Source organism: Pinus tabuliformis, chromosome J, assembly GCF_031772625.1.
Source record: "Pinus tabuliformis cultivar Carrire ecotype Pingquan chromosome J, CPIR1, whole genome shotgun sequence".
NCBI classification, from domain to species: domain Eukaryota; kingdom Viridiplantae; phylum Streptophyta; class Pinopsida; order Pinales; family Pinaceae; genus Pinus; species Pinus tabuliformis.
Genome location: NC_142295.1, coordinates 716,742,382 through 716,814,470, shown reverse-complemented (window position 1 = coordinate 716,814,470; position 72,089 = coordinate 716,742,382).

Here is a 72,089-nt window from a genome sequence, read left to right as displayed (position 1 = left end):
TTCTCATTTCTGCAATTAGAATAGCATCTATATTTCTTTCCTTTCATCACATATAGAGCTTCTTCTAGAATCCATAGAAGTTGACTTGAGCTCCTAGTGATCTTGCGCCGGCTGACCAAGTGACAACCTACAGTAAGAACTAGTACTTGTAGATACAGCACCGTCGCTTCCAAGTTTGTTACGAACTACCGGGTTGATAAGAGTAAACAAGGTATCCTAGGAGTTGTAGCATTATTTCTGTAATACTGCTGCTCACCAATTTCTCAAAACAATGCTTAAACTTCCCAATGACTCCCTTTGGTGATCGAGGCACATCATACTCAATATGATCCTTGAATGATATAGGCAATTCACTAATGAGCCTTTGAACTTTTTTATTCTCATCCTTAAGGTAGCGCGCATACCTCAAAAACTCCAAGAACATAATCATATACTCTCTGTTCATCATATATCCCATATTCAATTCATAGAACTCCTTAGCCTTACCATCATAGTATCTCTCTGAAAAGAACTTCTTTCTAGAAAGTATATTGAATTCAATCCAATTCAACTCCTTTGTCCTGATGTCTCTAACACACTTCACATCTTCCCACGAAATATTTTCCTTTCCCTTGAGACTTAAAATAGCTATTTTGGCCTTCATATTATTTGTGTAGCCATGCAGCTCGAAGAAATTCTTCATTCCAAGAAACCATGCTTGTACATATTTTGGTTTATTCAACTCTCCATCGATGTAGGAGGTTTGGGTTTCTGGAACTCATCTGGAAAGTATCCCCTCTCACTCCTCCCGTAAGGATGATACCAATGATGAACATCATGCCTATATAATCTGAAACTAGAATAGAACCCATAACCACTACCTCTCATGTCAGGTGTGTCCATCCATCTGCCACCTCTAACTGTGTCATCCCTATTTGATTTGTGTCCTCCATGATACTTACTACCCATATGCCCTATTGGTATTGTCCTCCTATCCATATTTGATCTGTGGTTGTCCCTATATCTGCAAATCTGATAAACTCTGAAGGATTATTGATTTGACCACTGCTTGATTTTCTTGAGCCCTGAAAAAGTATTTCTTATGGTTGCATGATCCTGTCATTATCTTCTTTACAACTTCTTATTTCTACCTTCAAAATTCTCAAGGTATTTGCTATGTTAAGGGAGTAATCATTTCTTGGTTTCTCATCTTATCTATAAGGAGAGTCATGTGAACTATAGTCCACCATTCTTCTAGTCATATTTGATCATCTTCTTCTTCCTACAAACATACTATATCATATAAGAAAATATAAACATAATCAGCATACCTCAGTGGAGTTTAAGAGAGGTTATTTCATCCACAAAATCAATTTATATTAGCACAATACATATATATACATATTATTATCAACATATATGCATCATGCATGATAACAATAATTTCATACAATGACCTCGTGCACAATAACCATAATTATGATAGTGCATGCATAACAACATGAATCTAACCCATCTAGTCCAAGTATTTGAACCATGCTATGATGGTAATATGTAACCACCCCCTCTCATAGCTACCCAATTTCACTGACCTACCAGGGTAAACATGAGACAAAGAGTTACTATAACATGACCCAAACTCCTAGCTCCATTTAGGGAAGTGGGGCCTATGACTGACCACCGATTGACAACTCACAACAACCCTCATGGCTACAGGACACTCAGGGGCCAAAGAACCACCCCATATGACCAAACATTGAGTTGGGGATCCTTTTCACTGACCTAGGCTCCCAAATGCATGGATGTGGTTGAAGGCCTCGAAGCACAAGAACAACACTTCCTGAGTGTGATTGTGACCCAACTTTCCCAGTTTGGAGGGTGTGGTCCCAGGATCTAAGCCACAATTCTAGGCCAACCTCCACACCACTACCTAAAACTTCTTGTGACTTCTCAAAATGATAAATGACATAATTACAAGTCTAAACATACAAAATGGAGTCATAAATTTGGCCTAGACTGACTAGGACATACCATACATTTCGTCAAACCCATGGTGAACATGTAAGCTATAAGCCATGGATTCATATCATATCATAGGAGTTTGTGTTCCATATGATAACCATCAAGAAGGTCTAATGCCCTTTCATATTAGCTTCAATAAAACTTGTTATTCCATGCATTTATAAACCATTCATATATTTATAAATCCTAAACAAGTCATAGATAGATAACATTACAAATCCATTCTTATAACCAACATATAACCAGATTATCAAGCATGAAAAAACAACAATAGAATCCACATAAAATAAAGCACAAGTGATCATAGATCATAATAAGAAAATAGCTCTTATTAACTAATGCAAAAGACATCCGATTTAGGGACTTCCACATACCACCTGACCATATATTGGGCCGAACCAATTCTTTATTTTAGCCAAGCACCCTTGTGCCATATTCCAAGCATGAATGTGGAATATCAAGGCATAAACAACTAGGGATTCCTGAAGATTAAACCACCTCCACCCTCAGGCTAATGCGATCTCACCAAAACTCCTCAAGAGATCAAAAATCCCAAAATAAGCTTAGATGTCTCAACATTTCTTCACCATTACCTTGAGGAATTTTCCTATCTCCACCCACATGTTGAGGGCTTCCTAGAGATTAAAACACCTCCACCCCTAATCATTGGGAATTTTCCTGAGATGACCTCACCCTATTCCAAAAACTTCCAGCAAACCAAATCTCAACCAGGAAAATAATCCCATCACACCATGGCTATCCAGGAAATGGAAAGGTAAGGTTGAAACCACTGTCAAACTAGGAAAAACCAATTCTAATGACAACAAATGAACCAAAATAAACACATGCATGTACAATGCATTCACCTACCAATAAGGAAATCACACATGCAACATGTTACCTACACAACCTTCTTATTGAAGTTGTTGATCCAGCCTTCTCCTTGTTTTTCCTTGCCTTCCTTGCTTGTCCTCTTCCTTCCTTTGCTTTCATTTTCCTTCCTTTTATTTCCTTTCTCCAATGCTAGAGTGCTCCAAGAATTGTCTATGTGTGCAAAGGTATCACTTGATCTGAGTTGACTCAACTCTCAGATTTAACCAAGATATTTTTCTTTCGTGATGCGATTAGAATCGCATGTAAAATAGCATAAAGGAACATAAATGCATGTTGTAAAGAATAAGGAACATGACAAGAATCAACAACATAAAACTTAATACGTTGATAATGGAGTTTGTCCTCGAGGGACTACGTCTCCAGGCCCCGGTGTCAAGATGGTGTAGGCCGCTGAATTAAGTGATGTCAATAGTGATGATGTACATAGGTGGTGACATTGTTATCATACAAGGAAAATTCCCTCACGCAGGGGTGGCTCCACGAGATGTTCCGCTACAGGAACTCTCATGCACAAAAAACCTTCTATTAGTATGACATAAACTCATGGATGATGATAATGAGCATCCCGCCAAGATGGCATCAAAGGGATCTCAATGCAAACATATATGGCTACGCATGAGTATCCTGTCAACATGATGACAAATGGAGCTCAAACAAAACATGAAGAATCGTGACGACAAGTACATCCCACAGATGATTCCATGTCACATCAAGCAGGAATCATGAAACAATGAAGAAAACAAGATCCCACATCAAACATGAAACAGGGATCTATGCAGCACAATGCATCTCATAGAAAAAAGAAGTACATGAATGCACTGCAAATACCTCACATCCTGGGGCCATCTAAAGAAAAGGATGTCAAACTACTGGAGTTGACCATACCATCAATCTCACGGTGTCGAATCTCATGGAAATGACTGCTCACCCATGAATGCTGACACCTGCACTCCACTTTGAAAAGTGGCCGAAAATGAAATGATCAAATGGAAAATATGAATGCACCATCAGATTTGTGGCGTCGAATAGTGTAAAATTGACTGTCAAATTTCTGAATTCTGAGAAAGTGAAAATTTTGGGCTTAAGGAATCTTTAGATCCCCCTAGATTCCTCAAACATTCCCTCCTCCAGGTCATCTTAATATGTGCTACTCAGATCAAAATTCTGACTGCACCATCAGATTTGTGTTGCTGAGAGGTGTAAGATCGACATAAAATTTGTCCAATTTGGACACTGGCAAAATTTCACCCTCCTAAGAATTTGGCTCAATCATGGTTCCGCCTGTGCTTTTCCCAGGTTCATGGTTCCACCTGCAATAAAAAAGGATGCCTTGAAAAACACACTCTCCTCGGTCTTTGTTCCACACTCCCCCCGTGCAAATGAGTGGAAGGGTTTGTATAAGCGTGGTTGGGTGGAGTTAGCAACAATGTCGTTGTGGCACATTGGTGGTGGAGGAATATAGGAAGGCGGAGGTTCTAGGTTTCAAACCTACTCTCACCCATTTTTAACACTGGCGCGTATTAATTTTAACCAATAGTTATATGGCGCATTAATAAAAATGCATGCAGGTTGGTTGTTTATTACATTTAATGTTATGTTTTTTTGGAATGGTATTATGGGGCCGCCTAGTGGGGGCCGGCCCACGTGCACCGGGCGGGTTCAATCCTCGCCAGCCTCGCACTTAACTAATAGCATATAAATATAGATATGTTGGGTGTGATGGGGGTGGCGAAGGTCATGGCCTACCACCACCTTAATTATTTCTATTTTATTTTTATTTTATAAAAAAAGTCATTAGGCATTTTTGAACATTCGAAAATTAACCGTAGGAGTGTTTTTATCCATTTGAAAATTTCTCCTGGAATCCAGCCCAGGTTGGCGGGAATTCAATGGCTAGGTTTTAGCAAAATTGTTCCCTCCTTAAGCCTGCCTAGTCACCCAAGTCAACCCTAAACTTTGACTGCCTCTAATTTTTTTTGGCATTATGGCACAGGTTTGGAGCTATGACACAGGTGTTGTCCTTGATGGCAACTCACTCAAATGACAGATCATAGTTCAGGATCACAGAATGAAGCAAAAAGAGGTACACATAGGTTCCCCTTGACAAAACTGCATATACACGCGAATTCGCAGACCAAAAGGTGTGTATGTGTATACACGCACTTTCACGCAAGGAAACGCACGTACATGTTGGAAAACTTGGTTTTGGTCCATGGTATTTGGTCCTTGGTATTTTGATCCATGGTATTGTTCCAAGGTATCTTGTCTGAAGTGTCAACCCTAGGTATTTGGTCCAAGGTATTGATTCTAAGTGGTTTTGGTGTTGGAAATAATACTGAGAGGGGGGGGTGAATCAGTGTTATGAAGTCAATTATTTCCTTTTTCAAATCCAGATCATATATGCTACTTCAGTTAGTGAAAACCGCGTATATACGCAACTACGTATAAGGAAACTAGCGTATACCATGAAAACTTATAATTTACTTTATCTTACAAATGTTGATCATTAATCTGTGTATCAGAATCAAATAAACAATAACCAGAAACAGTGAAATAAAGCAGAAGACAATCACACACAAGAACACAAGATATAAGGTGGAAACCCAATGTGGGTGAAAACCACCTACTGCAATTCATCTCTATCTTCTTTTAATTAGAAACTTCTTTTTACAATGATTCTATATTGGTGCAGTCCTTTACCAGTACGCAGGCTGCAGCCTACAGAGAGCTACAACCCTCTCTCGTTCTCCAGCTTCTCCTGCAAGGGAGCTACAACCCCCTTAGCTCTTGCACTAGCCAAGATACTAATACATAGGTGCTGGCCTACAGAAGGATACAACCTTCTCTTTCTTCTAGGGACCACGTTTCATAAATTTTCAGACTAGATCCCTCAATCAATCATCAAGAATTTCTGCATCAAACAATCTCCTTTTCACCAATTAGAACTGAATCAAGTAGACACTTCTCTGACAGCTGTACCCAAAACACAGTAACAGTAACCACACACCAAATTCTGAACCCAGAACACTACAACAATAAACAGAAGTAGCTAGAACACAACTCAAGAGATGTACGCTGCTTCAATAACCAAAAACCTGTGTGCATACACTTCTGTGTTTGAACCAACCTGCGTATACCCTGTTTTTACTCACAGAACCAGCGTGTATATGCGCCTTCGCTTCACTAAACCTGTGTACAGATATATAAAGGATAATTCACTCTTTCAAATATTCAGACATTAATTAACCCAGATTACCACATTTATAGGTCAAGTATGCGCCACATATAACATATCAAAATCATACAAAGATACTATTATTCAAGCCTTAAGATTATGACCCATCAATAGAACTTATCATTCTCTTTGTGCTCAGGTTCCTCCTTCATTCAGATCCAGATCTGCACCATAACCCAATCACCAATATTCCAGATCTAGCACTTTATCAGATATTCAATAATTCAGATGATCCTTTGCCAAATGATCTCCTTCCTCTTTTATAGTCTTAGGCCTTTCACAATACCACGGTCCAAAATCATAATAAAACAATACTATGCACCCAATACTTGGGATTAACACTTCTGACGAGATACCATGGCCCAAAACCATAGGTTCAATTACCAAAGACTAAATACCATGGACCAAAAGTAAGTTCTCCAACATGTACGTGCTTTTCCTTGCGTGAAAGTGCGTGTATACGCATACGCGCTTTCGTAACGTATAACATGCGTGTATATGCGTCTTCGTCTAGGTGAACCTGCATATATATCTTTTCCTTCATTTTGAAATACTGAACTGAGATCTATCACCAAAGTGAGTTGCCATCAAGGACAACACATGTGCCATAGTTCCAAACCTGTGCCAACAATCTCCCCCTTTGGACTTGATGGCAACCCCAAGATCCTCAAAGTCATTCTCCCCCTTTGTCATCAAGGGCAAAGGGTTGTGCTCCCCCTGAGTACATGCTGAAATATCTACTCTGCTGTGGTGACCATGCTCCCCCTGACTGTAGGCAAGATTTGCAAAAAGATGTTCTTCAAGAAGAACCATGACTTATACATCATAAAACACCTTCCTATCACCAAAAGACTCTATACATCCATCCATCACCCAACCAAGTGGGGATACATCAGAAATTGACATATGACAACCAAGTACATTACATCATTCATCCCAGGCATAGTGGGGAAACCAAAATAGGCTGTTACATGACCTTGACACCATAAAAGAGATACATGACATAGAGCCGAAATATCTAGAGCAAGACTTATGAAAGTCACCAATAACTAATATCAGTAGCATTTGTCAATCACTATTTAGATCAGCAACCGTGTTTTCCTTCTATTCTCCCTCTGCATTTGTTCCACCTGAGATCAACAGCTCTGAACCTGAACCAAGAGCTTCTAATGTAATGCCAACAATGCATTATCATAAGTTTATCTGCTCCCCCTGAACCTGTGCCAGATGGTCTCTGTCAGACCCACATCAGACTTTCTTCAACTAGAGTTTGTCCCCACTAATTTCTTTCAAACTGCCATATACGTGACTGTCTCTACATAAACCGGCGTATGTACGCGATCCTCCTCAGGCAACTCACGTACACCCATTTTTCTCTAAAACAGACAAGTTTCAACAGCAAGATGATGCATCAACTACTCCCAGCTTCTATCTGAGGTATTTAAAAGTTTCCCTGGGCAGTGGTTTGGTGAGAATATCAACAACTTGTTCCTTAGAGGGAACATACTCCAATTTGACCTTTTGTTCCAACACTTGTTCTCGGAGAAAATGATACTTGATCGATATGTGCTTAGTCTTTGAATGCATGACAAGATTCTTTGAGATAATGATAGCACTTGTATTATCACATAAGATGGAGATAGGTGGAGTACAAGTGATTTGAAAATCCTGCAAAGTTTGCATCATCCAAAGGAGTTGCGTGCAACAAGATGCGGCAGCCACATATTCTGCTTCAACTGTAGATAGAGAAATCGAACTCTGTTTCTTACTGAACCAAGATACTAATCTGGAACCCATAAAGAATGCACCACCACTAGTGCTTTTTCTGTCATCCACGCTTCCAGCCCAATCTGCATCTGTATAAGCATGAAGAGTGAGATCTGTATCTCTTGGATACCACGGGCCATAGTTTTGAGTTCCTTGAAGATACTTGAAAATTCTCTTTACTGCCTGAAGATGGGTTTCCTTAGGATTTGCCTGAAATCTTCCAACCATTCCCACTGCATGCATGATGTTTGGTCGGGTACCTATTAAATAGAGTAGACTTCCAATCATGGATCTATAAGGTTGTTGATGCACTGCTGCTGATTCATCATTTGCACTGAGGCTGCATCCTGTAACCATAGGGGTACATACTGGTTTCGGATCTTCCATGCCATACTTCTTCAAAATCTGCTTGAGGTACTTGGTTTGGATAAAAATATACTGCCTTCATTTTGTTGGATTTGTAATCCAAGAAAATATGTCAGTTCTCCAAGCAAGGACATTTTGAATTCTTTCTGCATCACCAAGGAAAAGTTTTGACTCATAGCTTCTTCATTGCTGCCAAATATGATATCATCAACATACACAACAAGTATTGGCAATTTGTTATTTTCAATTTTTATATAAAGATTGCTCTCTGCTGATCCTTTTGAGAAACCCTGTTGATGAAGATATTTGTCCAGATGATAATACCAAGCCCTTGGAGCTTGTTTAAGACCATAGAGAGCCTTCTTAAGTCTGCATACAAGTTTTGGATCATTTCCAAGGATGAATCCATCTGGTTGTTCAATATACACTTCTTCTTCTAAGTCTCCATTCAGAAAAGCTGATTTCATGTCCATTTGAAATACTTTGAATTTCTGAAAGCTTGAAAGAGCAAGGAACATTCGGATGGCCTCAAGTCTAGCAATGGGAGCAAAAGTTTCTTCAAAGTCTATTCCTTCTTGTTGAGCATACCCTTAACAAACAAGTCTAGCCTTGTTTCTAATAACTTCCCCATTTTCATTCAACTTGTTTTTGAATATCCATTTTGTCCCTATGACATTCTTATCTTTTGGTCTAGGAACCAACTCCCAAGTGTTATTCTTTTCAATCTTCTCAAGTTCTTCATCCATTCCCTTGACCCAACATTCATGTTTGCATGCCTCTTTTACATTTTGTGGTTCAGTGGAGGAGAGAAATGCCAAATAGCTCAAGGCTTCTACAATTGTTCTTCTTGTTTGTATACCGCCTCTTTCTGCCCCAAAATTTGAGATTCTGGATGATTCTTCTGAATGTACATGGATGGAGTCTTATCTTCTATCCTTATCTATTCTTTTGGTGCCTCTTGAGCTTCTTCTTCATCATAAGTCTGATTTGATGTTGAAGGATAGTCCTCATCATCTTCAAAATCTTCGGAATTCACTTGCCTAGGAATGTTTCCTTCTTCATCAACCACCACATCAATGCTGTCAACCATTCTTCCAAGTCTTTTGTTGTAACACTTATATGATTTTTTGTGTGGAGAATAACCAAGGAGAATGCCTTCATCTGCTCTAGGTTCAAACTTGCCAATATTTTCATCATTATTTTTAATATAGCATTTGCTTCCCAAAATTTTGAAAATTTTTACTATAGGAGTCTCACCATACTAGAGCTCATGAGGCATTTGAGTGATGTTTACCCAGACATTTGTCTTGTTGAGAATAACAACTGCAACAAATGTGGCTTCACCCCAGAAGGTTGCCGGAGTTCCAGACTCATCAAGCATAGCACGAGCCATTTGTTGAACCATTTTGTTCATCCTTTCCACTACTCCATTTTGCTAAGGAGTGCTAGCTGTAGAGAATTCCCTTCTTATTCCATGTTCTTCACAAAAATCGAAAAATTCATTCGAGGTAAATTCTCCTCCTCGATCAGGCCTGAGTCATTTGATTCTGTGATCTGATTCGTTCTCCACCAAGGCTTTGAATGATTTGAATTTTTCAAAGGCTTCATCTTTGTGCTTCATAAGTCCTATCCAACACATCCTGGAAAAATCATCAATGAATAATATAAAGTATTCTTCTCCTTGGGGTGACCTTTTCCTAGATGGACCACATACATCAGTATGGACAAGTTCAAGTGGCCTGCTAGCTGATCCTTCCTTCTCAGGGAAGTTAGTTCTAGTTTTCTTACCAAACTGACAGGATTTGCATATTGTATTGTTTGGAATTCTGATGTCTGGAAGACCACGAACTTCCTGGTATTTGCATGCTTTCCTTATCTGTGACAAGCTAAGATGCCCCAATCTTCTGTGCCATAGCCAGTGTTAATCATTCTTGCTTAGATAGCATTGATGTTGTCCTTCTTTGAATATGTATAAATTATTTGGAGTTCTTACGCCTTTGATAATTGTTTTTCCTGTATCAAGATCACGAACACTACATCCATTTGATTGAAATATTACCTCAGTTCCTTGATCACACATCTGACTGAAACTTAATAGATTATGCTTTAAGCCATCAAAATACATGAAATTTCTAGCTTTGACCCTTTCTTTCAACTGAACAGAACCTTTACCTTTTATGAGAGCAGGGGTGTCATTTCCAAAAGAGACCTTCTTCTCCTTCTCTAACGCACTATATGACTGAATTTTTTCTTTATCACCTGTCATATGTTTCGAACATCCACTGTCAATGAACCATTGATTTTCCTGCCCTTCCGCATATAAGGCTATACCACATCTTTCTAGTTGTGGTTCTTTTATTCTCCAGGATTTGGCACTTGAGGCTTTCTCCTTCTGAGTTGTCTCCCGAAACATGCTCCTACATTCAGAATCTTCATGACCGAAATTGTTACAAATAGAACATTCTATTTCATTTTCAAGAGCAGAGAAGTTATTGTAGGTCCTTTCATGATCCCAGTCATACTCCTCTATTTATGAGCTTCTCTAGTCATGATTGTCTTATAGGCAACACATTGAGCTGCTTTGTGAACAAAGTTATGACAAGAAAAACATTGGCCATTGAAGAAACTCCTGTGATTATCAAATCTACCAGCCAAATGATTGTAGTTCCTATTGTCATCCATTCTTGAGGCAGATTGAGAAGGTTTTACCTGTGGCTGGTTGTATCTTCTGTTCATTCTAAAAGTAGATTGCCCCCGATTTATCTAATAGTCTTTTTTCATTCTTGAGGTGAATTGTCCCTGATTTACCTGCTGATTTCCATTTGGCCTTTGTTCACTTTTCCTTGCTGCATCAAGATAACTTTTGGAGGTAGATGGTTCCTGCACTTGAGTTGTTTCTTCATTATACCCCAGACTTGTCTTGATTAGTGGAGACTGTTGCACTTTGATAATCTCATCTAATGTTTCAAATCCTTTAACAAATCTAAGATTAAGAGCTTTAGATTTCTCAATTTCTTTTCTAAGTCCCACAATTTCACATTCTAACTTTTCATGATGTTTTTCCCTTTCAGCCAGTTGGAATTGCAAAGTATCAATAATCATATTTCTCTTCTAAACAAATTTTGAGTTTAGATATCTCTTCATAAAGACCTTCTTCATCTATAGCATCCATGAAATCTTCCTCTTCAAAAGCCATTAAAAGTCTATATTTATTACCTTGTTCATCTTCATCACTATTTGAAAGTCCATCACTGTCTTCATGAGTGTAATAGTTTTTCTTATTTACATTCTGTTTCTTGTTACATCTAACAGGTTCCTTACCCTTGTCAAGCTTATCTTTATGAGGACATTTAGCAGCATAGTGACCGTCTCTTCCACAAGCAAAGAATTTGAAAGGTAACTTACCTCTGAATCTTCCAGCACCCCGTTGAAGGTTCTTGACAAAATTTGATTCTTCCTCTTCTTCTGACATATGTCCTGACTCATAGTAATCTCCTTTGCCTGAAGCCTTGAAAGAAACTTCTCTCCTGTCTGATGGTCCTCCTTTCCTCATTTCGTAAGCAGCCAGAATTCTGTGCAGCTGTGACATGGTAAGGTTTTGTAGATTCTCTTTTTCTTCTATTGTAGAAACTTTATATTCAAACTTAGAGGAAAAAGATCTTAGAACCTTTTCAACCACAACAACCTCTTTTATTTCTTCACCCAATTTTTTCATAAAATTAACAATCTCGTCTACACGAAGGAAATAGTTAGCCACACTTTCATCATTGTGCATTCTGAGATTTTCATACTGAATTCTGAGGGTTTGAAGTTTTTCTTTTTTTACCTGTTCATATCCTTCATAGGTCAGAACAATCTTGTCCCATATTTCTTTTGCGGATTTATACTACATAACCTTGATGAATTCTAATTGAGATAGACATCCTAATAGAGTATTGATAGCCTTTGCATTTGTTTCATATTGCTTCTTACCAACCGAATCTATAGGAGTTGTGGATGGAAAAGTGTACCCTGTATCTATGATATCCCAGATTTCTGTGCCAAGAGATTGAAGATAGGTTGTGACTCTTACCTTCCAATAGACGAAGTTGGTTCCATCGAAAATTGATGGCCTGATCGATGCTTCTCTCTCGTAGTTGCTCATGATGATGGATCTTCCTTCAAGCGATCAAGCTTCTTCAGAAGGACCTGCTCTGATACCAATTGTTGGAAATAATACTGAGGGGGGGGGGGTGAATTAGTATTATCAAGTCAATTATTTCCTTTTTCAAATCCAGATCATATACGCTACTTCAGTTAGTGAAAACCGCGTATATACGCAACTACGTATAAGGAAACCCGTGTATACCATCAAAACTTATAATTTACTTTATCTTATAGATGTTGATCATTAATCTGTGTATCAGAATCAAATAAACAGTAACCAAAAACAATGAAACAGAGAAGAAGACAATCACACACAATAACACAAGATATAAGGTGGAAACCCAATGTGGGTGAAAACCACATGCTGCAATTCGTTTCTATCTTCTTCTAATTAGAAACTTCTTTTTACAATGATTCGGTACTGGTGTAGTCCTTTACCAGTACGCAGGCTAAAACCTGCAGAGAGCTACAACCCTCTCTCGTTCTCCAGCTTCTCCTAGGAGGGAGCTACAACCCCCTTAGCTCTTGCACTAGCCAAGATACTAGTACGTAGGTACTGGCCTACAGAAGGCTACAACCTTCTCTTTCTTCCAGGGACCACGTTTCATAAATTTTCAGACTGGATCCATCAATCAATCATCAAGAATTTATGCATCAAACAATCTCCTTTTCACGAATTAGAACTGAATCAAGTAGACACTTCTCTAACAGCTGTACCCAAAACATAGTAACGGTAACCACACACCAAATTCTGAACCCAGAACACTACAGCAATAAACAAAAGCAGCTAGAACACAACTCAAGAGATGTATGTTACTTCAATAACCAGAAACATGCGTGCATACGCTTTTGTGTTTGAACCAACCTGCGTATACGTTGTTTTTACTCACAGAACTGGCGTGTTTACGCGCCTTCACCTCACTGAACCTGCGTACAGTTCTATAAAGGATAATTCACTCTTTCAAATATTCAAACATTAATTAACCCAGATTACCAGATTTATAGATCAAGCATGCGCCACATATAACGGATCAAAATCATACAAAGATAATATTATTCAAGCCTTAAGATTATGACCCATCAATATAACTTATCCTTCTCTTTGCGCTCAGGTTCCTCCTTCATTCAGATCGAGATCTGCACCATAACCCAATAACCAATATTCTAGATCTAGCACTTTATTAGATATTCAATAATTCAGATGATCCTTTTCCAAATGATCTCCTTCCTCTTTTATAGTCTTAGGCCTTTCACAATACCATGATCCAAAACCATAATAAAATAATACTATGGACCCAATACTTGGGATCAACACTTCTGACGAGATACCATGGCCCAAAACCATAGGTTTGATTACCAAGGACTAAATACCACAGACCAAAAGTAAGTTCTCCAACATGTACGCACTTTTCCTTACGTGAAAGTGTGTGTATACGCATATGCACTTTTGTAACATATAACACACGTGTATACGCATCTTCGTCTAGGTGAACCTACGTATATATCTTTTCCTTCATTCTCAAAGCCTGAACTGAGATCTGTCACCATAGTGAGTTGCCATCAAGGAAAGCACCTATGCCATAGTTCCAAACCTATGCCAACATTTGGACCATGGTATTGAGTAAGGCCTGAGACTATAAAAGGAGGAGGAGATCATTAGGCAAGAGCACTCAAGAAATGAATATCTAATGAAGAGAAAGATCGAGAATACTAGTCATTGGGTTATGGTTCATAGTTGGATCTAAATCAAGGAGGAACCTGAGTGCTTGAAGAAGGATAAGTTCTATTGATGGGTCAAGATATTTAGGCTTGAAGAGAAGTATCTTTGTGTGGTTTTGATCTTTTTGGTGCATGTCGTAATCTGTAAATCTGATGATCTGGGTATAACTGATGTCTGAATAGTTGTAAAAGTTAAATCATCTTTTACAGATCTGTACGCAGGTTCAGTATAGCAAAGGCGCGTATACACGTTGGTTCGGCATTTCAAAACAGTGTATACGCAGGTTTGCCTTCATATAACAATGTATGAATGTAGGTTCGACACATTGAAGTAGCGTATGTCTCATAAAATATGTTTTAGCTACTTCTGTTTGCTTTTGCAGTGTTCTGGGTTCTGGATTGAGTTCTGGTTACTGTTACTGTATTCTGGTTACAACATTCAGAAAAGTGATTGTTTGATTCAGTTTTGGTTGGTCCAAAGGAGATTGGTTGATGCAGATATATTTGATGTTTGATTGATGTTATTGATGGATCTAGTCTAAAAATTTATGAAACGTGGTCCCTGGAAGAAAAGAGAAGGTTGTAGCCTTCTGTAGATTAGCACCTACGTATTAGTAAACACATCAACTAGTATAAGAGCTAAGGGGGCTATAGCTCCCTTACAGGAAAAGCTGGAGAATGAGAGAAGGTTGTAGCCTTCTTCTTGTAGTACAAAATTTGTAAAAAGAAGTTTCTTATTAAAGAAAGATAGAGACGATTGCAACAGGTGGTTTTCACCCACATTGGGTTTCCACCTTATATCTTATGTTCATGTGTGTGCTTTCCTATTCTATTTACTGCACCTAATTACTGGTTATATGGTTTTGATACAGTGATTAGAGATCAACTAACTAAATTATAAGTTTGCAAGGTATACGTTGTTTGCTCTAAACACAGTTGTGTATACACGCAAGTTTCATTAACAGAAGTAGCGTATATAAATCTATTTATGGAAATGAAATATTTTTAAATTGATAACACTGATTCACCTCCCCTCTCACTGTTATTTCCAACAATTTTTATATACGAGCTCGGTTTGGCGAACCGTTCACACCATTGCAATCAAGAAGACGTGATCTATGTTGTGGTGTTGGTTTGACAACATTCTGATCACTTTGATTTTTGACCCTTTCTGAGTCCTCTAGGACTTCTTCCTATGTTTGGGGCCACCTAGATCAATCCTCCCCACTGAGGAGTTTTTTTCCTCCAAAAGCATGAAAAATAATCTGCAACTTCTATGTACCTTGTCTGCACCACAAGTGTCCTGAAAATGTCTCACTTCCATCTCCTTAACCTTTGTTCTTTGGAGCCTTAAGCAATGAGACGAAACCTGGAACCTCTGGAACCTGTAGTACATTTTTTTTCAAATTACATGCTTTACTTACATGACCAACTAATGACCCAAGCATCCAATACTTGCCAAGATTTTATAACACATACTCGGTGGTCAAGTTTACATCAAAATGGAAACAATATCCCATCTACGAAATTAAGGCCAACATATCTTTGTTGCTCCAACAAGTGATGGAAAACACATCATCATTGCAACACATGATTTACAAAAATAAGGCCAAACACTATTTTTTCTTTGACAAGTGATGGAAAAAAGACATCACTTTCACAATTTATCATGCAACACAAAAAAAGACCAGACATCATTGTTTCTTAACAAGTGATGGAAACATGTCATCACTTTTACATTTTGAAATGCAACAAATGATTTACAAAAGCACGACCATGACGAGCTAACATATATAGAAACCATTTTTCACTTATCGATGTGAATGGGTCATCCCCCTATGGTGGTTTTGCTTGTTGAACAACTAGTTCATCTGGTTCATGCATCGACACTTTGTCTTTAAGGAGCTACTCTGGATGGAGCCTCCAACAAGTGGCTCTTTGATGGCCACCTCTGTTGCAATGACTGTAATACATATTCTTCCCCCAGATCTGCTTAACATGTTTCTTTTCCTACTGTTGAGAGGGTCTTTCATGCCTCATCCTTTTGTGTGTTGCTATTCTTTTCCAACACTTAGCAAATGTATGGTTATGTAATCCATAAAAGGTACATGTTTTTCTATGCCATGTTTTATGTCCATCATTAACAACATGATTATAATTGAAATGAACATTCGAATATCAAGACTGGTTATACCTTTCCTTGATGTCTCTAGTGTAATTATGGCAATGAGAGCTTGCCTGAGCTCTTTCCCTACAATGGGCATTTCTATGGGCGGATGGGGATGTGTTCCCATCATTCTTTTTACTCAACGATTTCGATGATACCTCGGAAGAATCTAACACCTTCGAGTATTCTCCTTTGGTGTATCCCAAGCTTGCAAATTGAGGTCTCTACACAACCTCCAATGGTTGAGTTATGCCTTGGTTATTAACACCAAGTTCTTTTTCCTCCTTGCACCTCATCTTGGTAAGGAGCCTCATGTTTGTCCCTGTAATTAGTATCTCCACATCTCCAATAGAAATCATACTATGTGAATATTAAACCAAAAGGAAATCAATATCTTTTACCTTCCGTGTTTAATTGGAAAGAATCAATGAGGAATTATCATCATCTGTTGTTGGTGGCTCGCTTGCTGTCATGGCGCATTCCCTAACTTCCTTCCTAACATACCCAATTCCTGCTTGACGGGGTAACTGCTCTACTTTGATGGGGTCGACAATGCCTTGGCCATTAATGCCCAAGCCTTTTCCTTCATACCCCATTCTCTTCAACAATTTGGAGCCAATTCCTGTGGTATGATTTTCAAAAACAGTGAAATAATCATCAGGAAACATACACGAATTCAGAGAACTACTTTTTACCTTACATGGGTCACGCTACAACTTTTCCAAGGCCTTGTCTTTAGATTGGATTTATTGTAGCGAACTGTGTTTTTCATCTTTCTCTTCATGTAGAAGCATCTTCAATTCAACGTTCTTTGTTTGAATATTTTGGTTGTCGTGCTTCAGTTCTCCCAGGGCCTCTTCTGTGGCTCGCAACTAAAGTTGCAATCTCTCCTTTTCCTTTGTCTCTTTTTGTAGAGATTCATACATTATTTAAAACCTTTGGGAAATTTTGAGCATGGTCTCATACATCACTTTTTCATCCTCTGTCGCTGCACATTCCATTGTTCATGCTTGAAATTCACATCCATGAAAAGACCGCTCTGATACCAAACTTGATCCAAGTTTACTCAACTCCTTGATTTAACCAAGATATTTTGCTTTCGTGATGTGATTAGAATTGCATTTAAAATAGAATAAAGGAACATAAATGCATGTTGTAAAGAAGAAGGAACATTACAAGAATCGACAACATAAAACACAAGACGTTGATAACAGAGTTCATCCAAGAGGGACTACGTCTCAAGGCCATAGTGTCAAGATGGTGTAGGTCGCTACATTAAGTGTTGTCAATAGTGATGATGTACATAGGTGGTGACGTTGCTATCATACAAGGAAAATTCCCTCACGTAGGAGTGGCTCCACAAGATTTTCCACTACAGGAATTGTCATGCACAAAAACACTCCTATCAATATGACATAAACTCATGCTTGATGATAACGAGCATCCTACCAACATGGCATCAAAGGGATCTCAATGCAAACATACATGGCGACACATGAGTATCCCGTCAACATGATGACAAATGGATCTCAAATAAAACCGAACAAATCATGACAACAAGTACATCCCACAGATGATTCCGCATCGCATCAAGCAAGAATCATGAAACAATGAAGAAAACAAGATCCCACATCAAACATCATATAGGGATCTATGCAGCACAATGCATCTCATAGCAAAAAGAAGTACATGAACACAATACATATACCTCACATCCTGGGGCCATCTGAAGAAAAGGATGTCAAACTACTAGAGATGGTCGTACAATCAATCTCGCAGCATTGAATCTCATGGAAATCACTGCTCACCCATGAATATTGACACTTGCACTCCACTTTGAAAAGTGGCTGAAAATGAAATGATCAAATGGAAAATATGAATGCACCATCAGATTTGTGGCATTGAATAATGTAAAATTGATTGTCAAATTTCTGAATTCTGAGAAAAATAAAATCTGGGGCTTAAGGAATCTTTTAGATTCCCCCTAGATTCCTCAAAGATTCCCTCCTCCAGGTCATCTAAAGATATTTTGCTCAGATCAAAATTCTGAATGCGCCATCAGGTTCGTGTCATTAAGAGGTGTAAGATCGACATAAAATTTGTCCAATTTGGACACTGGCAAAAATTTCGCCCTCCTGAGAATTTGGCTCAATCATGGTTCTGCCTATACTTTTCTGGGTTCATGGTTCCACCTGCAATAAAAAAAAGGACGCCTTGAAAAATTCACTCTCCTCGGTCTCCATGCTGCACTCCCCCCGTGCAAATGAGTGGAAGGGTTTGTATAAGCGTGGTTGGGTGGAGTTAGCAACAATGTCATTGTGGCATGTTGGTTGCAGAGGAATATAGGAAGGTGAAGGTTTTGGGTTCCAAACCCACTCTCAGCCATTTTTAACATAGGTTCATATTAATTTTAACCAACGGTTATATGATGTGTTAATAAAAATGCATGCAGGTTTGTTGTTTATTGCATTTAATGTTATTTTTGGTTGGAATGGTATGATGGGGCCACCCGGTGGGGGCTGGCCCACGTGAGCCGGGTGGGTTCAACCCCCACCAGCCTCGCACTTAAATAACAACATATAAATATATATATATGGTGGGTGCAATGGGGGTGGTGGGGATCATGGCCTGGCACCACTTTAATTATTATTTTTCTTATTTTTATGTTATAGAAGAAAGTCGTTAGGAATTTTTGAACATTCGAAAATTGACCATAAGAGTGTTTTTATCCGTTTGACAATTTGGCCTAGAATCTAGCCCAGGTTGGCCTGAATCCAGTGGCCGAGTTTCAGAGAAATGGTTCCCTCCTTAAGCCTGCCCAATCACCCAAGTCAACCCTTAACTTTGACTGCCTCTAACTTTCGCATACGAGCTCGATTTGACGAACCGTTCAAACCATTGCGATCAGGACAACGAGATCTACGTTATGGTATTGGTTCAATAGAATTCTAATCACTTTGATTTTTGACCCTTTCTGAGTCGTCTAGGACTTCTGCTTGTGTCTGGAGCCACCTGGATCATGACTAAGGCCTATATTTTCTCCATTTTCCTCTATTTTCCTTCAATTTTCCTCCTCATGAAAATTTTTGACCTTTCATCTCCCTTTTCTCCTATTTTCCTTTATTTTCATAAATAAATGTCAATTCATGCATCTTTGCCTTTACTCGATACCTTTTCCAATTTCCTTAGCCATAATAAACAACAACTGACACCCACTAAGTTGTTTTTCCTGACATGCATCTTGGAATACATTTCACGTGACCTTCGTCTTATTTTTCCTTCATTATCCTTTATTACATGAACTTTTAACCTAGGGTTGTTACATTTCCATTAGCTATCCTAATAATATGTGGTCCTCCCAAATACAAGGCCAAAGCTCATGCTTCTTTGGCCAATGAATCTTCTTTAGTTGGTTAAAAATATCTCAAGAACTCCAAATTTTCAAAAAGGATGGAATCCATCCATAATTTATACTTGGGTCCCTTTATGGTAAAGAAGAACATCATTACTTTGTAGGAAAGAGGCTTAGTTGGTAATTTTATAAGTTTTAGCCTAGTCCTAACTCTATCCTAGATTGGTTTTCTAAAAATGGTGGAGATCATGAGCTAATTTCTACCTTATATCATGGAAAAGGATTTTTATTTTTGAAATAAAATACAACAAGGTTTTGATCTTTAGATATGGCCCCTACTTCTTGGACTCTAGGGGAATGCTTCTTTTCAACTAGACTCTAGTAGACTTTGACCCTAACAAGGAAATTTCTTCTACGATTGTTTGGATTGGCTACTAAATTTACCCATTATTTTAAGGGAGGGTGATATTTTTAAATCTGTTGAAGCCACAATAGATCATTATATTACTCATGTAGAGCATAAGGGAAATATTTTCACGTGTTAGAGTTTTTTTGGAAATGGATTTTGCAAAGGGATTTCCTGAAGTGATTCAACTTGACTTGGAGGTTTAGAGCCATCTCCAAACCCTTTATTATGAGAAAATTTCTTTCAAATACAAATCTTTCCATGAGTATGGAAACTTTTCCGAAATTTGTCCTAATGCTCAAGTAACTCAATCATTTTCTAAGTCATCTCCAACATCTAATAACAATGATGAGCAAGGATCATTAAAACAAGTTTCAAGAAAGTAAAATAGACAATTAACTATAAGGAATCATACTAACATTAGGCCTAATGCAAACCCATTTATGCCCTCTAATAACAAATTTGGAGCAGTTAAATCCGAGGAAGAAAATGAGGAATTAGAAAAGAACAAAAGAACACCTGAAAACAATACAATCCTCCATTCTAGAGAATATCATTCCTCATAATAAGGATGAGATCCCATCTAGGGAAAATATAGAATCTTCACAATATAGGGATCACTTTGTTTTATAAAAGGACGATTCATAAGCTAAAAAGGAGAAAGAGGAGCAGGGAAATCTCTCCTCTACTTCTCCTTCCTTTTGTAGATGTTTTAAAATAATTCTACATTCATTCCCTCCATAACAAGAGGTAGGAAAGATCCCCCAAATTGGATGACTCTCGAGATAAATGGGAGGGGGGGTGGGGGTTTGTCGCCACACAACAACCTAGATGAATATCTCGAGGATGAAAAAAACTATCGCTAAGAGGTTTAATGGTGAGAATGATTGCAAGATATTCCATTAATGGTGATTAATATGATTTAACATTACGAAGTAGATTGGAGCTGGTGAGAATTAGATGAGGTTTTAGAGTTTGGAACTCATGTGGAGGAAACCGATAAGAAGACTCCCCCCCCCCCCACCCACCCAGTGCATTCTCCATGCAAAGGAATTGCTACTATGGTATGTCATTTGATGGCTTGTTGAATGTGGAAGAGGAAGGGAGGATGAAAACTAAAGGTTTTTCATGCTGGAGGAGGTGTAATTGCATTATTTTGAGTCTCTTTCACATTGGAACAAAGGCATGATAGTGGAAAAGAAGCATCTTGAGGGTAAATTTCTACCCCATTTTGATTCTATTTCTGGTGTTCCATGGTTTTTTAATGATGGTTGTTTTAGCGAATGTAATGTGCAAGCAAATGAAATAATGTGTTTATTGTTAAGAGAAATAATATGTCCTTGTTCACTTATATTGTGTTGATACTAACATCGAAGTTTCATATAATTATCAGCATATCAATCCTTATATCTACAATTTTTATCTACTTTATGTCTACTTGAATTTTACTTTATTAACTCTAGTTTTGAAGCTGAATCGGCCTTTCCTAGTGAAGATTTATTGTAAGGTATCCTTTTGTGTGTGAAAGGCTTATTTCTTTGCTATGCCAACTAAGGAAGACAATATATTTTGACATCCTAAACAGTAGGTTTCTACTTTCCACTATGTAAAAAATATCTACCTATAGGAAAATTTCCTTCTTTTCCTATTTTTGATTTTGGTATATTTTGGTCTTATATTAGCAAGATTTTTAGTGCCTTCAATATGCAGCCAAATACAATTTTGTTTTTGTTGTTTCGAGAAGTGAACAAATTCTAATATTTGATCTATTGGTTTGATATTTTCATCAAAGCTTTGGTTCATTGTGGGTGTTTTAATTATTGTGCTTATTGTTTCAAATTTCCATGTGTCTTCTCATATTTTGGTATATTGTTTTTGTCCTAGATGTTGAACTTCCATGACCCTGGTGTCTAGGATAGAATATTAAATGTTTGATGCTATAAAAACAAGAATATCAACAAATCTACTTACCACAACATAACAATATAATGAAGTAAATCATTCACATGCACAATAGAAACAATAACAACAATATGTATAGCCCAAATTCGTTATATTAACATATATTACAATAGTCTTGGGCTCCCATACAATGGATAATGGCCCTAAAATATCCACAAGTACAATAATAGAAGATACAAATGACAATCGTGTTGCTTTATTTCACAATTAGAGCCTCTATGTCATATCTCATCCAGTTTGTCCTTCGCTTCCAATCTTCTCTCTAAAGGGCTACTAACCACCAGCTATTCCCTCTTCCAATTGGCTTCCACAAGCTACAATATGATCATCCTAGCAACAAATGCAACACAAGATCATCCACATACATGTACCTGAGAGCTAGTGTATCTGATATATCTTGTCATTCTGGTTAGGGCATCATTTCAGACCAAACAACCATCTCTAACCACTGCAATGGACCTTAAAATTAATATGGCTTCCCTTCTTTTATTTGATGCCTCACATGTTTCCTATTTCCTTGCTTTCAGCTATTGGTAATAGGCCTTACAACCCTTCCAACATGCCTAGAACATGCCTATAATGCCTCTATAATGACTAAAGTGCCTATGACCTACTAAATCGATGGATATCTGCCCTTACACCTACACCAAATAGCTCAGAACAATGTGGTTTAGCCTTTATTGTACCTTGGCCTTCTTCAACCCATAAAATAGACTTCAAAATTTACCTTATGCTACTCGACCTTCTCCCTCTTGGACAATGGCTACCAAAGGTGATGATTTTCTATGAATTATTACACATGGATTTGCTCAAATGAACCTCAATCAACTATTATTTATCCAAAACAAGAGGGCTCAATGAATTACCTAAGAGACGTGACTTTTAGACGTTCTTCCTTCAAGCCTACATTACTTGAATGCCCAAAAGTCAATTTATTAACTTCAAAAATTTAAATCTCATTAACGAAAACTCAGATTTTGACGATTCTGGAAGAAATCCTCACCATCCTTTATCATATACATCCATCACATGTCCAAAATGATTCATGGTTGTGGCCCAAACATTGATGGGTGTAAAACCCAAACCTTGGGTTCCAAGCCCACAAATGAATTTTTTGGTGCTCCAACCTCCAAACTCTGAACACTAGGACTTGGATTACCTCCCAAGTTATTAAAAATCAACACTTCCTCTTAGCAAGGGAGGTAATTCCAAGACTAGGAAGTAACTCATCATCATCATCACTACTCACAACACTTGCCCAACTCTTGGTGCTCACAACTACAACAATCCCTGTAGTATGAACTATGCCTCTCTCAGAAGTGTCACTGTCACAGGAAGCTTCTTAAACCTTCTTCTTTTCTTGTATCACTTTCCAATCCCTCCATGATTCCTTCTTGATGAATTTGGAAGCATCATTTCTTCCCACTAACCACACACCCTTCTTGAGTTGTCAAGTCTTCATATGAATATGCAAACTCCCTCTAAAACTTGACTCTCCCTAAGTCCCTGGAACCTAGACCTTCTTCTCTGCGACTTATACCTACACCTTTGAAGCCTTCACCTACGACTACTTCTCTAGAATCTGCACTTGTTCTACCTGCTTCTTCTTCCCATGATCCATAGTCTTTCCCGTTAGTCTGTATAGACCGAGCTATCAGCTAACTACAAGAACAATACTTGTGGAGCTAGAGCCTTTGGGTCTGAGTCTTTCCTTCCCATCCTAGAATAAGACCTCAAACCCCTTCTTCTTGATCATTGAGATAGATATCATGATATATATGAGTCCCAATACAAATAGTACATCCTAGACCCGCATTACTCATCCTGACTCCATCTTAAATGACACAACTCCCAATCCTCGAATCTACTTCTAAATCTTGTCACCAAATACCATGTGCAACTTTGAGTTTCACTCAGCGAGAGTCTCATATACCTCCTATGACCATGTCATATGTTTTGACACACCACTGTCCACATAGCATCTATCCTCATTTGATGGTACCCTACGAGAAATGAGAGATCATAACAAAGTCCTCCTCCTCCAACCTCCTACTGAGAGCATATATATCAACAGAGGTGGAAACACCAGCAACCTACTTCCCATTATTCTTATTTCCATCTCCCATATTCTTCTTCACCAAACATATCGATAAAAAATAACCCAACTCACCATAGTTAAAACACTTAACTTTACTCAAGTCCTTCTTTTACTTACCCTTCATTCGTGCTGCAAGTGCCATGTCATCATCTAAAGCCCTCTTCTTTGGACGAAGATCCTCATCTTGAAAATCTTCCTGAATGAAGTCATCCCATAACCTATTCCATGGTGGTAACTTCTCTTTGGCAATGATCCCCTTAATGAATGATTTCCATTCCTCGGTGAACCCTTTCAAAGAAATCCTCACCATATTAGAATATGAAATATTCACACTGATGGAAGAAAGATCATCTTTGACTTGAGACAACCTCGTTAGATACGAAGTCACTCCTTCACCCTATATAATCTTGGCAGACTCCAGCTTATCCTCCAATACCCGTACCCAGTTCTCGTTCTTATTGAAGAACAATTTCTGAAGATACATCCACATCTCATGAGTGGATTTCTTCCTAGACAAATAAGGTATTACGGGATCCTTCACACCATGAAGGATGATTAATCTCACCCTCATATCCAATTCCTCATAGACTTCCATCTCCTTATGGGCGGTTGGTTTCTTGATATCTTTCTAAGCAAACTCCCGGATCTTGTTGACTTGCAATACCAACTTGATCCTTTCCTTCCAAGGACTATAGTTGGATAGTCCTTCCAACCTGTTCATGAGCACCAGTATTATAGCAAGAATGTTGCAACTCCTGGGGCTACCAACTTTACTTCATCATCCCGAGTTTCGTACAAACTTGGAGGTGACAGTGTTGTATACACAAGTATATGCAATGGGTCCACTATTTTGTCACTTCTGATCTGGGAAATAGACCACTATGGTTTCTCAAACCATCCTTCTATTGATTAAGAAATTTGATTATCAATTTAGAAAGGACAAGTTTACCCTTATTGAGAGAATTGAAATGCTACCTACTGTAGTAAAGAAAGACTAAAACAGATGCTTAAAACACACAACTCCTCTACCTTTTTGTTAAGTTACCTTGCTTCAGAAGAATTCTAAGCTAACACATGTGAAATTCTAACTAACCTAAGCATGAAATCTATTCTAATCAACACTTAACTGTTGTGCACATGAATAAGCATAAAAACCTTTTTATTTTTGTATTTTTTTGTGAAAACATGAATGCTAATCCTTCTTGATTGTATGGAAGGTGGGTTAGGTGTGGAGAGAGATGGTTGTGATGGGTCAAATGGCTTCGGATGAAAGCAGGGGTCTTCTCCTATATTTCGTGATGCATTTCTCACAATTCAGGCTCAAAACAGGCCACTACAGGTCGTCGTATAGGATGTCCTAATTCACCTATAGGATCCCCTGTTTTCCTACAAGAACAGATCGAAAGCATAAGGAGTGATTTGGACAATGGTATGGGGCTTAGGGAAGGTGAGTGAGGGACAGAATAAGACAAGGAAGTTGTTAGGACTCCCTCAAAACTCAAACCAAAGCTGTATGATGGTTGGATTTGCTCAACAAGCATGGCAAGTTGTCCTTATGAAATGATAACTCAGATTATAGACATAGTCGCTTTTGGAAATCATGGATGGGTAAGTTAGGTTGAGGTTGTTGATATGATGTCTTCCTGCACTATTGAAACTCCTGTAATATACACATCATTGTTGGAATTTACCCATAAATCATGTCAAAACAATAGAGGTTTGCATCAACATAGGAAACAAAATTTCATCATTTATTTTCCTCGTTCATGCATGGAAATGCTTGCAACCTATTGTGAAAACACCATGAAATCTAATACAAACATGAATATATCAGAAATGACAAATGTAACCTATCTTTGAAAACTGAAAGATATTGACCTAGTTAGCAGGAAAAAACCTAAATTTCATAAGAAACCTCAATGAGGGTTTTTCCTCAAACCATGGTCCCTGAAGGGAGGAATAAGGCAAGATCCACCTGTTATCAGCCTTTTTGGTATTTATTTATCTCTCTAAATTTGTTTTTAAATCTATGCACAAATGGAAGCAAACTAATCAAATTCATCAATAATTCTAATGTAACAATGCCAAAATCAATTCAGCAAGTAATCTATGAAATAACCTAAGCATACCAGTAAGAAGAACCTATGTTGTTAGGGTTGGACCATAACCTAAGATATTTATCCCTCTAAGTCAACTTAGTGCTGGATCAAGGGAATGCTCATTTTCATTAACATATCAAAAAATACATAATTGTGTTTTGTCACAATCCTTCAACTCGAAAGTGCTTAGTTATCCTGCATAAAAAATCCCAATCCTAATGAGGCTCTAGGCCTCCTTATTTATACAACTAAAGTTGCTAACAACTTCCTTAAATCTAGGGAGGCTTGGCTCCCAATATCAAGCTAAATTGGTTCTTAACTATCACTGGCTTGACTGCCAATGATCCTCATGACTCGGCTACTTGCAACTCCAAGCTGGTGTGATTTGATTGAGGGATCTCTGAATGAGTGAGGATTTAATGAGGAAGATCCATATCCTGTAATATCTCCTTCTTGTCTCATTCGAGTTGTTGCACCTTAATTAGCTATAATTTTCCATAATTTTCTCCCAAAAACCTGCAATCAATGCACATTAGACCACTATACATAACATATTACTTTTACTGGTCTCATTAAGCAAAATATAATTAAAACATGTAAGGAATTATGAGAAGAGTTGCTTTTAGTAAGATTGGAGGTGTATTAAGGTCCATATATTTTACCCAATGCTGAGCCTCATCATCACCCCCTACTGAAAGTGTTGCTCATCCTCTTAGCAACTCAATCTATGTCCATGTCCTTAATTGCTCTGGTGACTTCCCTAACATCTCATGCTTTTGCTATAGTCCCTTCTTCATGTGAATAAAATCTTGCCTTCCTCTCTATCTCTTCCCACTACTTTCTTTCTTCTTCTTCTTTTCTTCCTTCCAACATTCCCAAAATTAATGGTGGAATTGGCCTCAACCCAATCCAATTGACTTTGAGTCTTTTTAGTGCCTACTTATACATTGGTGTTCTATTTAGTGCCTCTTTCATTCTATCACGAGAATGATATTCTCTGATTTTTAGGGTGTAAGGCAAGGTGCTCCATCTCCTTTGGAAAGCTTGTTGGTTGTCATCTCCTAGTAATCTAAACATCTCTTGAAAGTGCGTGACTACTTGTTCTTGTACAGAAAGGTATCTTGGTTCAAGCTTGGGGTCATTTGCAATGAGGTTGTGGGTGCTAGTGACAACCATTGGGTTAGATTGCTCTGATCTGATCATAAGGGGTTCTATCTCTTCATTTTCCATTACCTTTTTCATCTCTGTAGATCTTGACTCCTCATGATTCATCCATGATGCTAAAGCCATCAATTGCAAGTCCCCAAGCTTGGGATTTGGGTCCCACACATTTAAATCTATCAAGGCCAAATTGTGTCGGTAAAACTCAAATATTTTTTCTCTATCTTCCAAGGTTCTTTGATCACAGAGATCAATGAATTTCTATAGTCTTGGAAGGGAATAGTTCCCTTTGTGCTAGGGTCTTTATTTGGAATTATAGCCATTGTTTCTTGAGATACAAGGCATAAAACTTTTGCTGGCATCTTGCACTGGATTACCTCCATGGACAAACTGGCCATAGTTCCCAATTGGCTTTCCCTTTCGTATAATTACTTCCTTAGCCATGTGTTCATAGACTCTAGCTAAGATTCCATCATTGCTTCTCTGTCTCTTATGATTCTCAGTTCACTGTAGGGTGTAGGGATACCCTTGATGATTCTTCGTCCTCTCTATCTTGAGCTGTAGACCTCTATTCATCCTTTTGTCTTGTTTCCTCTTTTCCATTTTCTTTCTCATCCTCTTCTCTGTCTCCCCCTTCCTCTTGTTTTTCTTCCTCTATTTCTTCACTCTGCTCATATGTTTCTTCTTTTGTTTCCTCCTTTGTCTCTTCCCCATTTTCCTCCTTTGTTTCTTGTTCAATATCCTCCTCTGTTTCTTCTCCTTTTTCCTCTTTTGTTTCCTATTCTCCCTCACTAGCAGTAGGGCTTTTGTCATATTTAATAGCTTGAATTGCTCCTTCTACCTGCATATCTGTAAATGTTGTCCACGCCATAGGGAGTCTTAAATTTTGTAGAGCATCGTCAAGGATGAGTTTAATCAACCCATGATGGGCTAGCTGCTAATGTTTTCCCTCCTGCACTTTGATGCTCATGTATATCATGGATTGTAGAAGAAAATAGGGTATACTCAACCTATTTTGAGGAGGTGTGTTCTCTCTAAATATTAGTTCTTGGAGGAGTCTGAAGTGGTATCCATACACTACACTATATCTCCCTTCACATGAAATGTATTTAATGAGGTGGTAATTGACTTCATTCCAAGGGTATGGAATGCTCTCCCTTTTAACCCCACTTTTGTCCTCGATTGGCTCTTCTCCTTCCAAAAAGAAGCTTTTCTTTGCAAGGGTGTTGTTACCCTTGTCTTCTTTTCTCGATGATAACCCTAAAGGTAGAGTAGTGATTCTTCTTATAAATTCAAGGGTAATTGATACTAATAAACCTTTCACCATAATAGCGGCACTGGTCCTAGCGAGGGGTATGGGTGAGAGGGAAAATTCTCTTGGCCACATCATCATTGTATCCTCTCATCCTCTCAAATAACCCCATCCATTGGTACCTTGTGAAAATTTCCACTACAGTAGGATGATGGTGGATCATTGCTATGCTTGTGGGTTGTTTGTTATTGAACCTCTTGTCATCTTTCCATGGTAATTATAGAGGCTTGTGTGGATACAATTCAAGAATTTTGGTAGGTGATGGAGTTTTGAATGTTAACTTTTGGTGACATGTAATACAATTCTCCTATCCTGAGATGCACTGCAATTTCCTACCCAAATTGAGGTTTTTTTTTTTCTAAAATGGAAAATATAGAAGGTATATCTCCTACGTCACTTTGCTACGTTTTGGTGATGATAATCCTTGATTTCACCTCCCTTAGTGCCCACTGACAACCCTGTAGGTTGATTTCTCTGTATCCTGTAGATTTCTTGCTCTTTAGATGCTAATTGTTTCCTATAGGTGTTGCTTCAGGAAGGTTGAGAGCAACCTCTTCTAAGTTTCTTTTACTCTCTTTTTATGGGAATCAGTGTTTTATTTCCATATATAGATGATCGTGTGTGGTGGTGTGATGGTTGTATAAGTACGAACACCTCCTTTTGGACCGTTGGTCCCACTATTAGTCCATCATTCCACCTTACCTCATAATCATCTCCCACTCCTTTCCTCCTTACCTTAACCATTTTTGGCTTTATTCCATTTTTCTCTTGATTTTACCTTTTCCATGTGTTGAGTGGTCTAAGTGTTTTCTTCTCGTCGATTGGCCGAAGGTGGCCAAGTTAACTAGTCACCTTTAATTATAAAATAAACTCTCACGTAATCCTACAGTTTTGAACATATCGTACTAACGAGATAGCATGAGTAAGATGACATACCTGTGGGTAAGGTGCTTCATTCATGATGCATGCTAGAGAGTGGTGCCTCATTACTGTGCTTTTTAATATGCATATTTTTCTGTGTATTTGCCTCTTTTGATGCTTGTTCCTTTTGATGTGTAGGTGTTGGACCTTGTCGCTGGTGACCTTCTTACTACTGCTGAGCTCTATAGGAGCTTCTTAATCCTTGTAGTCTTAGTTCTAAAGATGGATGCAATTTATGTGGTTTCCTTTGTGGGATACGCTACTACAAGAATTCCTACATGATACCTACAAGATGTCCTATAGTTGCCTCTCCCTTAAATTTTCATACTTTTTTCCTCAACTCTGAAGCATAAAATATGTTGCAATGAGTGGAGAAGGGTCGTAGGGAATGGTAAGTGAGAGATGTTGCCTCTTGGGTATGGTTCCTCTTTCCCTCTTCTCTCTCTCTCTCTCTCTCTCTCTTCTGTTTTTTTCTCTCTCCTTTTTTCTTTTTTTAATCTTTATTTTTTTGAATTGATTTCTTTGATGGATGTAGGGGTGACATGGTGATGAAAGGAATGGATATGGTGTGGTGGATTAAATGGTTTTTCATCCAGACATAGGCTTGTGTCATCACCGTGCTCTCAGACTATCCTTCTTGTGATTTTCAAGGTCAATGTCATTCCTATAGGAAATTGTTGTAGGATTACAAAGAATCCTATAGAAAACATAGAGTTTGAATGAGATGAGTTGGATGGGTTTATAAATGGAAGACTAGGTGAATAGTGGAAGATATGAGATGGGTGGATTAAAACATAGCTCTTGTAGGTTTGGCTATCCTTCTCATGCTGTGCTTATCCTCCTCTTGCTGACCTACAAAACAAAATTTCCATATTTTGTATCTTTTCTCTTTCTTTCTTTTTTGTAAAACAACTAGTCTGCCTCTAAGGAGGTTTTCATCCTAGTTTCCTACCCTAGGTGCCTCAAAAGAGTTTTTCACCCATAGATATTTTTATTTTTCCTCTTTTTTTTAAAAAACACCCTTGGGCCACCTCAAGAGGTTTTCAACCCAATAGTGGGATTTAGGTGCCTCATGGAGGTTTTCACCTGAGTCTCTTTATTTTTTCTCTTTTTCCTTTTTTGTCCTTTTTTTTCCTTTTTTTTCCTTTCTTTTTTCTTCTTCAGGGACTTGGTGGGGTGGAAGGTGATACTTGATCCACCGCCATCACTATCTTGTTTATGCTATTGATGAATTCTTTCTTTTAAAGGGCTTCTTGTAGATCTTTAATCTATACCCATTTACAAGCGAAGAGATAACCTCTGCATCAATGGTTCTTGTCTACACAGCACCGTTATCATGACACTTTTCTATTACATAAGGCCCTAACCATCTAGTTCTTAACTTTCCTTTAAAATCCTTGTACTAGGATTCATACAACAAAACCCAATCAACTTCTTGAAACTGTATATCTTTTATATTCTTGTCATGCCAAATTTTCCTTTGAACTTGAGTCACCTCTGTGTGTAGGAGGGCCTGCATCCTAAATTCATCTAACCCATTCAGCTGGGGAAATCTTTCTTGTTGTGCCCTGGTGATATCCCGATCCAGCTGTGCTGCCATCCTTAAGGTGTTGTATTCAAATTCAATGGACAACAGGGCTTTCTTCCCATAGACCAACTCATAAGGGGTAAAGGTAGTGGTGGTCTTCCAGGTGGTATTATGGGCCCACATGGACTCAACTAATATATCTACCCAATCCTTTCTATTACTGCTAATCACCTTGGTCAGAATGCCTTCTAGTGCTTTCTTGGTTACTTCCACTTGCCCATTATCCTGTGGGTGGTAAGGAGTGAATGTTTGGTGCTTGATCTTGTGCTAGCTTAACAAATTTTCAATCATGTGAGATGTAAATTGACTGCCTTGATCAACGACCAATTATTTAGGTTACAAGAACTTATAAAACACATTTGCCTTAAGAATTCAGCCACCTTTTCTTTTGTAGTTGCTTTGATGGCTTTGGCTTCAACCCACTTGGTTAAGTAGTTAGTGCACACAATGATGTACTGCTTCTGTTTGGATTGAGGGTCAATGGGCCCGATGAAATCCATGCCTCACTTGTCAAATGGCTCGAAAGTCACTTGAGGTTGCAGAGGCATCTCATCCCTTGGGGTAGGTTTCCCCATCCTTTTTCATTGATCACACTGTTTGGTATACCTCCTCACATCTTGGTAAAGAATGGACCAGTAATAACCAGCTTCTAGTACCTTGAATGTTGTTCATTTGGCTACAAAGTGACCTCCATAAGGCCCATCATGACAGGCCAAAAGGATGTCAAAGAATTCCTCCTCCCTGACACATCTTATCAGAATTTGATTTGAACCTAGCTTGAATAGATTTCCCCCAATCCAAATGAATGGGACACTCTTTCTTATAATTCTACTCTTTTCCTTGGAGGAGAAATTTGGTGGAAACTGTGTAGACACCTAGTAGTTTTCTGACACAAACCATGGAGACAAAACTAAAATGGCAAACAAATGTTCATTTAGTAACTGATCATCAACCATTCCTTCCTCCCCTGCATGCAAATTAAATCTGGATTAAAAATCTACAACAACATTCTCCTTGCCAGGGATATCAATAATAGTTAAATCAAACTATTGCAATAAAAGTAATCATCTAATAATCCAGGCATTTACATTAGGTTTATTCATCAAGTATTTAATTACAGCGTGGTTAGTATGTACAAATGTTTGGTAACCAGTGATGTAATGCCTAAATTTATTCAATGAATGCACAATAACTAGGAGCTTTTTTTCATTCACTGTGTAGTTCAACTCGGCTTTTGACAGATTCTTACTAATGAAGTAAATGGCATAAGGTATCTTCTCATCTATCTAGACTAGAGTTGCTCTTATAGCTTTGTGAGAGGCACCAACATGTATATGGAAAGGAAGAGCCCAGTTCAGGCCTTGGAGAATAGGTGCAGTAGTCCACTTGTCATTTAGTGTGTCCAAGGCTTCTTGACAGCTTTCTAACCATAAAAAATCAGAGACTTTGGCCAATAAACCAAATAAAGGAGAAGCTAAATTGATGAAATATTTTATAAATCTCCTATAGTATCTAGCTAAACTTAAAAAACTTCAGAAACCATCTGTTTTTGTAGAGTCAAGGCCCTTTTGATGATGGCTATCTTATTTGGGTCTACCTGGAATCCTTCACAGGATATTGAGTGACCTAGAATAGTCCCTGTAGTCATCAAGAAATCACACCCATAGGGTGTAAAGTCATCCATATAAATTTCTACTGCAACATAGACTAGCTCTACAAAGATACTCAGGACTGCCCTCTAGAAAGTGGTAGGGGCATTGCATAGACCAAAAGGAAGGACCCTATAAGCGAAAGTACCCCAAGGATAGGTGAAGGTGGTTTTATTCTAGTCCTCTGGGCTAACCTGGATTTTAATGTACCCATTGAACCCATCTAAGAAAGAGAAAAACTTCTTCCCTGTCATGCCATCTAACACTTGGTCAATGAAATGCAGAGGGAAATGGTCCTTCTTGTTTCTTTGTTTAACTCTCTGTAATCAACACAAATCCTCCACTTTCCATTTTTCTTTGGAAGCAACACCAAAGGAGACACCCACTCACTATCTGAGGTAGGGTAGATGAATCCTGCATCCAGCAGCTTTTGCAACTCTTCTTTGACTATATCCTTGAGATCTAGATTCATTATCGTTTGGGGTTGTCGGACTAGTTTGCAACCTTCTTTCATATAAATGTGGTGAGTACACACCGAGGGGTTCACTCCCTTAATCTCTTTGTAATTCCAAGCAAAGGAATCGAAATTGTAGAAACTTTGTGATAGGTTAACCCGATAATGCAATATAAATCAAAGCAGAATACTATAACCTACTTCTACTATCAATTTGTGGAAGCTTAAAGATCGATCTGAACAATATAACTAGAAGAGGAAGAATCAATGGCACAATACACATGAAAATAATTTAGGGAAAGTCTCAGATAAAAACCCCACACTATTGTATTATCATACATGGTGGAAATACATAGGAATTATACAAATCCTTAGCTCTCACAGCTAGCCAGCTCTTAGTAAAATCCTCATAGATGCTCACAGGAAATCTTGGCTTCTCTCCAGCCTTCCTCTCTGCCCTCCAAGCTCCTATTTCCTTGCATTGTTCCATGTGGATGATTAGCCTTCAAAACTACACAATAATCAAGGATGAATCCTTGATTGCATGCATGAGTTTCCTCCATGAGAAAACACATGCAACTAATAGTGCACTATCCTGGAACATTAATCTCAACTAGGTCTTTCTCATAATAGACATGCATGAGTTTCTGATGAGAGAATCTTCATTTAACTGGAGTAGCACTAGTTGAGTGGATTAATGCATCAACTGACTATTAACTCACTATTAGTTCCTCAAACAATTTGGAACTAATTTAACTAGACTTAACTTAGTAAACTGAGTTAACTAATTACAACTCAAATATAACTCAATCTTATCTCCTTAATTTAAGGGATAACTCTTGCATGACTTCAAAAACACTTCTAACTTGAATTTCTCCAACTAATTAATTTAAAATAAATTAATTAATTATTTCCAAGTAGCTGTTAAGACTAAATTGGATTTTAATTCACAATTTAATTCAAGGACAAATTAAATTGGAATATTTTTATTGCCATATTTCAACACTCCCTCTCAACAAGAAAGGGATTATTTGCCACCTCGACCCTGTCTATATGGAACTCAAATTTACACTTTGACAAGTCCTTTCTCAAAATGTCAGCATCTAGCTCCTCTGTCGAAACATACTGCAACAACATGATCCTCCTCACTACATAGTCTCTGAGATGATGATACTAGATGTCGATGTGCTTGGACCTATCATGAAATACTGGATTCTCAGAGAGGTCGATACAACTCTGATTATCAGAATAGATCACAGTTGGATCCATCCCCTAATAAAACAAACCAACTAGGATTTACCGCATCTAGATGGCCTCACATGATGCCTAACTTGCAACCATGTATTTTGCATCTGTCGTGCTGAGTGCAACTGACCTTTGTTTCCTACTGTACCAAGAAACTACCACTGACCCAAGGTTTAAAATCCCTCCTGATGTGCTCTTCTGATCTGATGGACTTCCTGCCCAATCTACATTAGTGAAGCCCTGTATCTTCACTCCCTCTATCCGTTTTTACCATAATCCATACTAAGATGTGCCTCTAAGGTATCTCAATACATTCTTTGTCACCTTCCAAAACATCTTCGTAGGCTGAACCATCACTTTACTCAGTTGGTTCACCGCATAGCACAAATCTGGTCATGTGTTCATTAAGTACATTAGTGAACCCACAAGTTTCCTGTACACAACAGCCTCTACCACTTCTCTTGAAGTAGCAACCTCCTGTAGAAAATTGTGATAGGTTAACCTAATAATGCAATATAAATCAAAGAAGAATACTATAGCCTACTTCTACTATCAATTTGCAGAAGCTTAAAGATCGAGCTGAATAATATAACTAGAAGAAGAAGAATCAATGGCTCAATACACATGAAAATACTTTGTGGAAAGTCTTAGATAAAAACCCCACACCATTGTATTATCATACATGGCGGAAATACATAGGAATTATACAAAGCCTTAGCTCTCATAGCTAGCCAGGTCTCAGTACAATCCTCATAGATGCTCATAGTAAATCTTGGCTTCTCTCCAAACTTCCTCTTTTCCCTCCAAGCTCTTATTTCCTTGCGTTGTTCCTTGTGGATGATTAGCCTCTTACCAAGTGGAAAAACAAGCCTAAAAAACTGTGCAATCCTCAAGGATGAATCCTTGATTGCGTGCATGAGTTTTCTCCATGATAAAACACATGCAACTGATAGTACACTGTCCTTGAACATTAATCTCAACTGGGTCTTTCTCAGAATAGACATGCATAAGTTTCTGATGAGGGAATCTTCAGTTAACTGGAGTAGCACTAGTTGAGTGCATTAATGCATCAACTGATTGTTAACTCGCTATTAGTTCCTCAAATAGTTGGAACTAATTTAACTGGGCTTAACTCAGTAAACTGAGTTAACTAATTACAACTCAAATATAGTTCAATCTTAACTCCTTAATTTAAGGGAAAACTCTTGCATGACTTCAAAAAGACTTCTAACTTGAATTTCTCCAACTAAATAATATAAAATTAATTAATTAATTATTTCCAAGTAACTGTTAAGACTAAATTAGATTTTAATTCACAATTTAATTCAAGGACATATTAAATTGGAATATTCTTGTTGCCATATTTCAACACTCCATCTCAACAAGAAAGGGATTATCTGCCACCCCGATCCTGTCTCTATGGAACTCGAATTTACACTTTGACAATGCCTTTGTCCAAATGTCAGCACCTTGCTCCTCTATCGAAATATACTGCAGCAACATGATCCTCTTGACCTGTGAAAAGCCACGGGCAACAAATCTTGCCTTATGCTTCTCCACACTACCATCAGTAGCTTGTTTTACCTTGTAAAGCCAACGGGAACTCACAACTAACTTGTTCTCCGGTCTTAGAACCACGTCCCAAACACTGTTACTAACTATGGAGTCATAGTCCTCCACCATAGCATCAACTTAAATCAGCTGTTGCACTACTTCCTCAAAGGAAGATGCCTCGGTCTCAACACATTCCCCAGCAAGGGCCATGTATCCAATGTACCTCTCAGGTGACCTCCATTGTCTATGCTGAGAAGATGGTGCTCCCACATTCTCTCTTGCATCCTCCAACAATCTGTCAGCTTCTCTTTTGTGCTTCTGTCCATTTGTGGAAGACTCTGATTGAGTGCATGTCTCCACTCCTAGAACCTCTGCATGCAGCTGCTCTGTATCAGTCTGAGGCTCCTCCTCCTTAGGAACCAATAGTTCCTCCATAGCCTGTAGTTGGAGCTCCCTCTCAAGGGAAACTCACATGGCCTTCTGCTCATCAAACTTGAGATCTCTGAGAACCACTATCCTCCGACCAGTAGGAAAGTACACCTGATAGTTGTGAGGTGTATTAGTGTACCCCAAAAATATCCCTAACTCTGCTATCGTCTCAAGCTTCTTTTGTGCATCCTTTATCACATGGAAATATACAGATGAGCCAAATATCTTGAAGTGACCCACATCTATTCTCTTACCAGAGAAAGCTTCCTCTGGTGTCTTCATCCCAAGTATGTGATGTGGGCTTCTATTCTAAAAATAGACTGTTTCATTGCATGCCTCAACCCCCAAGTGAAGTGGTAGACCTTGGTCATGCAACATTGCCCGTGCTGCCCCTACAATAGTTCGTTCTTCCTCTCGGCCACCCCATTATGCTGTGGGTTATGAGGTGCCGTCAACTCTCGTTTAATTCCTTCTGCTGCACAGAAGTCCTTAAAATCTTGAGAGACATATTCTCCACTGTTGTTTCTTCTCAAGGCCTTGATTTTCTTCCCTCGCCTTTTCTCGACCAAAGCTTTGAACTCACAAAGCTTTGTGAAAGTTTGGTCCTTCTTCTGCATGAAATAAATCCAGCATTTACGAGAATAGTCATCAATGAAAATCACATAATACATTTGCTTCTCTGTGGATGCCATCGAAAATGTTCCACACAAATCAGTATGAACTGGCTCTAAGATAGCCTCTACTCGACTGTCTCGATCATGAAAGGAAGACTTGATGTACTTTCCCAAGGTACAACCTTTGCATGTGTCAACTTTCTCAAGTTTACCTTTGGGAAGTCCTGTAGATATCTGTTGCTTTATCCTCAAAGCCCCATGATGCAAATGGCCCAACCGCATGTGCCACAACTCGCCAATGTCTTGGCTTTGCCCCAATTCTTCTTTCGTACTCAATGCTACAAAATCATTTGCCTCTAGTTTATAGAGATTCTTCACCTGAATCCCTATCCTCTTGGTCTGACCCATGGCTATGTGTCTTAGGAATTTCTTTCCTTTATTGAAGACAACATCGTAGCCTTTGTCCTCCAACATTATGATCGACACCAAGTTCTTCTTGAGTCCAAGCACATACATCACATTTGTCAAGGTGAGAGGAGCTCCGTGCTCCCTCTAAAAAGCAACCGTGCCCACTCCTGAAACACTATACCTTCCATCGTCACCCATCTCTATGTGCATCTTGAGGTCTTTCTTCTCCAAGGCACTGAATAAAATTTTATCACTGGTCATGTGGAATGAGGCTCCACTTTCAAGATACCAAACAAAACCCATCACTGATGACACCATGCATGCGATGAGGGTAAAGCCCATTTTGAACTGAGAGGCTAATGCCTCACCTTCCGATCCTTCTGAGGATCCCTTCTTGGACTTCTTCGATGGGAAATTAGTTGCATAATGTCCCATCTTGTGATAAATAAAGCATCTTACTTTAGACATGTCACTCTTTTTCCCTCCATGAGAAGGATTCGATTTGAAATGGGAAGCCTTCCCCTTCCCTTTCCTTGCCTTACCTGCTAAGGACATATTTTCTTCATCATCATTCCTGGATGAAGGACCATCTCATGTGCTCCTACTGATCTCCTCCTGCATAAGATCTGACCACAATCGTTGCCAATCCGGCAGTTTCCCCCTTCCATTCATAGATTCCTGGTAGCTATTCCAACTCTTTGGAAGGCCAAGGAGAACGAGGCTCACCATATCATCATCGGTAGTAGTTATTCCCACACTGCCAAGCTCATCTCTATAGGTGGTGAGCTTGTTCAGATATGTGGAAATAGTATCACCCTTCTCCATCTTGATTCTTCGAAGCTTATCCTTGAGCGCCAATTTCCTCTGGTTGCTACTGTTCTGTTAGAGGTCCTTCAATGTCTTCCACATTGAAAATGGAGTATCCTTCCCATGGAGACTCGAGATAGTATGGTCTTGAACTCCCTCAAGGATGATCCATCTCACCTTCACCAAACACTTCTTCCACTCAGCCAAGTCTTGTGCATTAGTTGAAGCTGGCTTTGGGATATCTTGATCAATGAATTCCTTCAAGCCATTGTCTTCTAATACATCCTCCATTCTATCTTTCCATTCTATGTAATTCGAGCTACCTTCCAAGGCATACTCGAGTCTCAAGCCATAGAATTCCATTAGCCAACCTTGAAGTATGATGTGAATTCGATTTGCACCTACAACCCCGAACATCAAACTTTGAATTCTCTTCTCAGTATACTATTCACACCTCTGACACCATGTAGAAAATCTGTGATAGTTTAACCCGATAATGCAATATAAATCAAAGAAGAATACTATAACCTACTTCTACTATCAATTTACGAAAGCTTAAAGATTGATCTGAATAATATAACCAGAAGAAGAAGAATCAATGGCTCAATACATGAAAATATTTTGGGGAAAGTCTCATATAAAAACCCCACACTATTGTATTATCATACATGGTGGAAATACATAGGAATTATACAAAGCCTTAGCTCTCACAAATAGCCAACTCTCAGTACAATCCTCACAAATGCTCACAGGAAATATTGGCTTCTCTCTAGAATTCCTCTCTACCCTCCAAGTTCCTCTTTCCTTTCATTGTTCCTTGTGGATGATCAGCCTCTTACCAAGTGGAAAAACAAGCCTTCAAAACTACACAATCCTCAAGGATGAATCCGTGACTGCATGCATGAGTTTTCTCCATGAGAAAACACATGAAACTGATAGTACATTATCCTTGAACATTAATCTCAACTAGGTCTTTCTTAGAATAGACATGCATGAGTTTCTAATGAGGGATTCTTCAGTTAACTGGAGTAGTACTAGTTGAGTGCATTAATGCATCAACTGACTGTTAACTCGCTATTAGTTCCTCAAATAGTTTGGAACTAATTTAACTCGAATTAACTCATTAAACTAAGTTAACTAATTACAACTCAAATATAACTCAATCTTATCTCCTTAATTTAAGGGATAAATATTGCATGACTTCAAAAAGACTTCTAAGTTGAACTTCTCAAATTAATTCATTTAAAATAAATTAATTAATTATTTCCAAGTAGTTGTTAAGACTAAATTCGATTTTAATTCACAATTTAGTTCAAGGACAAATTAAATTCAAATATTCTTGTTGCCATATTTCAACACCTCCTTCCTCTAGTTACCTACTGGAGGAGTCTGCATGGGTTTGCACTTCTTCATGTGGAATCTCCTGAGTATCTCGTTAGCATACTTTCCATGAGATAGAAACAACTCCCCATCCTTCTACCACACTTCCATGCCAAGGAAGTAATGCATGAGACCTATGTCCTTCATCTCGAATTCTCTTGCAAGGTACTCCTTGCAAGACACGATGTTAAGTTATGGTATGTTCTATGCTTATAAAATTTTACTTCTTTTTCTTATTATATTCCACTGATTAGCAATCACATGTACATAAAGTAAAGTGCAGATAGAACATTAAACGATCGACAAAAAACAAGCCAAGACAAGAGACACAAGATGTGGCAGCTAGCTAGGGACTAACCCCACAATGTGTGGGGAAACCCTTTGATCAAATCTTATTTTATCTTCAATAATTCAGCAGAGAGAAATAGTATAATAAATCTGATTCATATCAGCAGTAGCAAACCCTAGATCAGCAGCATCAGCATTAGCGGCTTCATTATCAAACTAGGGTAGACGATATCTCACAAACCGACTGTCGGATTGACTTCATTCCACCACCAAAAGATTCGGCTTCCAGAGGAGGTTCAGATGAACCTATAGTGCAGTTCAGATGAGGAGATCTTCTACGCCACGCAAGTCAATCTTTACTTCTCCAAATGCAGCTTCAGTTTCAGCAGTTTCCGGCTTCAAACTACGGCAGTCGATATCTTGCAAACCATTCGTCGGATTGAATTCATTCCACCACCAAAAGTTGCAGCTTTCAAAGGAGATTCAGATGAACCTACAACACAGTTCCAAAGAGGAGATCTTCTAGGCCACGCAATTCAATCTTTACTTCTGCAGTTGCAGCTTCAGTTTCAGCGGTTTCCAGCTTCAAACTAGGGCAGTCGATATCTTGCAAACCGTTCGTCGGATTGACTTCATTCCACCACCAAAAGTTGCGGCTTTCAAAGGAGATTCAGATGAACCTACATCATAGTTCCAAAGAGGATATCTTCTAGGCCACGCAAGTCAATCTTTACTTCTGCAGTTGCAGTTTCAAACAACTTCCGGCTTCACATGTGTGAGAGAGAGACCCATTTCAGCGCAGTAGAGAAGAGACTCATATCTGCGCAGTAGAGAGAGAGATGTGATGAGATGAGTGAGTCCAAATGAGGAAAATTCTTCTTATATTTATACACAACATTGGTGGGTGAATAGATGCGACTATTGGGCTTTTGAGACTACATGAGTTGTAGGTCAGCTTGATAATAATTCCATAATCAAAATAAATTCATATCTCCATGAATACTTATCGGAATCGGATGATCTTTATATCAATCCTACACCTCTCGACGAGAGGAATCTAATAAAAATATTATCAGCCATGAATAAGATGACCCACATGAAGTTTTTCCCTGGTTGCCAATTTTAACACTCCCTCTCAACCATGGAGAACTTCATCTGCAATCTGTCTATAGGTTGTTACTATTCATCCATCAAATGCACTGCCCTGTACAGCCTGACCCTTGCCCTGCTCTGCTCTATTCTGCCTGTTCTGCTTTGTCTTGTTCCGCATGCACTGATCTGTATTGTTTTGATCTGTTATGCTCTGCTCTTGCATTGTTCTGTTCTGCTCTGCTTTTTTCCAAATTATGAAGAAGAAGAAATGATCGAGGATGTATCATACTGACTCAAAGTCAGTCTCAGAGTATGTACCACTGGTCCCAGACCAGTCTCAACCAACCCAAATTCAGCGTCATAGTGAGTACAACTCCAATGGTCCCAGACCAATATCATCCTCCACTGACTCAAAGTCAGTCTCAGAGTATGTACCACTGATCCCATACCAGTCTCAACCGACCCGAAGTCAGCATCATAGTATGGTACAACTCCTACCACTGGTCCCAGACCAGTATCATTGATCCCAGATCAATGGAGGTCATCCTAGCATAGGGAGTACGGTAGATACAACGATGCGTCCATCGGTACTACTATGGTCCCTAACTTCATTTCCCTGCTCGTTGATCAAATGAGAGGTACTTCCCATGAGTCCCAGACTGCATGGGTAGGATGCCTCGACAGGAGAACTAATCAATCCTGTCCTCACAGGAGAACACATCAATCCTGCTACAATTGCCATGGAGAACACATCAATCCAAGCCTCACAGGAGAACACATCAATCCTGCTACGATTGCCATGGAGAACACATCAATCCAGGCCGCCATGGAGAACACATCAATCCAGGCCTCACAGGAGAACACATCAATCCTGCTACAATCACCATGGAGAACACATCAATCTAGGCCTCACAGGAGAACACATCAATCCTGCTATAATCGCCATGGAGAACACATCAATCCAAGCCTCACAGGAGAACACATCAATCTTGCTACAATCGCCATGGAGAACACATCAATCCAGGCCTCACAGGAGAACACATCAATCTTGCTACAATCGCCATGGAGAACACATCAATCCAGGCCTCACAGGAGAACTAATCATCCTGCTACACAGGAGAGCGAATCATCCTGTTCCACAAGAGAGCTAATCATCTTGTCCCACAAGAGAGCGAATCATCTTGTTCCAGTGTGCACCACCAGGGGAGGGTGAGTCACCCTGTGGTCGTATGTTTCTCCAGTAATAACCCCAAGCTCTCAGAGCTCCCAGAGCTCAATGTATGCAACATGCAGGACCCTTGTACAAGGGTTTCTTACCGACTCCAAGTCGTTTGGGAAAATCACAGATTAGATCTTTCCTCGGGGCTTTGACAAGGTGTATCAACCTGTACATCATCTTAATGCGATGGAGCCTCCTTGCTCATCAACTTACCATATCCAAGATGATGTCTATCTGTTGGAGCAATCGACGAATACGGATTCCTCAATAATCGAATCCCACCTCTGGTTGTTATAGAGAATCACAGTGGTATCCAATGTAAATCCAAACAGCTTACTGAAGAGCTTTCGCAACCAGACTACCTCACACGAGGTTATGCTAGCAACAATATATCCTGCTTCGGTGGTGCTCAAAGCCACCGACTTCTACTTCCTGCTTATCCAGGATATCGAAGCAGATCCCAAGGTGAAACAACACCCGGAAGTGCTCTTATGGTCCACCACACTGCCTGCCCAATCAACATCAGTATATCCAAGTAGTCTCACATCTCCGGTAGTGTATCTTAATCCATGAGAGATTGTGTCCTGAAGACATCTCAGAAGATTCTTGGCATCAATCCAGTGAGGCTCAACCAAATATGAGCTCACAATGCTAACTGCAAAACATATGTTCAGACGGAGGTTCACCAAGAACATCATTGCGAATGAGTTTTTGAAACTCAGAGGAATTTCCCAAGTCTGGTCCGACATCACTACCATATAACTTCTAAAAGTTAAGATCCTCAAGGTAGTCACAGGCTTGCAGTCCATCATACTGAATCTTTCCAACATATTTACCACATATTTTCCTTGAGATAGGAAAATTTCCCTTGGCTTCTGCCATACTTCAAGTCCTTGGTCCTTCATTTCAAATTCAGAAGTCATCTCCCTCTTACATTTGTGAATGAGAGGGTTTGCACCTGTTAGAAAGAGGTCATCCACATACAACACCAGTATGAGAGGCTTGTCATCTTCAACCTTAAAGTAAAGGTTAAGATCAGCTTCACTCCTAGTGAATCCCAGCTTCATCAAGTAGCTATCGATCCTCTCATACCATGCTCGGGGTGCTTGCTTCAGCCCATAGAGAGCCTTCTTCAACCTGCATACATGAGATTTTCAATCATAGATCTCAAATCCTCTAGGTTGCTCCACATAGACCTCTTCTTTGATCGAGCCCTGCAAGAATGCAGTCTTGACATCCATCTGATGTAGGTTCCATCTTTGTGAAGCGGTAAGGGCTATGATCGAGCGGATGGTCGTATATCTGGGAACAGGTGCAAATATCTCATCATAGTCTATACCTTCCTTTTGGGAGAAACCTCGAGCAACAAAACGAGCCTTATACTTTTTCGTGCTTCCATCTGCTGCATGCTTTATCTTGTAAAGCCATTTGGAAGTAACAACAGTCTTGTCCTGGAGTCTGGGAACTACTTCCCAAACATCATTCTTTATGATAGACTCATATTCTTCGGTCATAGCATCCTTTCATACTTCATGCTTGACGGCATCTCAGAATGATGAAGGCTCATTTTGTATGATCATGCTCATGATGGTCAGGTATCCTTGATACCTATTAAGTTTCTTACTTTGATGGAAGGTTCCTCAGGGTGCAGCATGTCCTTCAGCATCATCAAGTAACCCCTTAAGCCATGAAGGCCTCTTCCTAGAAGAGGAAGGCTCATATGGAGGAGGGTCAATCGGATCCATGGGTTCTTCTACATCAGGCATTGATTCATCATCCTTTTCTTTCGGTTCCCTGGTGTCGGCTTCTTGAGAGCTCCTCAAAGTCGGAAGATTGATCACCTTGCAGAGAGCCATATCTTCGTCAAAGGTGACATCATGACTAATTATGACTTCCCTTTGACCGGCCACATAGATTCTATAGCCTTTAGTATTTTCACCATAGCCCACGAAAATTCCCTTCTTTCCAGATGCCCCCAATTTATTTCTTTTCTCTTTCGGCACATGAAAGTATACAGGGCTTCCAAAAATTTTAAAATGAGAAACATCAGGTTTCTTACCGGTGAATTTTTCTTCAGGAGTCTTGGAACCCAATGCTTGATGAGGGCATCGATTTTGTACATATACGGCAGTGTTTGCAGCTTCAGCCCATAGAAACTTTGGAAGTCTTTGATCATGTAGCATGGCCCGGACAACTTCCATCATCGTGTGGTTCTTCCTTCCCACCACACCATTCTTCTCAGGAGCATGTGGTGTAGTAGTCTCCCTCTTAATGCTAGCCTCAGATGTGCCTAAGTGAACCAACTGTAATATATCAGAGGTCTTGCTTTGGCTTGAGGGGAATGGTCCCCTTTTGAGCTTTCCTTCAGCACATCCCAGACATACACCTTCTTTCTCTACTTGGAATTCGGGCATCCCTATTACCATTTGTCTTACATCGAGTATAGCTTTATAATGAAGGTGGGCAAACCTCCGATGCCAATGTTCGGACTGAAGAGTTGTGTCACAAGACATGACACCTAGCGGACTTCCATCGAATTGATATAATGAGTCAACAATAAACCCAAGAGTAAAGGCATCTTTAACATTATTTTTCCATATACATACCTTGCCATTGCTGAAGGTTACCTTGTAGCCTCTATCTTCCATTGCCGAGATGGACACTAGGTTCTTTTGAGGTCAGGTGCATTTAATACATCCTGGACTTTCTAGCCTTCTTGAATGGTTGTCCTCTTCCTCGATCCCCAGCTCTCCTCTTACCTTTGATGTTGAATTTGTCATTCCTTTGATTTGCCATTAGAGAGATTTTGATCATTGTCCTGGTGTGAGTCCTTTCTATCAGGGCACTCCCTTGCATAGTGACCTACTTTATCACAGATGTAACATCATCCTTTTCTTCCACCCTTAGGTCCAACCTTTCCTTTTGATTTAGACCCAGAATTATTTCTTTTCTTAGCATGAAAAGAAAAAGCAGCAGGAGGACCTTTAGGCAAGGGCATTTCCTGCTCTTCTACCCTTGTTTCTTCTTGAATGCATCTAGCCATTAATTCCTTGAAACTAGGAATTACATTATTGTTCAGAAGAGTAGTCCTGAACACATACCATTCAGATGGTAATCCTCAGAGAGTTGTGAGTTCCATTTCTCTGTCAGTAATGGTTTCCCCAATAGAAAGGAGATCGTTCTTGATCTCGGTGATTCTTAAGAAGTATTCTTGCATACTTTCATCTTTACCCTTCTTGATTTCCCTCAACTTATTTCTAAGAAACAAAACTTGATTTGCATCATTAACTTTAAATAAACTCACCAGTCTGTCGTAGATTTCCTTGGAGGTGTCTAGATCAGAGATGTAGGCCACCAAGCGCTTGTCGATATAGTCCCAGATGATTTTCTTTGTTTTGACTTCTCCATTTTTCCATTTGTTCCAGGCAGCAGTAGATGCATTTGATGAAGGCTCAACAATATTGCCTCTTACATGGTCCAGCACTCCTTGATCTTCAAGGGTTAGATCGATAGACATCTTCCATTCATGATAGTCAGCTTTCTCATGGAGCTTGTCTTCTGTAGGAAAGAGTGTTGAGGACCCCATAGTTCTTTTAGGATAGCCTTGCCAATCTTCTCTTCAACGATTGCTCTTGTTCTTGCTCGGGCTTTGTCTTCACCTCAGCTCTGATACCATGTTAAGTTATTGTTATAGACATTTTTGTGCCTTGCATCACTGAGCATGAAATGTCAATAATCAAGGGATCCAAATTCCCTTAACATGTTGTTCTTACCCCTAGAAGAACAAGGCCAGCAAACCACAACACTTAACAAAAGTTCTCCACCTGAAAACACTCAAAAACAAGGCAATTCTGAATCATGTCAACTACTCCACTGAGCATCTGCGCTGAATGTCAACTGCTCCACTGTCTACCTGCATTGAATGTCAACTGCAAAGAAGGCTACCTGCGCTGGGCGAGTTTGGACATGTGGTAGAGTCATTCCCCAAAGTGTCAATGCCCAGGAAGCTTCCAAAATGACACTTGGATCAGGGAATTCGACTGGTGATGAGTAAGAGGTTCCAAATCTCCAAGTGGAAGCAAGAACCTCCAAGTGGACTCAAGAACTGAAGTGGGAGAGAACACTAGTCAGCTTCATACCAGCCTCAAGCTGACTCATCCTTTCTCCAAAACTCCTATATATAGATCTCTCTCATGAGGTCTAGGGAGGCTGGAATTTGGTATTTGCAAAGAATTGTTGTTGGTTTGTGGCTAGAAATATTGGGTGTATTATGCTTTGAAAGGAGATGAAGAAGGGATTCCATTCTGCTGGGAAGGAGATGCTGGGTTGGAGCCTTATGGGTTGTATCTCTTCCTGAACCCTGTTACTTTCAATAAAGCTATCTTGATTCTTTCCTATATGCTGGTGTATTTTGTGTAATTGCATTAGTATATTTGATTTACTTCTAATCCTGAATCATTTATGAATATGTATATTTACCTTTGTATTGTGTTCTCCTCTTGTTGCAAGTAGCTGTTCTCTTGTCACAGGTAGCTGTTCTCTTGTGATCTCGTGGGATTCAAGTAGTTGTTCTCTTGATCGAGCGAGGAGGCAAGTAGCTGTGGACACACAAAGAGAAGAGGATCTAGTTCGAGGGACAACTGGAAGATAACGGTTAGTCTGCCGATCTCCTCTCTTTCATATTTGATAAAGGAAGAAATCATGATAGCTGCATTCGTTTGTTGCTAAGGCGCTGTCACACCTTAGGTGGATAGGATCGTCCTAAATAGGCATTTTTTCCCACAACAAATTGGCGACTCCGAGGTATCCTTAACAACTTGAAAGTTGAACTAGGAGGGAAAATAGTAGAAATAGATGTTGAAGTCATAGAGGGGAATCTTGATTACAACATCCTACTAGCAAGACCATGGATATATGCCATGGCAGCTGTTGTGTCGACCTATTTCAGAAAGATTGCATTTCCCTTTCAAGGAGGGATTACAATCGTCGATCAGCAAAACTTCCTCCCCAATGGTTCTCAAGTTACGGGAAGCATTCCAATGATCCATGGAAGTAATCATTCGCTCCAAAATATCGGAGTAGGTCTCCTAAAAGACCCTGCCTTAATGGGTACTTTTTCCCTACCGCCTCCGAGTAATCTGGCGGAAGTGGCCGCAGTGGAATATGAAACCTTCTATATCTAATGGATTTGGACTCTGAGGACGGTTCTTATCTCGTGTCAACCTCGTTAAAAAATGAAACAAGGAGTCATGAGGATAGTTCTTTTACTGTGTCAACCTCATTAAAAAATGAAAACAATCCCCTTTCCAAATCTCAAAGGTAAACCTTCATTCCAATCACCGAGTTGAATGCAATGAAGCTTGGGGGGCATGCACCTCGAATAGCGTTATTATGTTGGAGGCATGCAAACTTATATCGAGCAGTTTTAGCATAAAGTTCATGCTCGTTAAAAAATAAACGCAAGATCCGAGCAGTTTTAACGCGGTCTTCATGCTCGTTAAAAAATAAATATAAGCAGTGAGCAATGTTTCCTCCAGAGTTTAAGCTCATTTTTAACAAAAAAATGAACCTATCCCGGTAAATAACCGATGTGATCGTAAATTTATCAGCCATAAAAGCCTTGGTCGTGTTTGCACCTGCCACCTCCACTTTCATTTGGCCGATCGTTCACCTCCATATGATTGTTTACCCATTTTGAGGAACAGCTGCGAAGAGTGATTTCACCTAGCCATCCTTGTGACACTGCCGTGATTGGAAAATTCCAACCTGTACCTGGAATCAGTTACTATCCCTGTTTATCACTCGTTCCTCAAAAGACGAGTCTTCTTTAAGCTCTTTTCAACTGACTCGTAAAATATGAAAAGATTGCCGAGTTTTGGCCTTCCAGCTCATTAAAGGACCGGAAGAGCTATCCCTCCTCTAGATTTTAATCTTTTTGGACCTGAGGGATTATTGCACAAAAAGGTCGAGCGCTTGTTTTATTCGGCTCATTAAAGTTATCGAAAACTCATCCCTTCTGTATTGTTTTATACTTTTTCGGACTTAAGGGATTAGATGACGAAAAAGGAATTTTGGAGTTAACTTTATGTACCTTTTCAGACTCTCTAAAAATGAAAAGGACCGAGTTATCCTTGTCGTTAGACTCGTTAAAATTATTAAATAGCGATAAACTTGTCTTTAGACGAGAACGAGTTTCACTATCGCTAGGCTCGTTAAAACATAGCGATGGGCTTGCCCGAAGGGCAGGTTATAGAACAAGCATATGTTATCCTCCTCAAGCTTGACAAAAATAAAGAGGTACTGGTCAGCAATGACTGGGTAAAAATTGGGAAAGATCAAGAAAACTTTGATGGTAGCAGGTCGCTCTTGAACATGACACTTTTCCTCCGTATCACATTCGGGTTGGGTTGTTTCATTCACCGGTCACATCACCATGGTCTTGCCACACCATCCATATTTGGGGTAATGCTACCAATCCATCGCATCAGTGTCGCCATATGTTCAAGAGAAGTCGTTCAGAAAGAGTCAACCGGGTCCCACCCACTGCCATACATTGTCCTTCATCCATTCATGACCGCCACCCTGAATCATATGTCACAGATTGTTTTCACCTCCATTAAAATCATTGGCTCTGTTCTGTGTCACTGATGTGGGATTCATTAAGGCCCTCCTTTGACGGATCGCTCCTTGTCGACATCAGCTCATTATCCAAGGAGTTGATCTAGGAACAACCCCTTCAGTACTTTGAAGCTTGCATGCCTCAATGGCAAGTTTCTCACTTCCGGCGACAGGTATACATCAATGACCTTCGACCAGAAGATTTTGCGTGGTGTTCGACGCCAAGTCCTTTATTCACACCACGTGAATTGTACTACAGTACCTTGAGGGTCATTATCATTATCGGTGATTCCTCTCGCGCTTGTTAACGGTTTACATCATTGACCGGTAATCAAGCGATGTCTTTCCATGTTCGACTTCAGCGCAATTCTCACATGGATCGACTTGTACTTAGAGTGAGGATCGAACGAGTTTGAAGACCCCGGATCTAGTTTCATCCATCCGGGCTGCGATATATATTCAGGAAAAATAAAGACATTTGACATGTACATCATTGCAGCAGATGATCATCCTACTCAAAGGATGATAATTTCACCAAAATTATCAGTCTACCATCAAACGATCGTCTGTTCCATGTACAAAAATGAATTTAAAAAGCTGAGCATGGGAATTCCCGCCTCAGCTAGATCATGAAAGCAGTATGAATCATAATGTATTGTATTGTATTTTATTACAGGTCTCCTCCCAGCAGATGGATGAACTTCGGACCCTCCTGGATATAGCATTTCACCCGATAAACGGCCTCATACTTTAGGGGGCAACTGTTATAGACATTTTTGTGCCTTGCATCACTGAGCATGAAATGTCAATAATCAAGGGATCCAAAGTCCCTAAACATGTTGTTCTTACCCCTAGAAGAACAAGGCCAGCAAACCACAGCACTTAACAAAAGTTCTCCACCTGAAAACACTCAAAAACAAGGCAATTATGGATCATGTCAACTGCTCCACTGAGCATCTGCGCTGAATGTCAACTGCTCCACTGTCTACCTGCGTTGAATGTCAACTGCAAAGAAGGCTACCTGCGCTGGGCGAGTTTGGACATGTGGCAGAGTCATTCCTCAAAGTGTCAATGCCCAGGAAGCTTCCAAAATGACACTTGGATCAGGGAATTCGACTGGTGATGAGTAAGAGGTTCCAAATCTCCAAGTGGAAGCAAGAACCTCCAAGTGGACTCAAGAACTGAAGTGGGAGAGGACACTAGTCAGCTTCATACCAGCCTCAAGCTGACTCATCCTTTCTCCAAAACTCTTATATATAGATCTCTCTCATGAGGTCTAGGGAGGCTGGAATTTGGTATTTGCAAAGAATTGTTGTTGGTTTGTGGCTAGAAATATTGGGTGTATTATGCTTTGAAAGGAGCTGAAGAAGGGATTCCATTCTGCTGGGAAGGAGATGTTGGGTTGGAGCCTTATGGGCTGTATCTCTTCCTGAACCCTGTTACTTTCAATAAAGCTATCTTGATTCTTTCCTATATGCTGGTGTGTTTTGTGTAATTGCATTAGTATATTTGATTTACTTCTAATCCTGAATCATTTATGAATATGTATATTTGCCTTTGTATTGTGTTCTCCTCTTGTTGCAAGTAGTTGTTCTCTTGTCACAAGTAGCTGTTCTCTTGTGATCTCGTGGGATTCAAGTAGTTGTTCTCTTGATCGAGCGAGGAGGCAAGTAGCTGTGGACACACAAAGAGAAGAGGATCTAGTTCGAGGGACAACCAGAAGATAACGGTAAGTCTGCCGATCTCCTCTCTTTCATATTTGATAAAGGAAGAAATCATGATAGCTGCATTCATTTGTTGCTAAGGCGCTGTCACACCTTAGGTGGATAGGATCGTCCTAAATAGGCATTTTTCCCCACAACAGTTATGGTATGTTCTATGCTTATAACAGTTTACTTCTTTTTCTTATTATATTCCACCGATTAGTAATCACATGTACATAAAGTAAAGTGCAGATAGAACATTAAACGATCGACAGAAAACAAGCCAAGACAAGAGACACAAGATGTGGCGGCTAGCCAGGGACAAAACCCACAATGTGTGGGGAAACCCTTTGATCAAATCTTATTTTATCTTCAATAATTCAACCGAGAGAAATAGTACAATAAATCTGATTCATATCAGCAGTAGCAAACCCTAGATCAGCAACATCAGCATTAGCGGCTTCATTATCAAACTAGGGCAGACGATATCTCACAAACCGACCGTCGAATTGACTTCATTCCACCACCAAAAGATTCGGCTTCCAGAGGAGGTTCAGATGAACTACAGTGCAGTTCAGATGAGGAGATCTTCTAGGCCACGCAAGTCAATCTTTACTTCTGCAGATGCAGCTTCAGTTTCAGCAATTTCCGTCTTCAAACTAGGGCAGTGGATATCTTGCAAACCGTTCGTCGGATTGACTTCATTCCACCACCAAAAGTTGTGGCTTTCAAAGGAGATTCAGATGAATCTACAGCGCAGTTCCAAAGAGGAGATCGTCTAGGCCACGCAAGTCAATCTTTACTTCTGCAGTTGCAGCTTCAGTTTCAGTAGTTTCCAACTTCAAACTAGGGCAATCGATATCTTGCAAACTGTTCGTCGGATTGACTTCATTCCACCACCAAAAGTTGTGGCTTTCAAAGGAGATTCAGATGAACCTATAGCGCAGTTCCAAAGAGGAGATCTTCTAGGCCACGCAAGTCAATCTTTACTTCTGCAGTTGCAGTTTCAAACAGCTTCCGGCTTCACATGTGTGAGAGAGAGCGACCCATTTCAGCGCAGTAGAGAAGAGACTCATATCTGTGCAGTAGAGAGACAGAGATGTGATGATATGAGTGAGTCCAAATGAGGAAAAGTCTTCTTATATTTATACACAACGTTGGTGGGTGAATAGATGCGACTGTTGGGCTTCTGAGCCTACATGAGTTGTAGGTCGGCTTGATAATAATTCCATAATCAAAATAAATTCATATCTCCATGACTACTTATCGGAATCAGATGATCTTTATATCAATCCTACACCGCTCGACGAGAGGAATCTAATAAAAATATTATCAGCCATGAATAAGATGACCCACATGAAGTTTTGCCCTGGTTTCCAATTTTAACACACGATCAACTGATCATCACCAGTCAATATGAGATAATCAACATAAAGTATGATGATCAACAACTTACCTTTCACCACAATGTGGTACAGGTTCGCATCCGCTTCACTCTTTGTGAAGCCCAACCTGGTGAAGTAGTTGTCTATCCTGGTGTACCAAGCATGAGGTGCTTGCTTCATCCCATACAATGCTCTCTTGACTCGGCACACATGAAACTCATGATCGAAGGTCTCAAAACCTTTTGGTTGCTCTATGTATACCTCTTCCTCAATTTGTCCATTGAGGAATGTAGTCTTCACATCCATCTGATGGATCTTCCAACCCATATGTGCTGATAGTGCCAAAATAGATATGATAGATGAATACCTTGTGACAGGAGCAAAAGTCTCATCATAGTCAATCCCCTCAACTTGTGAAAAGCCACGGGCAACAAATCTTTCCTTATGCTTCTCCACACTACCATCAGCAGCTTGCTTTACCTTGTAAAGCCAATGGGAACTCACAACTGACTTGTTCTCCAGTCTGAAAACCACGTCCCAAACACTGTTACGAACTATCGAGTCATATTCCTCCACCATAACATCAACCCAAATCAGCTGCTGCACTGCTTCCTCAAAGGAAGATGGCTTGGTATCAAAACATTCCCCAGCAAGGGCCATGTATCCAGTGTACCTCTCAGGTGACCTCCTCTTTCTATGCTGAGAAGATGGTGCTCCCAAATTTTCTCTTGCATCCTCCAACAATCTATCAGCTTCTCTTGTGCGCTTTTGTTCATCTCTAGAAGACTCTACTTGAGTGGATGTCTCCACTCCTGGAACCTATGCATGCAGTTGCTTCACATTAGTCTAAGGCTCCTCCTCGTTAGTAACAAACAGTTCCTCCACAGCCTGTAGTTGGAGCTCCATATCTAGGGAAACTCACATGGCCTTCTTCTCATCAAACATGAGATCTCTGCAAACCACTGTCCTCCAACTGGTAGGAAAGTACACCCGATAGTTGTGAGGTGTATCAGTGTACCCCACAAATATCCCCAACTCTGTTGTTGGCTCAAGCTTCTTCCGTGCATCCTTTGTCACATGGAAATATACCAATGAGCCAAAGACCCTGAAGTGACCCACATCTCATCTCTTATGGGAGAAAGCTTCCTCTGGTTTCTTCATCCCAAGTATGCGATGTGAGCTTCTATTCTGCAAATAGATCGTTGTGTTGCATGCCTCAGCCCACAAGTGAAGTGGTAGGCCTTGGTCATGCAACATTTCCCATGTTTCCCCTACAATAGTTATTTTCTTCCTCTCGGCCACCCCATTTTTCTGTGGGTTATGAGGTGCCGTCAACTCTCGTTTAATTCCTTCCACTGCACAGAAGTCCTTAAACTCTTGAGAGACATATTCTCCACCATTGTCACATCTCAAGGCCTTGATCTTCTTCCCTGACTCTTTCTCGACCAAAGATTTGAACTCACAAAACTTTGTGAAAGTTTGGTCCTTCTTCTACATGAAATAAATCCAAAAGTTACGAGAATAGTCATCAATGAAAATCACATAATACCTTTTCTTTGCTGTGGATGTTGTCGAGAATGGTCCACAAAAATTAGTATGAACTGGCTCTAAGATAGCCTCTGCTCGACTGTCTTGATCATGAAAGGAAGACTTGGTGTACTTTCCCAAGGTACAACCTTTGCATGTGTCAACTTCCTCAAGTTTACCTTTGGAAAGTCTTGTAGATATCTGCTGCATTATCTTCAAGGCCCCATTATGCAAATGGCCCAACCGCATGTGCCACAACTCGCCAATGTCTTTGCTTTGCACCAATTCTGCTTTTGTATTCAATGCTGCACAATCATCTACCTCTAGTTTATAGAGAATCTTCACCCAAAGCCCTATCCTCTTGGTCTGACCCATGGCTATGTGTCTTAGGAACGCCTTTCCTTTTCTGAAGACAACATCGTAGCCTTTGTCCTCAGACATCACGACCAATACCAAGTTCTTCTCGAGTCCAGGCACATACATCACATCTGTCAAGGTGTGACGAGCTCCATGCTCCCTCTTAAAAGCAACAGTGCCCACTCCTGAAACACTATACCTTCCATCATCAGCCATCTCTATGCGCATCTTGAGGTCTTTCTCTTCCAAAGAACTAAGTAAATTTTTATTGTCGGTCATGTGGAATGAGGCTCCACTTTCAAGATACTAGACAGAACCCATCATCGATGACACCATGCATGCGATGAGGGTAAAGTCCATTTCGAACTGAGAGGCTAATGCCTCACCTTATGATCCTTCTGAGGATCCCTTCTTAGACTTCTTCGATGGGAAATTAGTCGCATAATGTCCCATCTTGTGACAATTAAAGCATCTTACTTTAGGCATGTCACCCTTCTTCCCTCCATGAGAAGAATTTGATTTGAAATGGGAAGCCTTCCCCTTCCCTTTCCTTGCCTTACTTGCTAAGGCCATATTTTCTTCATCATCATTCATGGATGAAGAACCATCTCGTGTGCTCCTCCTGATCTCCTCCTGCATAAGATCCGACCACGGTCGTTCCCAATTTGGCAGTTTCTCCCTTCCATTCATAGAGTCTTGGTAGCTATTGCAACTCTTTGGAAGGCCAAGGAGAGTGAGGCTCACCATATCATCATTGGTAGTAATTATTCCCATACTACCAAGCTCATCTCTGCAAGTGGTGAGCTTGTTCAGATATGTGGAAATGGTATTGCCCTTCTCCATCTTGATTCTTCAAATATTATTGTTATAGCTCCAAATCTCACCCTTGATATTTGTGATGTTGCATTTATGGCCTAGGGCAACCCCTCCTTCCAGACCTGGACCAAATACTTAAAAAATAGTGTTTTACTCCCTATACATGACATTGCCCTGAGCTAAATGCGTGTGTACAGGGGTCTAGATATACCCAACCCAGACACGCGTACACACGCGTTTAGCTTAGGGAAATGTCATGTATAGGGAGTAAAACATTGTTTTTTAAGTATTTGGACCAAGTCTGGAAGGAGGGGTTTCCCTAGGACATAAATGTAGCATCAAAAATATAAAAGGTGAGATTTGGAACTATAACAATTATCCTTGAGTTCCAATTTCCTCTAGTTGCTATTGTTCTGGTAGAGGTCCTTCAATGTCTTCCACATTGAAAATTAAGTATCCTTCCCATGGAGACTCAAGAAAATATGGTCTCGAACTCCCTCAAGGATGTTCTATCTCGCCTTCACCACACACTTCTTCCACTCAGCCAACTCTTGTGCATTAGTTGAAGCTAGATTTGGGACTTCTTGATCAATGAATTCCCTCAAGCCATTGTCTTCTAATATAGCCTCCATTCTATCTTTCCATGCTATGTAATTTGAGCTACCTTCGAAGGCATACTCAAGTCTCAAGCCATAAAACACCATTGGCCAACCTTGAAGTATGATATGAATTTGATTTGCACCTACAACCCCGAACTTCAAACTTCAAATTCTCTTCTAAGTATACTATTCATTGCTCCGATACCATGTAGAAAATCTGTGATAGGTTAACTCGATAATGCAATGTAAATCAAAGAAGAATACTATAACTTACTTCTACTATCAATTTTTGAAAGCTTAAAGGTCGAGCTGAACAATATAACTAGAAGAAGAAGAATCAATGGCACAATACACATGAAAATACTTTGGGGAAAGTCTCAGATAAAAACCCCACACTATTGTATTATCATACATGGTGGAAAAACATAGGAATTATACAAAGCCTTAGCTCTCACAGCTACCCAACTCTCATTACAATCCTCACAGAGGCTCACAGGAATCTTGGCTTCTCTCCAGCCTTCCTCTCTGCCCTCCAAGCTCCTATTTCCTTGCATTGTTCCTTGTGGATGATTAGCCTTCAAAACTGTGCAATCCTTAAGGATGAATCCTTGAATACATACATGAGTTTTCTCCATGAGAAAACACATGCAATTGATAGTACACTATCCTTGAACACTAATCTCAACTGGGTATTTATCAGAATAGACATCCATGAGTTTATGATGAGGGAATATTCAGTTAACTAGAGTAGCACTAGTTGAGTGCATTAATGCATCAACTGATTGTTAACCCACTATTGGTTTGTCAAACAGTTTGGAACTAATTTAACTGGACTTAAGTTAGTAAATTAAGTTAACTAATTACAACTCAATTACAACTCAATCTTATCTCCTTAATTTAAGGGATAGCTCTTGCATGACTTCACAAAGACTTCTAACTTGAATTTCTCCAACTAATTAATTTAAAATAAATTAATTAATTATTTCCAAGTAGTTGTTAAGACTAAATTCGATTTTAATTCACAATTTTATTCAAGGAAAAATTAAATTGGAATATTCTTGTTGTCATATTTCAACATAAATGATCTCTTAGCATATTACGTAACTCTTCTTCTTGGTGTACAGAAAGAGAGGGGTTGATTTTCAGTGTTCTTTTAGCGTTCTATTGTCTTGACACGAGTAGGGTTTGAATCAGCTAAGCATAGATCAATCCGATGGTTGTTATTGGTTTCCTTGACTACTTCCTCTAGAGACAAGGTGTTGGGAATTGGATTTTGGACGATGTGTTCAATCAAATCATCTTCATCAGGTTATCCTCCTCCAATGGTAGTTTCTAGGGTATAGAGTTGGGTGGAGTAGACTTCATCTTCCTCCTCCTCTTCTATCCATAAAGGTAAGTCATGTTCTAGAGATGGCTGAGCAGGAGGGCACAAGACCAATTGCTTTGATAGATGCCCATTTTTGATAGTCATGTTTCTAGTTTTGCAGCTGATGGAGGCATCGATAGTGGCTAACCAAGGCCTCCCAAGTATGAGAGGATAACCATTAAATTTGGCCTTAGGCTGGAGAACTAAGAAGTCTGCGGGGTACTCCCAGGAGTCAATGGAGACTGTCACATCCTCAACAATCCCCTCAGGGGCTACTGTGGATCGGTCTACAAGCTGCAATATTGTCGTGGTCTTTCTTAATGAACCCTGGAGATTCAGCTTGAGCATTGTGTCCTTAGTCAATACATTAATGATAGCCCTAATATCAATCAAGGTATGTGGGACAATGGTGCCATTGATGTGTACATCTACTACAGGGCTTTCAGGGTCTAAATATTTTGGGCAAATTACCTATCCCAACATTAAGTCGGATAACTGTCCAATGAAATTAATGGTAGGGGTGTCTCTTTTTTTCCTCCCTGGATGTTTGAAACACTTCTCTTTAATCATTTTTTTGTAAATAGGTACATCCTTAATATCTTGGAGAAGTTGGATTTTGACACATAGATTTTTCAATTCACCCAGAAGTTCATTCTCTTCTAGGGTATGCTGGACTAGATGAGTTAATCTTTCAAGAAAGGGTGGTGGATTCACTCTAGGCATACTTTCCTCTCTTTCTTCCTCACTCTCCCTAGGTGGAGATGGAGGTTGATTATCCGGAAGCACTTTCCCAGATCTAAGGTTGATGTCCTAAATTTCCACAACATAAGCATGGTATGATGTCTCTCCACTGTAGACTTGTTGTGCCTATCTATTGTTCAGGTTTGGGTTTGGTTGGGTAGGCATCTGAGGTTGTTTAGGTGGATAACGATGTAAAAGTTGTGGTTGAGTAGGAGGTGAAGGAAATAAGACTGGAGCATTCTTGTATGGGGGCCTTGACCCCTAGGTTGGTGCATTCCACTGAGGTTGTGGAGGTGTATATGGCTGAAATGGCTGGTTGGTTGGCTGGGAATGGTACTGACATGCAAAAGACCAGGGAGAAGGTGTAGACCAGGAGGGATGAGCAGGGGGAGCCCAAGATGGAATGGATGTGTTTTGGTTAGGGTGGTAATATGCATAGGTGGACCCTTACATGCCCTACTGGTATGGTCGAGGCCCATGAGGCCTCCTTTGATTTATGTGGCAAAGTTGTTCAATCACCACTTCAATTCCCCGATACATAGATTCTAGTCTAGGTAGAGAAGGGAAATTGTGTGTGGAGTGGTTTTCTTCAAAGACCGAGTAGATTTCTATAAGGTTTAATGGAAATTCCTTCCTAGGGTGCTTCCTTGTGCATCTAGGGTAGAAGATGGCCAATGCTCTCTCTGCTTCCTCTTGATTTTCATAGCGTCCATCTGTAGGGCAAGGGTTTGCCGCATTTCACTCTTGAAAAGTTCCAACATGTTTCCAATTTCACTTTTTATAGATGTGTTGGAAGAGGATGAGTTGGTCATTGTTTGACTACCCCTGCCCTTTTTCCTAGCTACCCTAGAATGGTTCTTAAAAATGGTCTTGATATCTTCTTAGGGTATCTGATAGATGTACTCTCCTGATAGCAGGTTTAGGATATCTAGGATATCTTCCCTGATCCCCCTGAATAGGACTAGCTTAAGTGACTTAAGATCAAGTGTGAACCTGGCCGTTTTGTAGCTGAGTTGGAATCTTTCCTCATAATCCTTTAAGGACTCATCATGCCCCAAGGTCATTCTAAAAATTTCCTCTTTAGTGTCTTTGGACCTCTAGCAGTCCCTATACTTGTTGTCGAAATCTTGTTGCATCTAAGCCCAGGTGGTGATACTATCCCCAGGTAAACCCATGAACTAGCGCAGAGCTGCATCCTTGAGAGTGGATGGGAATAATTTCAACTTCTAATCATCAGTTGTGTAGTCATAAGCTCTGCATATGACAGAGAATTCAAACAAGAAAGTATCTGGATCTTCTGAGATCAGGCGATGGAAGTGAGGAAGAGCAGAGGGGCTTATGTTTTCCATCTTGGCATCCCCATTGGTTTCTCTGATGGGAAAATCACCCTCAATTCTTTCTCTATCTCCCCTTTCATTTCTATTTTTAGCCATTATGTCAGTTGGAATGGGTTTTTCTTCTTCCCCTATAGGGTCTTCAAAAATCCCTATTTACTCACCTAAGGGGTCCTCTAATTCACACCCATCAGAGAAGAGGGAAGGTTGGTTTTTTGAAGTGGTTGGGGTATTTGGTAGAAATTTCCCTAAGTTACCCCTATTCCTACGAGGCATGAAAGAAGTGCTTTTTTTTTCAAGCTTTAAGACTAATTGCATAATAGAAAAGAAAAATGAATTGAAACTAACTACTGAATGAAATCACTTGTAGAATGGAAAGGAAAGCAAACCAACTTACAAATATCTTGCAAAAATGAAACTAATAGCAGAATGAAAGAGATAAGAAATGGAAGAAATAAAGCAGAAATCACATCTACTCAGATACCTCCCCGGCAACGGCGCCAAAAAGTGGTGAGCACCAATATTTCAGCAAGAATGTTGCAACTCCTGGGGCTACCAACTTTACTTCATCAACCCGGGGTTCGTACAAACTTGGAGGTGAAAGTGTTGTATACACAAGTAGATGCAATGGGTCCACTCTTTTGTCACTGCTGAGCTGGGCAATAGACCACTAGGGTTTCTCAAACCAGCCTTCTATTGATTGAGAAGAAGTTTGATTATTAATTGAGAAAGGTGAATTTTACCCTAATTAAGAGAATTGAAATTCTACCTACTGCAGTAAAGAAAGACTAAAATATAGGGAGGCTTGGATCCCAATCTTAAGATAAATTAGTTCTTAATTATCACTGGCTCAGTTGCTAATGATCCTCATGACTCGGCTTCCTGAAATCCAAGCTAGTGTGATTTGATTGAGAGATATTCGTATGAGTGAGGATTTAATGAGGAAGATCCCTCTCCTATAATCTCTCCTTCTTGTCTCATTCGAGTTCCTGCACTTTAATTAGCTATATTTTGCCATAATTTTCTCCCAAAAACCTGCAATCAATGCACATTAGACCACTAGACATAACATCTTACTTTTACTCATCTCGTTAAGAAAAATATAATTAGAACATGTAAGGAATTATGAGAAGAGTTTATTTCAATAAGCTTGGAGTGTATTAAGGTCCATATATTTTACCTAATGATGAGCCTCATCACCTATCCTCATACCAAAGACCAACCTACAAATTTGACATTGTAGTGATCCCTTCAGCTACAATGTGAACAAATCCCTCTTAAGTTGTACTTCATTGTGCACACTTTGTTTCACTGTCCCAAAGTAGCTCAAACACACTCTGATACCATGTTGAATTTCCAGGAAATTGGCATATAGGATAAAATCGTAAATCTTTGACGCTACCAAACCAGGAATCTCAACAAAACTACTGAGCACAAGGAAACAATGTAATGCAGTAAACCAATCATCTGCATAATAGAAAAAATAGAAAGAATATGTGTAACCCAACTTTGTTACATTATCAACATATAATACAATAGTTTGGGGCTCCCACACAAGGGATAATGGCCCTCAAATATCCACAAGTACAATAATACAAGATACAAATGACAATCACGTTGCTCAATTGCACAATCAGAGCCTCTATGTCGTATCTCATCTGGTCAGTCCTTCTCTTCCAATATTCTCTCTAACTTCCACTTAGTCCATCAAAGGGAAACACATAGAGACTTGAGGAGGGTTGCTTCCTATCATTGTTTCAAGTCACTTCTGCTATAATGAACATGGGTTGATCAATTTGCTCCTCTAGGATGGCCAATACTTAACCTCCAATCTACCAATCTAGTAGCTTCTTTCATCCATCAAAGAAATACACATTAGGCTCCAATATTCACCCATTCATGCAATAGTCAACGCCGTTCTTGTTTTCTTCTCTAGGGATAATTTGGGCTACCAACACGCTTCCCTCCACCGGTCCAATGGCACCCAATCAAACAACAAATATCCAATGTGAAATCAACTCCTAGGAAAGGGATACTAACCACCAAGTTTTCCTTCTTCCAATTTGCTTCCATAGGTTGCAATATGATCCTACTAGCAACACACTCAACAAAAAATCATCCAGATACATGTACCTAAGAGATGGTGTATCTTTTGTATCTTATCAATTTTGTTAGGGCATCATTTCAGACCATGACAACCCTCTCTAACCACTACTAGAGATCTTAAAATTAATACGATGTCCTTCCTTTTCCTTGTTGCCTCCCATGTTGTATTTTCCCTTTCTTTCTGCTCTTGGTAATATGCCTTACGACCCTCCTAACAGTCCCAAAAAAAGCATGTGGTGCCTCTGTAATGACTACAGGGAATGTGGCCTAATAAATCAAGGGATATCCACCCTTAAACATGTGTCAAACAACCTAGAACAATGTGGTTTAGCCTTTGTTTTACCTCATCCTTCTTCAACCCCTCAAAAAGGAATTAAACTTTCCCCTTATGCTACTCAACCTTCTCCTTCTTGGACAACGGCTACCATAAGTGATGATTTTCTATGAATTGTTTCACATGGATATGTTCAAATGAACCTCAATCACCTCTTACTTATACTAAACAAGAGGATCAATGAATTACCCAAGAGAAATGACTTTTGGACATACCTCCTTCAATACCACATGACTTGAATGCCCAAAAATCAATTTATTAACTTCAAAAATTCATATCTCATTAAGGACAACTCTAATTTTGACGATTCTAGAAGTGTTGGATTCTCCTTGTCATCCTCTAATCATCTCTATCCATCACATGTCCAAAATCCTCCATGGTTTTGGCCCAAACATCAATGGGTTAAAAACCCCAACCTTGGGTTCTAAGACCACAAATGAATTTCGTGGTGCTCCAACCTCCGAACCTTGAACCCTAGGGCATGGAGTACCCCCCAAGTTATCAAAAATCAACACTAGAAAGTGAATTTGTATCACCTAGTGAGAAATTATTCTAAGGCTCCCTTATGGGTCGATTGCAATAGTTAGAGCGAAGAAAATTTATTTTCTTATGGCCATCACCCTTTTGCGCCTAAGTATCTAATCTTCTATTGGAAACACCCCTTTCTTAGAATTAGTTGTATGCATGGTTTTAGTGGTTACTAAAGGAAAGGGTACTATGGTGAGACTCATTGGAGCATGATTGGATAATGGGTTGTAGGGGAATTTAGGAACCCCTATTTTTACTATGTTTTCCATGGAGGTGGTTCAACTCTAAGTACTAGTCATGTAGTAATGTCCCCTTTGATGCTGGGGAATTTCACTTCAATCCCCCCTCATAAGCTCGCTCTTATTCCAATCAACATAATACACATAATATTTTGTAAAAAAAAAATATTTTATATAACTAATATCTAATTCCATAATTACATAAATAATCCTTGCCGCAAATATATTGGGCTTTTCTATGCCCTCTCACTCACCTTGAGAAAATGACTTACATCTATATTTAGTATTGTAGAAGGAAAAATCTAAACTTCTCTTAGAGAAGGGGAGATCTAGAATTCTCTTGAGGAAGGAAAGCTCTAGATTTCTAAAGATATTTCTCTCTTATACTTTTGGAAAAATCCTCATAATGTTTTCCTTAAATAAAATAATTTTTTTCTTCTTTTTTTCCTTTTTACATTTTGTTTCTAGACTTTTTAACTAGCCTTGTATTTTCTAAAAATCTAAAAATTCTAGAATTTTTAATAATCTGGAAATTTTAGACTTCTTGGAATTAGAAAATTACATTTTGAGGATACCTGTGAGATGCTCCTACATCAAACTCTCAAGGTACAAAAATTTCATGACCTCCTAGTCATGTATCTTTAATCTATTGAAGTCCAACTAGATCCCATATTTGATGATGTTGTTTTCCATAGGTCTTGCTAAATTATTCCTTTGCAACGGTCCTTAATATTCAAGGATTCCAAACTTGATTTTCTTGTTGTCCACTTTGTTTATTGCACTGTTTCTCGACCTCTAAATTCCCCTTTTGTATGGTCATTACCCTTATTTCCTTCTTTATTATTTCTTTATGTAAAAAATTCTCCATGATCATACACCAATTATTAATAATCTCTTTTTTTTTCTAAAGCGAGAGTGTTTCCTTCTCATTGAATGGCTAAAAAATTACAAAACTATGTTACAAATCCCGACCAAAAGTCAATGGGAGCAGCCGGTGACCGCCAAACCTCAAAAATCATTCCTCAGTTCCGCAAAACTCTGTGAACACATGGTTGGGGGGTGAAAACGACAACTCAAAATGCCTACCAATTGACAAAACCCATGGACATGAAAGGAAAATAAACCCAGTTCAAGGGCTCTATCAAGTCTGTCCAAGGGGATAAATCCCGTGCAACTTTGACATTTGAAACCCAGTAGCCACCATGATGATCATGATAAGATCGGAGGATAACGCATCCAACTAGTTCGATGAAATGAGGCCATAGATCTTCACCTGCCGAATTCGACGGTTGAAGAGAATATCGGACGGAGAAGAAGCTCAAGGACAACCCACCCGATATAGGTGGTTTTCTCTCTCTACTCGCTACCACGTTGTGATTGATGAATGGCATCAGAGGAAAATCATGAAAAACCGCTTGGGGTCTTGGGAGTACCCGATAAAGCACTAAATCGCTTGACCTCTAATTTCTTTGAGAAAGGAAACCGCTCTTTCTCCACATGTTTCCGTCGCGCCGATGCTGAGATCTTCTGCTTGAAGAACCCTTGTCTGCCATTCACTTAATTGCCCAATTACTACGTCTCCCACATACTGTGATAGTTCTCATTGTCTGTGCATGCCAAACTATGGCATTCCTCTCGCAAATTCCCTGTGGGAGTTAGCTCCCACTTGTAAATACTGTGATCATTTTTGCAGAGCACCCCTTCATTTGCCAGCCATTCTGCTAATCTATTGGCATTTCTACGCACATGTACAAAACTTAAGGGTCTCAGGATTCTTAGATGCGATTGAATACGACGATAGACCTGCAAAAGTATCCAATGGTTCGAGACTTTCTCTGGAGAAGAGCCATTTGCTATTTTTTTTATAGAATTGATTGTTAATTCAGAATTAGCTTCTATTATGGAGTTCGTCATATTGAGATCTCTCAGAATCTCTAGGCACTGCTCTATGGCCATTAGTTCTGCCATGTTGTTGGTAGCATTCCCTAAATGACTGTGGAAGATGACTATTATATTCCCCTTGTCATCTCTTATAGCTCCTCCATACCCCGCAACCCCAGGGTTTCCTTTCGAGGCTCCGTCTCTATTGAATTTCAAGTAGCCGGGGTGGGGGTTGTCAATAATCCTACCTCATTGTAGCGTGTGTTGCAATCCAGATTGTGCCCTGGGGGACCAGCTTCTCAAGGCCCAAAAGAAGAATAATGCGAGCCTCTTGGTGTGTTGGAGGATTCTCAGGAGGTTGCTTCTGAATGGTATTTACATTTTCTTTGAGTTGCCTTAGGAGCTGAGCTATTATGTTTTGGGGTGGGCTAGATTTATCATTGAAAATTCTGTTATTGTGTTCATTCCAGAGATTCTAGATTAGAAAGCCTGGTATCAATGTCCAGGCTGTGTTGAAAGTCTCATTCTTAGAAAGTTTTTTCCTCCAATTCTTTAAGGTTTTGGAGATGTCATTTTCATCCCTGTCAGTTTATCTGAAGATAGAGGCAACCCAGTTCCATAAGGTTGAGGTGAAGGTACAAAGACTGAGAAGGTGATCCCTCGTTTCTTCCTGGATACCACATAACTGGCATCTGGATGGTCCCGCGAAACCTTTATTTCTAAGATTTTCCAAAGTTAGAATCTTTTTGTGATGAACCATCCACATAAACAGCTTGATTTTCATCCAGTAAGGGTGCTTCCATAGGTCCTTCCAAATTTTATCTAGGTTTGAAAAATTGTAACCAGTGACAATTTCTTTGGCTTCTTTGAGGTTGAAGTTGCCCTCATTGCTTCTTCCCATCTAAGTTGATCTGTGAAAGTTGAGATCAAAAGTTTCCTCTTTTCTAGGATTGTAGCAAGAGCTTTAGCCTGGGTCTTCAGAGGAGTCTCTTCACTATAAACTGGTACTTTCCATGTTCTCCATTTGTCATTGTTCCTTGTCTTATCCCAAAAGTCATTGACATTTTTAGTCCTTTGTTGACAGTTTCCTCTTTGAGAATATCTAGTCCTTCTCTGCTTAAGTTGAGTTCCTGCTGCCATTTATCCTCCCAAAGCCAGGCAAGGTTCCCATTTCCAATCTCCAAGAAGCTATGTTTCTGAACTAAAGCTCTGTTCTCCCAAGGATATGCCCTGTCATTCTGATCGGGTCCCATTCTTGCTAGTCCTTTGCATATTTTTGTTTCCAGAGCTTGGCCCATGGGTTTCTTGATTCCTTCAGCCATCTCCACAAAAGCTTGGCCCCCATAACATTTTTGAGAGTTTCCGGGTCATGGAGACCTAGACCCCCATGAGGTTTGGGTTTGCAAAGTTTGTCCCAAGCTACCGGAGCCCATCTCCTTTTTTCCTCCCCTTGTCCCCAAAGAAAATCTCTTTGCATGTTCCTGATTTGTTGGGCTACCCCTCTAGGGACAAGAAGAGCCGAAAACATATATATTGGAATACATTGTAGGACCGCCTTTGTGAGAACGATCTTGCCAGCTATATTTAAAGATCTACTTGTCCATTTGCTAATTTTGTCCTTTAGTTTATTATTCAATGGCTCCCAAAATTACTTGCTCAGAGGTTTAACAGTGAGAGGTATTCCCAGATATTTGGAGGGGAGATGGTCTCTCTGAAAGTCGAGAATTCTGGAGAGGTTTCTTTGAATGGCAATATTTGTATTGAAAAAAAATAATTTAGATTTTGAGAGACTTACCTCTGTACCGGCTGCCAAAGAAAAATCTTGTAGAATTTGTTTGTAAGTTTTGGCTTCTTTGACCGTTGGTATGCCCTGTAACATGGTGTCATCTACAAATTGTTGATGACTCAGAGAGTCTCCGTCCAGGGTGAGCTTGAGACCCTAGATTGTGCCTTCCCTTTTGGTAGAAGTAATCGCTTTGCCTAATCCTTTTATCATAAGGATAAAGAGAAAGGGAGAGAGCAGATCTCCTTGCCTAAGACCTCTAGAGGGCCGAAAGGATCTGGATGGAGAACCATTGAGAAGGATAGAAAATCTAGCAGATGTTACCAAAACCATAACCCATCTTATCCAATTCTAGTCAAAGCCATATGATATTAGAACTTCTTTGATGTATAACCAGTTTAATTTGTGATAAGCTTTTGCTAGGTCCAGTTGAATGATCATCCCTGCTTGCTTATTATTCTTGAGAGAGTGTACCATTTCATGAGCTTGAATGATGTTATTGAGAATTTTCCTTCCTTCCACATATCCATTTTTCTCCTCCAACACGAGAGTTGGAAAAAGGGGCTTGAGTCTGTTTGCAATAACTTTGGAGATGATTTTGTATATTACATTACAGAGGGCTATGGGTCTGAATCGATCTAGAGTCATTGCTTTATCCTATTTAGGAATTAGGGCTATGAAGGAGGTATTTAGTTCTTTTAGGATTGTTTTTGAAATTCTTGAGTCCTCCACCACCTCCAGAATGTCCTGTTTGACTATTTCCCAGCTTGCCTTGAAGAAGTAAATGTTGAAACCATCTGATCTAGGAGCTTCCCCATTGTGCATCTCATTTATTACTTCTTTTACCTCCTCTTATATCACTGGTCTATTGTAACTCATTCATAAAGAGATTATAATTATCTTCCCTAGTCACCAGCTTTGGAATATGATGCGTAAATATTTTAATAGCTAGCGATCTATCTAAGATAGCCTCCTCTGCTATAGTTTGAAAATGTTGTACCAAAATGGATTCCATATCTTTGTATGTGCTTAGCTCTTTCTCTTGAGGATCTATGAGCTTTGTGATTTGATTATGAGCCCGATGTTCCATGGTTGATTTTGTGAAAAAACCTTGTATTTCTTTCTCCTTCTTTAAGCCATTGCACTCTTGATTTATGCTTCCAGAAGATTTCTTCCTTCTGACATCTAGTGTCCCATTCCTATTGGAGAGAGTTAGCTTGCAATTTCCTATTCTCAGTGAAGCCTTCCTTGATAAGAATTTGGTTAATTTTCTGTAGCTTTTGTTCCACTTCTTTTTTGGCTTTAAAAATATTTCCAAACTCATTTTTGTTCCAATCTTTGAGTTTGACCTTAATGTGTTTGAGTCTTTATTGCAGAATGAACATTTTCATGCCTTGAACGGGTAAATCCTCCTTCCACCACTTATTAATATTGGAGATGAAGTTAGGGTGTGTGAGCCAAACATTTTCGAACCTGAAAGGTTTGTTCCTTGGAGTGCTAATAAAAGAAGCTTCTAGCTAAATCAGCCAGTGGTCCGACCCTCCATAAGGAAGGATAAAAGCATTCAAGTTAGGTCCAGAGAGGAAGAGGTTCTCCGTGATGAGGAATCTATCTAGTTTTGAGGTAACTTGGGAAGATCCTCCCCTCTTATTGTTCCATGTGAAGGTTCCATTTGATGTTTCTAAGTCCACTAGCCTCAAGTTGATTAGGAAGTTCTAGAAGGCAATAGATTCTCCTCCTATTACTCTAGTTCCTCCTTTTTTTCTGTAAGAGATTTGATCATGTTGAAATCTCCACCCAGAATCCAGGGCATTACTGGGTGTCTCTCCCTTAGCTCCTCAAGTGAGATGAGAAGCTTGAGTTTGTCTTCAGATTTTTGGGGACCATAGATATTTGTAACCATATAGATTTCCTTGTCACGCAAAGGTTGGATAACCATTGAAAGGTAGTTCCTGGATGCTTCTGCATCCAAAATGCCAAATTTCTGAGGATTCCAAAGAGTAAGAATCATGCCCACTGTGTTATTGGCTTTGACTTCTAGGTGCTCATATTTATTGAGCCATTTGTTATGTATCTCCCGGACTTTATCTATTGAACATTTTGTTTCCTGTATGAACACCATATCTGGGTTTTCTTCTTTTAATTTGTTGTTGAGATTCCTATGTTTCCTTTTACTTCCTAGACCCCTAATATTCCAGGTTGTGAGATTCATAATGATGGGTTTTTTAATGAGAAACATGTGAGATCTTTTATCTTAGCTGAGTTTATCATGAGCTTTCCACACTCTATTAGCAGCTCATTTTTTCTTTTTCTTCCTCTTTTCCTGCCTGGGTTTTTGGCCGAGTGTCCTGATATTTCCTCCATTGATTTGACCTCTCTATGGTCCTGGATTTCATGGGTTCTTTTGATTCCTGAGGCTTTTGTCTGAGATCTCCATAGGAAGAGCTATTGTACTCTATCAAACTCCTCTTGCGATAGGTAATCTATCCCTTTGTCGGTTCCCTGGTTTAATAATTTTTATAGATCAAGATTCTCCCTCTCAAGAATCTCATGTAGTTCTTGGTCCTCTATCCCAACTTCACTTTGGGTCATCTCCTGGTCCTTGCTTAGTTCCATGTTGTTTGGTATGGTTTCCTATTATTCATTGTTTTCCTGTATTATTTCCATGTTGTTCTCCGTTTCCTTCTCTATGGGATGGTTGTCTAGTGTAATGACCTTTCCATTGTTCCCCCCTTATTCTTCTAAAATTTCAAAACTATTGCGACTTGCTAGTTTGTTTTCACTCTGTTTTTTCTGGTACTTTATTCCTCCTCCTTTCCCTCTCCTCTCTTCTTGGTGAATCCTTCGGGATCTGATGAGCCCCGAATTGGGTAACTTATTGGGCTCATTTTGCCTAATTGTCCTTGATCAATCCACCATATTTCATAGATTATGCATGTTTTTTGAGTATTTTTATGCTATTTGAATGAATAAGGGTGGTCACTTTACCAAGGAGGCTAATACGTGGTTATTTCAGGTTTTTTGGACAAATTTTGGAGCAAAGCCAAGCAATTATGAGGCAGGCGATAGCCAAGCATGAGGGAGCAAGGGTGAGGATTCGTAGGGAGGTTGTCTCTTTCATTAAATGGCCCTTCCTCAAAATCTCCACCCTCAACTTGGAGCTCAGCAGGCCACCAAAACGAATCCTAAAGGCAGCCGAACAGCTTTCTGAAGAGTGACTGTTTACTGGCAGTTTGAACAACCGAGTCCCTTGAGTTAAGGAGGGCTGCTAGGACCCTCGTAGTGCATAAATAGGAAGGCCTCAACCTTCGTAGTTTACTTTTAGAACTGTTGGGTTTTGCACCATAGTGCTATGATTATCTCACCTCATTTTTGTAGCTACTGTTGTATAACTTTCTTGTGACATGATTATTTTTGGGTAATGAAAAGTAGCTCTATTTGGCATCAGCTTTTAGTTCTTTATAGGAGCCTGTATCTCTTGGGATTGGGCCCAACCCAAGTGCCAAGGCTTCCTTTATGTATTGTTATTTTCTTTTTATGTCTTTGCAAAATAATTTCTGTTAAGTAGATTAAAATCTTGCTGATTACCTAGGTCATTGTTAATGATTAGAAAGGCTTTGTATGTTCAGATTGAGTTGATAAGTTGTTAACACGGAAGATATCCAGAAAAAAGGCCATCAAGGACCTCTGATCTCACCTCTCCCTCTGTGGGATCATGAGCTGGGACAAAGGTGACCTTCCTGCCAACAAAAACACTGTCCTTGCTTCACCATGCAATCATTAGTGTTTTATTTTTATTTGTAGGAGTTGGTTACATGTTCAGAATCTTGATTGCTTCATTGCGTAGTTAGTATACATGGTTTCATTGCAAATAAACTTTCGTTCATTCTCTTTACTGTTAGCTAGATCAGATTAGGTTAACGTAACTAGGTCTCTGATTTTCCAAGTCTTCATCGGTTCAGTTGAAGAAACAACTTGCAGGGCACCTGTACCGCTTCTCTATCTACCCATACTCCATCAATCCCATCTGCTCCATCCCCTAATGCGGATTTTGGCCTCACGTTTGCCATTTGCTCACATAACCCTAATTTTTGTGTAACATTGCTTCACTCCTCCTTGAACAAATCCAGCCATCTTCATCTCTCCTCAGCTCCATCCACCAAGTCCTGGACCTCCTCACACCCTTATCCTACCTCCATACTCACTTCTCCACCTTTCTCCCTCCATCCACCCTCCAAAATCCCATTTCTGAACATCCTGTAGAAAATACAGAACATCTTGTAGAACCCCTGCAGACTTCCTGTAGAAGCTCACGAACGTGGTTTCTTGATAGCCAAACTTTTTGAAACTCTCTGGAAGGGTGCTAGGGACCCCTTAGGCCCTCTTTGAACCTTCTCAACCGTCTGCAAGCATTTCCTCTTGCCAATCCACCTCTGCACATTCAAAACAGTCAAAGCACATGCATGATAATTCTGACAACTTATTCAGAAATACAAAAAGATGTTTCTTTTCAGATGTTATTGTAGAAGTAGCTTAGACACATGCATTTTACCTTCCTATAATTCAATGGCATCTCTTTCAGTAGCTTGCATCCTCTTTCTTGCATTAGTAGGGCTAGTTGGTAAAATTAGGGTTTGCTAAGGTTTGTGTTTCCTTTCATCTTTCCAGTTTCTTTCTGCAAGTAGATTAGCCATCTTTGAGTTAGCTATTGTCCATCAGTTAAAAATCTTCTTGTAAGAGCTCATAGAAGTGGCTTAAGCTCCTAGCGGACTTGTTCCAGCTAACCAAGTGACAGTCGCAGCAAGATCTAGTACTTGTGCATACAGCACCGTCGCTTCCAAGTTTGTTACGAACTACCAGGTTGATAAAAGTAAAGAAGGGAGTCCCAGGAGTTGCAGCATTATTGCTGCAATACTGGAGCCCACCATATTTTTGGCGCCGTTGCCGGGGAAGCGTCAGAGTATTTGTGATTGCTGATTTTCTTCTATTTTTCTACTCCAATCTTCTACTAAGTAGTTTATTTCAAGTTCAATTCCGCAATTTCAATTCTGCAAGCGTAAAATAGAATTTCAATTCTGCAAGCGTAGAATAGCATTTCAATTCTACAAGTGTAGAATAGCATTTCAATTCTGCAAGTGTAGTCTAGCATTTCATTCCTGCAATTTGATTTCAGCAAAGTAGATTAGTCATTTCCTGCTTTCATTTCAATTCCGCATTTTCATTTCCCAAGATAGATTTTAGTTAGTTGCAATTCCATCTGTTTCAGTTTTGCAGGTACAAGAAGAAAAAAGAAAAAGCAACCAAAAATCTTTTCATGCCTCATAGGAATAGAGATAATACCGGAAAATTTCTACCCAACATCCCCACTACTTCACTGAGTCACCCTTCTCTCTTCTTTGGTGGCAGTGACCCAGAAGAACCTATAGGTGAACCTCCTGAGATATACGAAGATCCTATAACAGAAGAAGAGCAAGAAAACATTCCTTTTGAGACCATGGCTGAAAACAGAAATGGTAGAGAAGATGATGAGAGAATAGAAGGTACCTTCCCCATCCGAGAGACCAACAAGGACATGAAATTGAAAAACATAAGTCCCTCAGCCTTACCTCATTTCCATGGATTGACCACTGAAGACCCTGATACCTTCCTGTTTGAGTTTTTTGTCCTTTGTCGAACTTATGACTATGTAGAATATGAGCAAAAGTTGAAACTCTTTCCCTCTACCCTCAAGGATGCAGCATTATGCTAGTTCATGGGGTTACCTGGAAACAGTATCACTACTTGGGCTCAGATGCAGCAAGCCTTTAACAACAAATACCAAGACTACTGTAGGTCAAAGGAAACAAAGGGAGAAATATTTCGAATGACCATGGGAAATGATGAGTCTTTAGAAGACTATGAGGAAAGGTTCCAACTCAACTATAAATGGGCTAGGTGCACACTTGACCCTGAATCTCTGAAGCTGGTTTTGTTCCGAGGAGTCCCTGAAGACCTTCTAGATACCCTTCACATGCTAGCTAGAGGGGACATCTACCAGCTACCTTATGAAGACATAAAGACTGTGTTTAGAAACCATTCTAGGGCAGCCTGGAAAAGAGGTAGGGGGAATTCGCTTTCAGCTAGTACCACCTTCTCCAAGCATGAGTTTGCTAATCAGATGGAAGACCTCAAAAGTGAGATGAGACAGACCATTGCCATGCAACTGGATACTTTTCAGATCCAACCAAAGAAAGAGGAAGTTGAGAGGGCTTTGGCCATTTTTTGTCCTAGATGTACAAGGAAGTGCCCTAAGAACGAGTGCCCATTGCACTCAGTAGAGGTATGCTTCGTTTGTGAGGAAAACCACCCCACAAACCAATGCCCAACCTTGCCCGGATTTAAAGCCATGTACCAAGGGACTGAGGCAACCACTGAACCTCTCTACTTCCTCAAACAAAGG